This window comes from Chlamydotis macqueenii, chromosome Z, assembly GCF_036417535.1.
Source record: "Chlamydotis macqueenii isolate bChlMac1 chromosome Z, bChlMac1.mat, whole genome shotgun sequence".
Classification (NCBI taxonomy): domain Eukaryota; kingdom Metazoa; phylum Chordata; class Aves; order Otidiformes; family Otididae; genus Chlamydotis; species Chlamydotis macqueenii.
In genome coordinates, this window is record NC_141593.1 from 51792020 (window position 1) to 51863909 (window position 71890).

Sequence of the window (71890 nt, forward strand, 5' to 3'; positions counted from 1 at the left end):
ACATCACAGTCCATCGCTCGGGGCATCATGTCGGGCCATCCTCACCCATGATGCTCACCATGGCAATGCTGTGGCCCCGGCATATGCATCTGGGGTTACCACCATGCCACTGTCCCCTTCATGCCCCCATTTCTTGTCTTGTGCTTGGCATCCATGTTTCACATCCATCACCGAGGCCTTGGCTGTGTCTTCCCAGGGCCCTGTTAGGTCACTCTGACCGTGACAGGCATCTCCAGGCGCATATGGCAAGAGGGCTCATTGGATCACACCTCATGCCTCACTGGGAGGCCGCAGGACAAAGTCTCACGGGCTCTCCCCACACCCCAACACTGCTGGCCAACCCTCTGGGCTCCCCTGCTTCTGCCCACGTTGGGTCATAGGCAGCACTTGGCTGGCTCTCAGAGATTTTCTCCTATTTTCTCTCCTCTCCAGGGTTGGGGGAGGTGAACCAGAGTGATCCCCTCTGCTCAGGACCCATCGTGCCTCATCTAGGCACTACATCTTGTTTGGGGTCCCAGACAGCAGAGACATTGACAAACCAGAGCGGCTGACAGATGAGAGTACTCTGGGAAAAATAAAAACAACAATAAACCAACCCTCAATTCTGCAACTGATGGGAAGCAATGTGAAGAAAGACCTGGAGAGTCAAGCTCCACCATAACCTATTTGATGGAGCTGAAGGGGCTGAGCTAGAGGAAACACCAAGAACTTGTTTATTTACTTTAGGCCTCACACAGTGAGTCATCGTAAGTTCCTGTACCACTCAGCAGGGAAAAAAAAAAAATCACAGCTTTTTTTTTTCTCATTCTATTTGCTCAAAGTTCAAATAAATGGTCAGGAAAAACCTCATCCTTAGCAGCCCTTGGAGTTGATTTCCAGTTATGCCGAGGCTTTTACAAGCCCTCACAGCAGACCTAAGCAGGCACCACATAAATGAATCCTCACCCCACCACAAACTGGGCAGAACTGTTTCATCTTATAACCAGAAACCACAAAAATCAGAATAAGTAGTTTACATTTAACATATTCTTAGCAGAAAAGAGTAGTGAAACTCAAACACCACCTCAGCATGAGGTACTTTCACTTGCATGTGAAACTCAGCACTTACATATGCTGGACTGCTCAATGGAAAGTTAAAAAAAATTTCCCTTTTATTTTATCTGCAAACTACAGGATTAGATGTCATATCAGGCAACACTGAAAGTGAACAAGCAGTGTATTTTTAGTTGTAACCACTCACACAAAAAATAGCAAGCAATATTTTATGTCATGCCTCTTTTTTTTTTTTTTTTTTTTTTAAATGGCTCTTCATGCAATGTAAGCAAGTTATTCTGTGCTGCCAAGAATGCTGGATTCCTACTAGCAACAGTCAGCAGTTTCTTTTTGTTTGCGAAAGCCGTAAGAGGCTTTGGCTGTCTAACAGCTGTGTGTCAGAGTCTGAGGTCGATGATGACAGAATCAGCACCACCATCTGTGTGCGCGCAACATGTATACATTCGCACACTCCTGCAGAGAGAGGTCTCTCCCACTTTCCCTTTGCGTTGCAATACAGCCTGTTGGACTCTGCTCCTCTGCGCTGCCGGTAAGAAATTGTTATGAAGTCAAGCTTACCGTAACAATGAGTTAAAAGAGGGTTTTTTTTTTTTGTTACAAACATTACATTGACAATGTGGCAGTGTAGAACTTCTCAAGGCATTACGCAATACTAAGAAATTTGGGGCTTAACTACATTACAATATTGAGCTAGCCTAACATCAGCATCTTCTGTTGCAGAAAGACAGCCTTGGTTACAAAGAAAATGCACTGGGCAATCCCACACCTGCTGTTGGAAGAAGTTATAAGAAGTTGGGGCAGGGGTCTCCTCTACCAGCACAGCTGGTTCAACTTTAAAGGTTATTTGTAGCAGGGTTCTCTTTTCACTGCCTACGAAGTACCAGGGGAAACAGAGGTTAATAACTTACCAAAGGAAAGCGCTAACTATTGAAACTAGCACTGGCGGAATTGAGGCACCCCATCATCCCATCTACTGTACCAGTTTCTGTGATAAACAAGTAACCTCCTGCACTCCTTATTTGTACGCATAGGATTGAAGTGAGGTGGAAATTATAATGCAGAAAAGATGATACAGACTTCAGGAAAAGTAGAAAAACAACTTATAAATGTTAATTATAAAGTTTGGGATGACTGTGGCAGAGGACTATTCTAAACTTTTGTAGGATATGCACCACAAGGCTTGTCACATTCAGTCTTCAAGAAGCATGTCCTAGGTGTAGTAAGTCCTTATCAAGTTCCTGGAGAAAAGTCTTTCACCGTGCTGAACTGGAGATTTGCTGTGGTGACAGGTAAGCTTCTATCCTGATGTACCAGCTGAAGGCTCTGCGCATCAGTCAATGTTGCTAACGAACTGCGGCCATGCTGAATGGCCCCCACTGTCCCATAGCATGGCTGTGGGGAGAGACCGGCAAGGAAACGTTACTAGTCACTGTACACAGACAGGCTGACAAACCAATCTGCACCTTTCAGCCTGCTGAAGCAGGAGCTGGCTCACCCAGTGGCACAACCACCTCACAACAACACACATACCAGCAAGGAGACGCTGAACCACCCCAGCTCCCAGCCACTGAGCCTGCTGTATCGACAGACTCATGTACAGCCTCAATGACCTGACACCACCCACAGCCACTCTCTGCAGAAGGCTGCAGCCTTCAGGCTTCCCCTACCCGCTATACACACGTATGTATATATTCATAAACTTGTAATAATAACTTACAAGCGCTGTACACAGCTACAGATACACAACCACATCTAGCCCCCAAACAGCCCCCTGCTTCAGGCCCATTCAGCTCTGCGCCCGCGCACTGAGAGCGGCGCCCGCTGCGCGGCTCCGCGCGCCTGCGCATTACAGGCGCCTCGGGTGGCGCGGCGGGCAGACCGGCGGACACCACCCAGTCGGGGCGGCTGCGCATGCGCACCCGCACCTCCCTCCTTCCCCCCCGCCTCCTGCCCCTTTCGCCGCTGCCGGCGGGCGGGAGAGGAACGCTGAGCCTGCGCAGGCGCACGCCACCTGCCTCGCCCCCTCCCGCCGTAACCGTCCTGTCTTTGCTGCTGTTTCTTGCCCGCGCTGTCGCCTGGGCCGGGGAGGCTGAACGCCGTCTCTTCGCCGCCTCCCAGTGAGCGTGACCGGCGCCCCGGGGCCGCCCGGCACAGGGCCAGCCGTTGCTTCGCTTGCTCCTCTCCTTCCTCTCTCTCCTCTTCCCCGCCTGTCCCGCTGCGCCGCGGGGGTCGCAGGGGCAGAAGCGCGACCGCGAGGGGCGGCCTGCAGCCGCCGCCATGCAGATCACGCTGAAGACGCTGCAGCAGCAGACCTTCCGGATCGACATCGACCCCGAGGAGACGGTGCGGGCCTGCGCGGGGGCGGGAGGTGGTGGGAAGGCCGCGCTCCGTTCCCTCCTGGGCCCAGGCCTAGGCCTCCATCCCTCTGCCCGGAGGAGAGAGCGCGGGCCGGGCCGCTGCCGTAGGGAGGGCTGGGGGCGAGGCGAGGGAAGGGGAGGGGCGGGCAGCGTGTGCGGGGGGAGGGGTGGCCGGGGCCTCCGTGAAGGCCTGGGGCCGGGATTGTGTGAGGGTGGTGTGGTGGCCGCCCGGGAGGAGTTTGGGGGTGCGGGGCGGGGGAGGTGATGCGGTCTACAGTGGAGGCGGGAAGGCCTTTTTCTCGGGGTGCGGAGAGGTCTGCTGCTGGGTGAGAGTGGCTTTTCCTAGCTGGAGGAAAGGAAAGGAAAGGGGCTGTTGTGGCCAGCGCCTCAGCCGGGTGGACTTTCCCCCTTCATTTGGGGAAGAATGCCCAGAAGGTGGAAGGGAGAACAGCTTACACTGTGCTCTGGAGGAGAGAAGCCAGAGAATTGTAGGAAGCTTAAGTTTTTTTCTTTCGGGAATATACGTGCGTACAGCCGTGGATTAGTGGGTAATGGGGCAAAGTAGTAATCTCTGCTCTTTTATATAGGGAATACTGGGAGTGGGTCATGACCTCTTGTTGGGGAGGTGGAAAATGCAGAAGGAAAATGCGGTGCTTGCTGTCTACGGATTCCCGCCTACAAAGGAAATGTCCATGGAGTTGTAGGGCTCTTACCTGCAGGAGCGTGTACTGGAGGGGAGCTCCTGAGAGTTTACTCTTGGATGCATCCCTGTACGCTTAGGCAGGTGTATATTGTGCTTGATGAAGGTGGGTGGTAGTGGGGAGGCTTTATTGTTCTGCCTACAGTGTGAGCTGCAGTGATTAATCTGCGCTTATGAGGTGAGGGAGTGCTTGTGAAATTCTACTGACCACTGTAGGGTGAATGTTGGTGCCTCTTGCAGAGCAGGCATTTGGATGTGTGGTGAGGTTCATAGTAGAGTTAATCTCTCTTATTGGCAGGTAGCAGTATCTGTGTATCTCTGCACTTGTAAGACTGGGAAGGGGGAGAGGACGCATTTTGATTGCAGGTCAAAGTTTTCTGTTGGCACCTGTGAGTCTGCTGAAAAATCCTCAGGGAAATACAACATTCTTATATGAGAGGAAGGACTTTAAGTGAATTTGCAGGGTTGGAAGTTGCCTTGTCATTTGCCTGAGCACCAGTGGTTGCTTCTGATAGCCAAGCCCAGACATCCTTGTGGCCTTCTTCTGTAGGATTTGGGGAGTTTAGTGTACCCCTGCAGCAGCCTTTCATGTGACATCTGGGCAGTGAAACTCTGGAAACCATGAAACATTGCATCTGCTTTCATGCAGTCTGTTGGTTTATCCTCTTTGACCTTAATCTTAAGAAAAATAAAGGACAACAGTTAAAGTTAGACTAAGATGGGACATGGCAAATGCCTAACCTTCAAGGTTAGAAACATTCACAGATTTAAAACATTAGTCTTTACTTGTTATTGAGAAAAGCTCTATTTTTGTCTTTTCTCCAATTCTGTGTATTCAGTAAGGTCTTGGGAAATAAAAACAAGGAAGGAATGTTGCCAGTCAGAACCCTCACTAGCTTATGAGACAGCAAAATGTCGGAAGTTGAATTATGGGAAATTAGACTGCACTTTCTGTTTATAAATACAGTTGCTACAGTAGCAACTGAAACAAGAATGCTTCTCATGAGCATACTACTTCAGCTAGGAATGGGTGGTAAGATAGAGGAAATGTGGGTAGGATATGAGGAGGACTTTGTTTTAAAGTGAGCAGAGCAAATGCTTGATCTTATTAGCTGTAGACGCGTGGAGGTGAAAAATGTATTTCAATTTCCTTGGTCTGCTTTTCAGAAAATTACAAATAAGTTATTGTTGAAAGTGTTGTAAATTGTGAAACTTAATAAAGAGAAGAATACTCTTGAGCCTTCAGTTGGAAACCAAATGTGTTAAAACTGGAAAATGCTTCAAGCTGTAATCTGTTAAGCAAGTGTTTCGCAAGTGTATGTTTGAAAGTTCTCAGTCTGATTTAGAAAAATACTAATTTTAGCTAAATGCACTGGTTTCTAAGATTAATTTTTTAACATCTTGAAACAAATATGTTTGTTTCCTGAACTCTGCAAAACATTATTTTTAATCTTTGAATTCGGTGTGTGTGTTTCCCTGCTAGAGGTAGGCTTGTTTACTTGGAGCTGTGCCCTGTACTGTGACAAGGCCAAAAATCGTCTAGTTATGATAGGCCCAGGAAACTTGTTGCTCTAAAATTGGCTTCTGGTTCTAGCAGTTTCTCCCCTTACCCTCAATACAAAATTAATCTGAGGAGACTTTATGTTACATTGCAAGGTAGTGTTCTAACAAGAGTTTATGCTTGTAACTGAAAGCTGTCATTAATAGTGAGGAGTATTTGAAGAAACCTTCCAGTGAGAATTTGAAACAATGTTCTTCATAATAACTTATTAGAGTTGTTACAGCTTTTACACAAGAAACTGATTTTTTTTTTTTTTTCTTAATCAGAGGGCTGAATTTTAAAGTTCAAAATATACTTTTAATAATGTGACTTTAGTTTTGGTTTGGTTGTGTTTTAAAGTAGCAGCCCACTGAGTGTTTTGGCTGAATGAAAATTAGACTTGAAGCAGGGAGTATTCTTGTTTATGAAAGTGCTAGAAGACTGTCAGATATTTTCACTGTCTAAAAAATATGAAAAAATTTAGCCTCAGGCTTAATTATTTGAGAAGGCTTATTATCAAATGGAGGAATTTTTACAGGAATTCTTGGCTGTTTTTAAGTGTTGGGAGGGGAGGAAACCTCTGGAGTGCTTGGGAATCAATGTTGTAATCGTCATGTTCTATAGAGAGGTGGATTTACCCATTGTAAGCATTTTAGTGTTCTGAGTAGGGCCTTTTAGTACTAAAGCATTCAGACTTAACCAGGATAAATGAAAGCGTGCATTTATCTACACAAGCTGCTTCTTGTGTTGACTGTCTGAGAGAGAGTAAATATATTAAGTGTTGTGTTAGGAGCAAATAATAACCCTTGTCTGAAACTGGTGTAGACCTGTGTAGCTACAGCTCTTGTCTGAGGTGACAGTGATGACATCGTGGGCTTCTAAATTGAGCGCTTCTGTCGTTTACACAGTGATAACTACATGAAACAGGCTTTTAAAAAATCTCAGAGAACATTCTTAAATTTATTTGAATGTGAAGTACCAGTTGAAAGTAAGTCTGTCCTGTTTCTTTTTTTCAGCTTCCCTGTGCTGTTAACCTAAGAACACAGTTGTCAAAATGCAGAGAAGTGCAAGGAATATTCAGGATGTCAGTGGTCTTTTGGCCATGGTCTCTGTGTCGCATAATATGGACTTTCACATTTCACTGTTCTGCTGCAATATTTGAACACCCAGGAAATGTCTCCTGATTTGACACCGTGTGAACAGGACACTTAGTTGTGGAAGTTTGAACTTCTGTATGTCCTGGTGCATCCTTAATATGTTGATGCTTTATTGTTAAACATGTGTATGGGGATTTTTGGATGATAACATTATGCCCTTTTGATGCTGGAAGCTCCTGCATTTTAAGTTTATAAATTTAGGCTAGATACAAACCAAAGCAGAATTAAATGTGTGGAGAGTGTGCTCCAGCAAAAATGAAGCAGGATCCAAAGGGTATGTAATAAGGGAAAAGTGAGGTTTGACATACATTTCATTTTTCCAGATAAAACAGATATACTGCAGAGAAGCGATACTACTCTAATTTTTCAAAAGGCAATGCCACAGCAAAGAATTCATATTTTCTGATTTGTAGGGGGCTATAAAAACCAGTTTGACTTTGTAACAACAGTGAGATGGTACCTATAAGGGAGGTATTTTAATGTGTACGTGAGAGGTGTCTATGATAAAATGACAAACTGCTTTAATTCTTTTGTGAGAGTGCAGTGATAAATTTCTAAATTCGTGCAGATTATCATCTGAATGGATAGAGTATGATTTGTGAAGCCATACAAAAATGAATACTGTTTGTATCTGTTTGGTATATTGCAAGCTACACTAAAGCATCTAATAAAAAAGAGGAGATGGGTATTGAAAGCTTGTGTAATTTTAAAGCATACTTTGCATCAATTATTGTTCTGCCTAGGGCTAGAAAAGATGCATGGAAACAAATAATGGGTGGTTGTAAAAGTTATCGATCCTATTTCTTAGAGCTCTGTTGGTAAGCTGGACTTCTGTTGGAAAAACAGCTTCTGCTGGATCTAGCAGCCTTAGTGAAGAATAAGAGTTAACACAATTCAATATAGAAATGAATTAATTGTAAGTAGTAGTACATTTATCTCATAAGAAAGTGATTTTTTTGTGTGTGTGTGATATAAGAAGATACAAAAGTGATAGATTAGTTTTGGTCATTTTAGTTTTGCTGAATTTGTAGTTTATTGTATTTGTCAGAAGAATTAACTTCAGAAACAGTTCTGCAAGAACCAGAGAATGTTGCTGGGTGAAAGGGTAAAATCTGACTTTGAGGCTTGTAACCTGTGAGGAAGTATGAACCTACTATGACGATCTCAGGGAGTTTATAATTTTAGTGGTTAAAAGAAAAGTGCTCTCATAATCTTGTTCAAAATCCAGAAATATCCTTCTAGGTTAAAGATGTCTTTCTGTCTCAGGTCCTGATATTTTTTGCTAGTTCTTTGATTTTACAGCAGGTATCTTTCTCCTCTTCTAGAGGATTATTAAGTTGCTCTTGCATCTCCTAGGATTTTATTGGTGAATGTATGTACCTACACAGGCAGAGGAGGTGTGAATTTGAAGGGCTTGTACTTGCAGCTTTATCTTTGATAGATGACTCTGCAAAAATGGTAGCTTTGGAGATTGCCAGATTAAGAGCACCAGGGAGCATTTGCATTTTTTTTCTTTATTTCTATACTTCCTTTGCAGACTGTAGCTTTTTCAAGTTATCTTCTCTGATAATTCATGTTTGTTTTATTAACTGTTCAAGTTTTTTTTGCTAGTGCTTTTCTTTGGTAGCTAGTCTTCTTCCCTGTTTCCTGCCTGGAGTTAGAATTTTCAAGCAAGGGAAGTTGTTCTAATTCTTGGCTGAAGAAGGCTAGGCTTTCACATATTCAGGAATATTTTCCTTAAATTCTGGTGAGTGTTCTAATATAATTTCGGAAGAATTTTGGGGAGGATGACACATTCTTTAAAATTTAATAAAGGAAAGGTTAAGACTGTGTAGATTATGAATACAACTAATCTTATTTGTATTGGAATGTATTTTTACATGTTAACCATTTTTGAAATGCATTGACACTATGACCATGTTTTATTTGGAATGTTCTTATCCAGTTTAGCTGTCAGCAAGAAAAAGTTACCTTTGTACTTTTAGTAATTTGTCAATTCTATGTACTGTGTTTCTCAATAATCCAGACTTTCTTGGACCACCATTCCAAAGGAGGCCAGTAAACTAAGTAGTTAAATATATAGTTTGTACACAGTTACGAATATCTCTGTACATAATTGTATCTTATATTTAAAGTCTGTTTTGCAGGTGTGATTGGCAAGCAAAGATATCTGTGCTTGATATGGGTAACAATAGGCTGGAAGATGTTCCATTTTGAAAACCTGTGGGTCTTTGAGGAGTGGAGAGTACCTGTTGTTAATTAAAGAATAATATCAGCAGATGACCATGCTACTGTCTACGGTCTCATTGCTGCCCTTGCACATACAAGGACATGTTTACTGGCAAACCTTTTGAAAGTATTTTCTTGTATTTCTGACGCATAGCAAAATACTTTCCTGAAGGGAAATTTGTAGGGCTATGTAAGCTTACAGAACTGAAGGATACGGCTGCCAGTGTCTTCTCCCACCAGGGTTTGTATCTTTGGTCACTTTTCCAGACAGGATACTTGGATGGAGTAGACTCACTGAAATAAATCACTTTTTATTTTACAGGATATGGTGAAGTGCAGCATGTCTTATCTAGGCACTGTAAGGGCCAGAGAGGAGGCCTCAGCGGCTCTCTTCTGCCTGCTGCTCTGCAGGGAGCATCAAATGAACGTGAAAAGAAGAGGGAGAGGCCTTGTGACTGCTATAAGCATACTGAGTTGGAGTGTGGTCTAAAGGCTGACTGACTCTAGTTCTTCCTGTCTCTGTCATTCCCTGTGTTTTTGTGTCAGAGGCATGTTAAGCTCAGGGAAAGGAGCAGAACTGGGGCTGAAATCTTTATCCCCATCCTCCCAACTTGAATATCTGAGTTTCACACCATCTATTTCTAACTTGTTTTTTATTTGGTTGTCTAAACAAAGGCCGTTAATACTTATCTAAATAAAACTTGTTTTACCCCTCTGACTGGTTTGTCAGTATGCAGTATTGGGAAAGTGTTTTTTGAAATGTCTCTTTGTAATTGCTTAAAATGTCTTGTCAATTTTGTTCATACTCAAACCACTATTGCTTTTACAGTCATTGTAAATCAGCTTTTGGAGAATATTCATGTTGTAAAAATTGTCTGCTTAAAGGTACTGGAGGGTTGTTTATGCTAATTAAGATGATCATGCAAGAGTCACCACTCAGAGAACATAAGCTTTCTCCTTGAAACAAGCCCTTGTGGGCTCATAGAGAGCACTCAGAGCTGCCAGTAGCCACATCTTTCTGCTCTTTCTGAAAGGTGCAGATAGCTGAACTGATTGTTTTGTTTTGTTATTACCCCTGTTGCTTAAAGCTCCGCTTTATGTTGAAATGTATGTGTTCATGTGTTAGCACAAAGCTGCATGTATGCCGCTCTTTTAGTTACTGTTTAGCCTCAGAAAACTAGCCCTAGTGTCTCCTCTTTTTGAAATGCAGAGTAGAAGTGTATAGTGGTCAACTCTGAGGTCAGAAATTGGATTGGTTTTGTTGATCTCTAAGCAATGTATAGCAGCAACTGCTAGACTGATAAAGTTCACCTAGGTGTAGATGACCTCAATTTTGGAGAGGAAATTAGAAAGTCAGATGAAATTGCTCCGAAAGTAAATGTCAAAGCCAACTTTGGATTTGTACCTTGCCAATTCCAGACTATTTATCTTCCAGATCATACTGCTGCTTTGTTTGTATACAAACTTCAGCACAGTAAATGCAAATAGTAAAGTTTATGAATGCTTTAAAATCAACCTCACAGACAGTATAAATATTGGAATAATTTGAAATGCCTTGTTTAGTTGAGTAGAAATGCGGTTTTTTTCCCAGTCACTCGCTAACCTTGTAAACCTCACTGGATTCACAAGACTCTTCCTCTCCTACCTTCTCCTCAATTGCTGTGTCTGTTATGCCTTTGAGAACCAAAGTAGGGCAGTAATCTGTTCATGCAACTGTCAAGATGGTCTTGGCTAATATGAGTGTCATATTTAGGAAGACCTTATAAAATATTACTGTAAACATAGGTTTGTGCCAGCACAATTGGCTTTTGTTATTTATGGAAGGAAGTAGCTAGAACCAAATGTGTTCTTATCAGTAAAGCTACTATAAAGTATTTACTGGGAAACTAAGTAGTTTCTTATCCTCTGGACACTTCAATAGTAGGCCCGATATATGCCATTAATCTGTTGCTGGTCATGGCGTTTGGTTAAGGTTAGTAAAAGCTACTGCACAGGTCAGTTTGATGCTTCATTAGCTGGTTTATTGTCTGATACAACTGCATTGGCCTCACCTGACTTTGAGCAGTGTCTATGTGGCAGTATAATGTGTGGTAAATATGTTTTCAAGTGCAGTGGGAAAGAAAACTTGGGAATATTATGGTTAAATTCTAAACAGAAGTGTTTAGACTAACATATCCTCCCTCAGTGAGGAGGATGAGGAGGACAAAGCACTTTGGACTGAAAGTTTTTGTCCTTGTCTAAATTATAACTTTTCCCAAAGTCTGTGAGAAACCTCTTGATCTATTACAGAAAAGAGAGAGATTGGTAGAGAATTAAAAGCTGGACTAAAAAACCCCCTTTTCTCTGAGTTTCTTCTCAGAAACAGTTCAATTATAGACAGGTTGGTTTTAAAGGTGTTTCAGACTTAGTCTTAGGACCCATCTCTTCAAAGCCTTTTTATTAATTTGATAAGAATTTGATGATTTTGTGTACGAATCAATAGAAACATAATGGAATTGAAGAATACCAAGTTTAATGCTTGTACTTGGCTGCGTGGTTGAGGCTCAGTCTTTTGGAAATGGCTGTCAAATTAGCTGCATAGATTAATGAGTTGAATTCACTAAAAGGTTAAGCTATGGAGCTTATAGATCCTGGAACTTCCAGTAAGAGTAGTGATGCCACTCTGCTACCTGTGTACTGGCCACCTGTTCCCAAGGGGAATGAATTTCCAGCAGAGCAGGTCGAGGAAAGAGGTGCTAGGAGGATATGGAAGACTGAGACTCTCATGTGAAAGGAAACTAAAGGGCCCTGGCTGGTTTAGCTCACAAGCTGGGAGAAAGTTTTGTTAATGCTGTATAAATATTTTACAGTGGTAAACACCATGAAATATGGGAAGGCTATTTGTGCTTGAATTATAAAATCAACATAAAAACAAAGGAGTATTAATAGTCAGTGAATTAATTTGTGCTGGAAATTAGGAAAAGGCTTCCATCAGAATAAACTTTGTAGCAGCCTTGTGGCAGAAGCAGCAAATTACCTTACTTGTCTTTAGGTGAAGGAGGATCAGATTACTGATGAAGATGGTGGTGTGGAAGGTGAGTATATGGCTTGATGCTGGAAGGGGTCCTTTCCAGTTTTATATGCAGTTTCTCTATACGTCTCAAGAAATTCAGAAATTTATCTCGCTTATGTTGTACAGCCTGTGTAATTATAATATAAAATTGATGGAAATATACTTTAGGTTTTTTTATTAGGAATTATGAAATGTCTTTTGAATCAACAGATTTTTTTTTTTCTTCCATTTAGCATAGTGTATAAGGTAGAAGAAATGGTCGTTGGTGTGTGAGAGGGGAGGGAGGGAATTTGCTCAATGTACTGAGCTGTGAGGAACTACTTGCCTAGATGAAACCAAACATGCTCTGCTTGCTTAGCTAGCTAAAATAGCTGTAGGGAACAACCGGGCAACTTAGCACAAGCAGTTTCATGTAGCCTGTTTTTAGGATGCCCAGCTGGGATGCAGTTAGGGACTGGTATTTCTTTGGAAGACCTCAGTTTTTTAGTTAGGAGTTGATCAGCTTGGACTCTTAATTAAACAGATTGCATGGCATCTATTCTTGAGGACACTGTGTTTAGTACAGTCTCTGAATGTTAGGGAGAGTTTCGCATCTAAATTCATAGGGAACAGAAGAAACTAGTCTTGTAAACTGGCCGTTGTAGTGTGTAAGTGTGCTATTTCTGGATCTTCAAGGTGTTTGCAGTTGAATTGATGCTCGTTCTTAAAGGTGTTGCCATAAAGTATGGGTTCCCTTTATTCTGCTATGAAATTTATTAGGGCAGAAGAAAAATGAGATTCTCTGAAGACAAATATATTTTGAGCTCTGATCAGTTGGAATAAAGCTAGGTAGCCTGGATTTTGGTGTATTGGTCTGTATTTTTGAGAAAAATATATCATAATGTTATGAATGCAGAGTTTGTATATCTTAAACCTGCTTTCTGAGTTTGACAGATCAATCTGCTGGGTGTGCCTTTCTAAAATTAATTGTCACTTAATAACCTTGAACTGATGGTGATGCTGAAGTCTAGATTCTCAGCAACCTGATTTGCTGGAGGCAGATGGGATGTGCTCTTTTCAGCAGTTCACTATACCACTAGCTGGAAGATGCAGCTGCCTTCCTGAAGAGCAGTGAGAGGGCCTCTCTTTTTTCTTTTTTAATTTAATTTTTTTATTTATTTACTTGAAAAAGGAGCATTTACTGTTTAAATCTAAATGCAGGTGGTTCAGGCTACTTACTGTGTGATGTGACGCAAGTATTCTTTTTTGTTGGCAGAATTAAGGGCATGGGTAGTTTGTCATTAGTGGGCACTAAGCCTTCAGTCACTCCAGTTAGAACTACGAGAGGAAATTATATGGCACTGGTATGTTACTGTTAAATTGGATGTATCTGTTATCTATTATTTTTTTTTTATTATTCTGACAATTAGTATTGTATTCTCTGCAAATGAAGTGTTTCTAGCCTCTTTGGCTAGGCAGTGGTGAAAGCTAAAAAAACAGGCAGGCATTGTTTATAAAAACTTACCTTAGCCTGAGTCTTTGTTGAACTTCTGCCTCTAACAGGAGAATGCTGACGTCTGCAGCTGACTCCATTCTCATGCAGACTGAAGCTGTAGTAGTTAAGAGTTGGCTTAAGCAGAAGTCCTTTTTGTTTGCTCCTTTGAATAGGTAGCGGTCACTTAAGTGAATGCCTTTGAGATATGACAGATTCCATTACGTAATGTACTATTCTGCACAAAATGGTTAAACAATGTTCTGAAATGTATTTTCTGGAAGTTACTTGACTATTTTTTGTATCTTCAGTTTTATAGAAAACTTGAACTACATTACAGAATTATTAATTAATAATTTGGAGCTCATGATGTGTTAAGTTACTGTCAGTCACCATAACACATTAGGTGTCTTTGGCACAAATTCCCAGTAGAGTGCATGTCTATTTAAATGAGAGGCCTGTGTTAACGAACTTTGCCTTTGCAGATGACAGTGTCTATGAATATATCTAGCAAAATACTGTAAATGAACTAAACTATGTTAAGCTTAAATTTTTTTTAGACTTTTGTAAACTGTCAGCTGGAGAAACGTATCTGAGAACAGAAGTATTTTATGTTTCAGTTTAGCATATTTAGCATTTTAAACTGATGGATATATATGTAAAGTGCAGAGAATAAAGATAACCAGTACTGAAAACTTTTTTCAGCATTTCGATTTTTTTTAATACCATTCAGAAGCTAGTCATGGCCACTGTGTTGGCAGGCTCTAGCCAAAGATTGTCTCTGTTCTTTGGGGAGCAAATATGTAGTTTTTTCCTCTGTTCATTAACACTGCGGTTCCTGACATCTGGCTGTGGAGGAATTCTAGAGATGCCCAAGACCAAGCTTGCACAGCTAGAGTCACCATGCTCCAAGCAAAGGCAGCTGATGCCACCGACTCGCAGCCCTGCTTCTGCAGAGAGCAAAGGGGAATCAGAGATGACTTGCTTTCATGTAACTTCGTAGTGTTATTTGCATTAGTAAGAGCTACTTCACTGAGACAATAAATACCAAGCTCCTTCACATGGATCTGATCATTGCATAGTAATTAACGTCTATGCTTAGTCTGTGCTGACCTAAACCACAACATTAATAAAAATGTCAAGAGTGGGATACAAATGGGGTGTTCGAACTGTAGAAAGGGGATTCTACAGCTGAAGTGCGGTCTCTTGAATCCACGAGGCTCAGACTACCTGTGGCTGCTGAGTTATTTTTCCCACGTGTAATCTTGCGGAACCTGAGGGTTTGTGCTCAAGGTAGGAGTCTAGCAGGCAGTACATTCAGTACTCCTACTAGAGCTTATATGTTAATAGTGTATACAGGGTAACAGCAACTGACAGGTGAATTAACGTTAACTCCTACTTTATATAGGCCAGCAGAAGCTGCATGTAGTAGAAGCTGAATTCAGTCTCACTAAAGGAAACTGTAAACCTCATGATGTTGTAATGGGACTTACCTTTGCATCTTGGGCACTGACTTTTTTGAGGAACAAATTTTGAGCATCTACGAGGATGCTAAGTATTTGGCGTTGTTACTGTAGAAATGAGTGATGATATCACTTTGATACCTCAACTGCCAGACCACTTAGAAGGAGTATTAGAACTACAGATACCACATTGGTAAGTGCTGGCTACAATTTGAATGGAGCACTGGACCAACAGAGATTCACTTTGTCCGGTATGCGGTCACACCAAAGAACTGGAAAGTCGAGGTGGTTGCATGAATTCATTCACCCTTCAACAACCAAGTTTAAGTTGTGTGAAAACCCAGTAGGGATCAGAGATTAACTGTATACTATTGAAGACTGAGTATGAGGGAACACCGCCTTCCGGTGCGGCAGTACCAGATGTGTTAGAACTACAGGATAAACTTGAAGCCAAGGTGAGCTGCTCCAGAGACGAACCAGTCCACAGTGCTGTTTCCTGAGGCAGTAAAACGCCAGGGCAGCGGAGTGACCCACCAGGAGCTGGCAGCTCTCGCAAAAGACACTGACGTGGCCTGGGCTTTGCCAGAGCAACCGTGGCCACCCTACATCTGTGAAAAGCAGCTGGGATCCTGTATCTTTCCCCTGCCAGACAGAAGGCAATAGCTTGAAGGAAAGGCGTGAAGGGAGGCAAGTCCATACTCAAGGTGGCAGGTGAAACCCCTCCTTGCATACAGGCTGGGGGATTGTCCTGATTTTACTGGGGGCAGGGAGGGGGAGCTATGGTGGCAGCTTCTGTAAGAAGCTTCTAGAAGTAGTTTCACCTTTGTCCAGCGCACTCGGCCGGGCCTAGGGTGGACCTACTGCTGGCCAGGGCCAAGCCAATTGGTGATGGAATGTTCAGTGATAACGCCTCTGCTTTAGCATATTTAAGAAGGGGAAAAACAAAGAAGAAGAAGAAAAAAATTTAAAAAGATGATGTGAGAAGCTGAAGCAGGGGCAGACAGGAGGAGGCATGAGCCTTGTGGGCCTTGCGTCCCTCACCCTCTGGCCTCTCGCTGGGCAGCTGTCTGGGCCTGACTCGGCCCAGCCTGGCTGCCAGAAGCGGAGAGGAGATGTGGAGAGAATCTGAGAGGCGTCTGTCTGAGCTGATAGTGAAGAACTTTTTGTGAGAGGAACGGCTGCAGATGCCAAGGTCAGTGAAGAAGGAGCGGGAGCAGTAATGCTGCCCCTGGCCGAGCTTCCCATGCAGCCCATGGTGAGGCCGGCTGTGCCCCTGCAGCCCATGGAGGCCCACGCAGGAGCAGAAATCCACCTGCAGCCCATGGAGGACCCCACAGCACGCAGGTGTCTGAAGGAGGCTGTTACCCATGGAGGGCCCGTGCTGGGGCAACAATTCCAGAGGGACTGCACCCGGAGCTGGCCAGGTCCCCTGGACAAAGGGGAAACTTCTAGCAGCTTCTCACAGAAGCTGACATGGTAGCCCGCCCCTCCACTGTGCAAAACCAGCACAGCTGCATAACAAGTAGTGTTTACTACTCAAGTAGTGAGCTACAGCTTTTAAAATCAACAAAAAATGGTAATCTTAGAGCTTCGTGTGGCACAAGTGGTTGCCAATCTGATGAGGCTGTCAAGATTTTCACATTCTTAGCTGGTTAAATAGCTACATACATGCATCTCAATTGCAGCACTTCATGAAAAAACTTATTAATAGAATATGGAGTTAGTTTGTGGTAAGAAGTTTGTGGTAATAATCAATAACACTGTTTTATGTATACTGGAAGTATCTGTCAGGAAGCAAGAAGAATGAATGTGTTTATACAGGCAGTTTGTCTTAAAACATTATTTCAAATGTATCACTACAGAAACGCTTCTGTAGGAACATCTTTTATCTCCTCAGGATAGCATTATGCAGTCTTTATGGAGAATATGGGCATTCTGATACATGACAACTAACACAGTGTCATTTGAGCTGTTGCATGTGGTGCTCTGAAAGTGTAAACTAAATGTCAGTGGTCTGCTTAAGCAAGTAAATAAGGCAAAATGCTTTCATGTGTAGGCTTAAAATTGCTATGCAAAGCTCCAAAAGTTATGGGGGAGGGGAAAGAGTTGAAAACTACGTATGTAAAATGAATGGTTGGACAATTTGCACAAGTCTTTGCATATTAAGGCTTCAGGTTATTCCAGTGAGTTACATTGAATGTCATGGTGACCATACCAAAAAACCCCAGACATTCCCTAAAGAGTCGTTATGATGAAGAAAGCTGTCAGTTTTGTACAGGATGGGTACCCCTTGCATTCAGAGAAACAGCAGGGAAGGGAAATGGGTCGATAGATAAAAGCTTTTTTTTGCCCAAATTTCTCAATTTTTCACTGTATTGTAAACTCTTACTTAAAGACTTGCCATGGAGAAGTTACTTCTCTAATTAGATTAAGCACAAGAGATTATTTGGGAAGGGAACATGTTACTCTGCAAGTGGCTACAATGACCTCTTTCGAAGACTGGTGTACTTGATGTAATGAAGATATGACTGAAAATTGCTTTTTAGTATTTAAAACTTAGAATAAAGTCTGCTTAATTAGGTTTGAATTGTGCAGCTTCGGGTTTTTTTTCATTAAGACTGTTTTTGTGCTTTAGGTGAAGGCACTGAAAGAGAAGATTGAATCAGAAAGGGGGAAAGATGCTTTTCCAGTAGCTGGCCAAAAACTAATTTATGCAGGTAAGGGATATTCTGAAGATACTGTATCTGAATCTACAGTATTTTTTAGGTTCTTCTTTGACTTTGATGCGAATGTCAAGTTTTCTAAGTATTGTAAGTACTGAAGTGCAAACAGGTTAAAAAAACCCAAACAAACACAAAACCAAACAAACAACAAACCTTGTTGTCAAAGGAAACTCTTAATTTTGAATCTGAATTTTTCAGTTTTTAAAACACGTGTCTGTTTTTACTGTTATAGCATGATATGCTAACAGCTTTAGTCCTGTATAAGGTGGGCTAGGTGAAGCAGAAATAGCTTTTGTTAGTAAAAATCAGGATTTAAGCAGCTCACATCTCATGTTCTGGGTTGACTCTTGTGTCTTGTTCAGTTTATGCTGTGTATAGCTGAAGCATTCCTGTATATACCTCAGAGAATTAAAAGTCAGGGTTTTGAGTGATTTTTTTTTGTATTAACAAAAGAAACACACCACCAAATCCTTGCTATACAAAGGTACTTAAAATATTTTTAAGCTCTGTCATTAGAAACACGTATTATATGCTAGCAAAAAGCAGGCTGATATTAGATAAGACATTAAGTTATTTTATTTGAGCTAACATAGTTCGTGGAGGTTTTTTTTGGCATTTTTAAAAAATTGTTTTCTACCTGGAGGGTCCGTGCTGGCACTAATACACAGATCCAGTTTTTTTGTTCTCACTTCATGTCATAACTTAAAAATTTCTGTTCCAATGCTACCTTTAGTGCATTTTCCTCTCCAACTGTGCTTGAAAGAAACTTTGGTGGTCTTTTTACTTCTTCAGTGTACCACTTTGTAAACAGTATTGGTTTTCCAGTTCTAATAAGCTAAAGCCACTGATCGCAACAGAAATATGCTAATGGCAGTCAAGAGTCTCTCTGTTTGTACTGACTCCTCAGGACTATGTTTCTTAGGAAGTTTTATGTCCCTTGAACTTCAGTGAAGGGAATGTGCATCAAGAACATGAAGGTAGAAATCACATGTATAATAAAGAAATAAGAACAAGGCAAAAGGCCTTGTGCAATATGTATAATTGCATGACACTCTTAATACTATGTTTCTGTGATTAAAAAAATCAAGGGTTTTGTAAGATCGTACAATATGACTTGAGTGTTTTCAGAAGCCAAAATTTATCTGCAACACTGTATAATCCTCACAAGAAGTAGGAAATAAGATTTGGAGTAGGAAACTATACAAAGACTGTATTTTTTTCTTAGGCAAGAGATACAATAAGGGTATATTGATGACGTTTTTACTTTGATTAAAATGAGCCTTAGAATTTTCACTTTGGTAAAGCAGAGTGATATCCGAACTGAATATGACTAGAAGTATACAGTTTGTTATTAATTTTTTTTTCTTAAAAGGTTATGCTAATCAGAGGTGAGGTAGATCTGTTGTGTTGTCATCTGTATTAGGCTAAAGTCTGGAAGATAGGGTGTCTGCATATGTATGTTGTTCAGGCTCCTTTCCTGAAGTGACTATAAACCAGAAAAATGGTAAGTAAACCTGTGTAGGTTCTGAGGCAGATGCTGCTCCATCTGCTAGAGGTATTACTGCTGATACAGTACATGTAATACGTTCTTGAGTATTTGACCTGCAAGACTGATCGAACCAGTAGGGAGTAGGACCGTGCCCCCTCATTTGTATTCCAAGTGCTGTAATATATATGCATTGCTTGATTTCCTTGCAATCATCAGGATGAGGATGTATCCTGCTAGTTACAGTTAAGTGGTGTATTCCAGTAGCACTGAGAATGGTTATGAAAATGTGTTTTTCTCTTGAAAGAGGGAAGCAGTCCTTGGCACATTTTCAGAAAATGAATCAATTAAAATTGTAAAATATACTGTAGTAAAAGTAGGTGCTAGAAAGCTCACAGAAATACAGACTTAGTTTTCTGATTTGTGGCACGGCCTCTAAATCAGCTTATCCTAAAAAAAACCAACTCAGTTCTATACGGTTTATTGTGTTTCTGAGTCCTTGTAGATGTGAGATAAATCTGCTTTGCAACAGTACCATCTCTGCTTAGGAAACATCAAAAGTGGTAGTATAACAAGCAAATGTTTCTGGTTTTGTCTGATCTTTTTTTTTTTTTCTTTTTAATCCTTCAGTGCAGGTAGCAGCTTTTTCTAATGCTTTAGCTTTCTTATAAGAGCAAGTTGCTAAAGTTGCCACGTCACAAACTTGCCGAATGCAGATGAACTTGGTCTGCGGCAGGGAACTGTGGATAGCTTACTACATATGAAGAGCAAACGGAAGTTAAATAGAAAGGAATTTTCTTGCTGTGTCTGGAGTGTGTAAGCAGACATAAATTATTAAATTAAGCTTATTGTACACTAAAGCCTTTCCTCCACATTACTTATATCTGTGTTAGGGGTCCAATAAGTCTTCCTCTAGATTTAATGCTTCTTTTTTAAATTATTTGAAGCATCTTCTACCCTTAGATAGCCTTCAAGCTATCTAGTACTGTGGACGTCATAGGAGGAAAATTGCTTATAGCTTTACTGCCAAAGCTTATTAGCCAAAGCACTTTTTGTAGGGTTATTAATGTTGATAAATGTGCATAAAACATGGGTTTTTTGGATGTTTTTTTGAACTGTGTTTATATGAGGGAATCCCAAGGTTACCTACTGATCTGTTAAATAACTTCTTATTAATTGGTATCTGTTTAATTTGCCAGGTAAAATCCTTAATGATGATACTGCTCTTAAAGAATACAAAATAGATGAGAAGAACTTTGTGGTGGTTATGGTGACAAAAGTGAGTAGTCCTTATTTTTGAAAAATAAATTGTGTTAATTTCATGCTTTTTCCATTGTCATGAGTGACTGTATATTCTTATCCTTAAAACTAGTGGAACTTGGTCATGCAAAAGTTTTAGTCAACAGTAAAAATAAATGCTTATGTGAATAGATATGAAATATTGCTTCACAGTCCTAGTTTGCCTACACTGATTGTTGTTGCTGTTCTGTGCTGAATGTTCACATCAAAGAAAAAATTTGCCAGTGGCTGATTTTACTGTTTCTTCTTTCTTATCTCTCTATGTTGTTTTTCCAGTGATATTATTAAAAGGAAAAAGGAAACCTAGGTAGTTTGTTACTAAACCCTCTGTACAGGACTCTTCCAGTCTTGCCATTTTGCTTTTCGAAACTCATGACTGTTTATTTTGTGAAGCTCAATGGCTTAAACAGTAGAGAAAGGATACAAACCTGTGAGTTTTGAATTACTGCAGTGGAAAATTAAAGGGAATGACTGTAACATGTATTTGAAGTATCTCTCCTCTTAACCAGTTGCTAGATTGCTTCCAGGAATCGAGCCACTGATTCTGTAGGCATTCCAGACCCTTGGGATATGAGTAAAACTGACTTCATCTCTATCTTGAGATACAAAGTTAAATTTAGAGTTAGAGGTCCTCCTCTGACAAAGAAAACCTATATTCAGTTTCCCTTCACTTCTCTCTGGTAATGACTCATTAGATTGTCTGTTTGAATGTGACTGTTATTGCCCTCTTCCTGAACAAACAAACATTCTAGTCTGTGGTTTGCCTGGAGAAGAGGCATTTAGCAGTACAAGAAAACAGGTTTAGGTGGGATTTCAGAATACAGCTTTCATTTTGATTGTAGAAAAAGAAACACAGACCTCCACGAATCATGGAATCTTAGAGTCTTTAAGGTTGGAAGAGACCTCCAAGGTCATCAAGTCCAGCTGTCAACCTAACACCACTATGCCTACTAAACTATGTCCTGAAGTGCCACATCTACACATTCTTTGAACACTTCCAGGGATGGTGACTCTGATACTTCCTTGGCAGCCTGTTCCAGTGCCTGATCACTCAGTAAAGAAGTGTTTCCTGATATCCAACCTAAACTTCCCCTGCTGCAACTTGAGGCCATTTCCTCTTGTCCTATCACAAGTTATTTGGGAGAAGAGACCAACATCCACCTCCCTACAACCTCCTTTCGGGCAGTTGTAGAGAGCAGTGAGGTCTCCCCTCAGCTTCTTCTTCTCCAGACTAAACAACCCCAGTTCGCTCAGCTACTCTATGTAAGACTTGTGCTCCAGATCCCTCATCAGCTTCGTTGTCCTTCTCTGGATGCACTCCAGCAACTCAACGTCCTTTTTGTACTGAGGGGCCCAAAACTTCACTCAGTATTCGAGGTGCAGCCTCACCAGTGCCAAGTAAAGGGGCACAATCACTTCCCTACTCCTCCTGGTCACACTGTTCCTGATGCAAGCCAGGATGCTGTTGGTCTTCTTGGCCACCTAGGCACACTACTGGCTCAGGTTCATCCGGCTGTCTACCAGCATTCCCAGGTCCCTTTCCACCGGTTACCTTTCCAGCCACTCTTCCCCAAGGCTGTAGCGTTCCATGGGGTTGTTGTGACTGAAGTCCAGGACCTGGCACTTGGCCTTGTTGAACTTCATAGAGTTCACCTTGGCCCATTGGTCCAGCCTGTCCAGATCCCTCTGCAGAGCCTTCCTACCCTTGAGCAGATCAACAGTCCTACAGTTTGGTGTCATCTGCTAACTTACTGTAGAACTGCTACCCACAATACCTTGTTATGTTAAAGGACCTGTGTTTCAGAGTTGGGCACGTCTCCAGTGTTACGGTCTTTTAGCTAAGTCCTCAAGCTCGGCTTTTCTTTCCTTTCCTTTCCTTGATTCTTTTCAGGATGTGACATGCCCTGTCACCTCAGCACAACTGCTAACTTGGTCTGATGCTCAGACCTATTTCAGTGTTTTCCTGTGAATGTTTCTTAAAGTGTTCTCTGCTGTGCCCAAAATGTTGGAACCTACACATTCTCAACCTCTCCTTTCCTTCCAGACAAAAGGAGGAATTACATTTTTCCTAGTTTAAGCAGACATTATCTGAAAGTGATTCACCTTGAATAAGTAGTTGTGTTTTGTTAAAGTTCAAGTATTTCTCTTGATAAGACAGAGATGGGGGTCAACTTTGTCAGTCCTTAAGGATATTTGTAGGTAAGGGACTACAAATATACAGCTTTCAAAAGCATAATTCTGTACCTTAGCTGGAAGTTACATGCATTCTGAAAAGCATAATTTCTATATAGTGGGATTAATACTGCATCCAAGCAAAATTCATGTTTCCAATGGAGATGTGAAGATTAAATCACAATTATATGCACATATTATGCACTTTAAATTTGTTGCTGTAGATTTGTTAGTCCTTGATTCTGCTGGATTTTTGGTTCTCACTACAGAACTCAAGTATATGAAATGTTATTTTTGTAGTGCTTTGAATTTAAAGAGTCCATAAGTAAAACTTGTTGCAAGTGAAGTTTAATTTTTTCAGCATCTAATTTTCTAGCAAAGAGCATTCATAATGAAATGTAATTTGTCTTCATCCAAATTTGAGTGACAAGAAAACCCTATGCTTGTTACACTTGTCAGAATGTCTTTTGACAACTGTTTCAGTTTCTTCTGAAAAATGCGCTTTTGTAAAAGGCAGGATTGTTTTCACATTTAGAGTATGCAGTCTATAAGTATTTATATCTTATCTTTGTATTTCACTCATCGTACTCAAATAGTATGACTGCTTAGGTGTCTAAATAAGTACTTCAGTGGCACTATCAGTTGCCTATTTAAACACAATAAAAGGCATTTTAGGTTTAGTGCCTTTAAATGTTTTAGTGCTATGCTTGGTGTTGAGGCAGCAATGTTGAACACAGATGGTCTTAACAGAACTCAATCAATGTGTTGACTATAGAAAGCATGGGTTTAGGAGCTTTGTGCTCTGTCTGAATTCTGTTGTCCTCCTATAGCCCAAAGCAGCAGCTGGAGCAACTCAGCAGTCAAATGCTACTACTGCTACTAGCTCTACAACTGCAGCTCCTGCACCAGTTGCTGCCCCAGTCCCTGCTGCTGCCCCTGCGCCAGCTCCTGTCCCTCCACCACCAGCACCAGATGCAGTTGCTTCTGAACCTGCACCTGTGAGTGCTCCTAAAGAAGAGAAGCCAGCAGAAAAACCACCTGAGACACCAGCTGCTGTTAGCCCATCATCAACTGACAGGTATGATTGAGCCTCCAAAAGTGGCTTCCCTGTCTGTTTCTGTTGATTCGAGTTTTGATTTTAAGTTGAATTTTCCATTACAGTGTTAGTCCAATTGTTTTCTCTATTCTACATTTTTTTTCTTAGCTGTTACTTCAGTCTCTGTCTCAAGTTTAACATTACTGATGGTAAGAAGTGCCCCCTCACCCCACTCACATGTTCTCCTGTGAGGAAGTGTAGTCTTGAGATTAAACCTATGAATGGAGAGATAAATGACAAAGGACTTGTGCTCCTGTTACGAACTTGTGGCACGAGTTTCTTTTCAGACTGAGGATATTCACCTGTGTAGGGAGCTACTGTTCACAAAGCTCTTAAAGACTTCAGAGGTATGTGTCCTGTCCTGTTTGTAGACCTCTGATTCTGTTTTGAATCATACTGGTTAGATTTGAATCGTAAGGTCTTTATTACTGTAAGAGTTGCTTAATTTCTGGAAAGAGCTTTTTCTTCCAAAATGTAGGATATAGTATTGTTCTTAATCATGTAATATCTTAAAGCTACAAGCTTATTTGTTCTGAATGCTCCTTTGCCCATCTGCAAGTAATTGTGGGATTTCGGATAATTTTTAACCTCAATTCTATACATTTAAGAAAATCAAATGGAAGTTAGAGGTTTCATCCCTTTTGTATACTGTGGCCTTTTTTTTGCTCACTTTAAATTCCTTAAGTATTCCATGGGATAAAAATATTGTCAACTGTAATTTAATGGCTCTTGAACCGCTGCATAGCATCAAGTTCTTCATTTTTCATACACTGTTTTTTAATTATTTGCGTGTTAGTTGAATACTGGTGTAGAAGACATTAATTTTGAAGTGTTTATATTTAAATGCCATCAAATACTGATTTTATTATAAGGAAATTAAACTTACAGTTGCTTAATATCTTGAAAGTGTAATTATAAATTTATTGCACTAGATACCCTAATTGATTATTTAATTTTGCAATTACAAGAAATGGACATCTTTTATAAATGCGATACAAGTAAAGCTTCATTTATCAGTTGAATAACTTTCATTTTTTTTAATGTTAATGAGTGAGGGTTTTTTGCTGCTCATTTTGTCCAGAAGGTTCAAAGATTAGGTTAAATCTTTGATGCCGAAACAGTGCTTTCCAGGTTTTCCACATACAGATTGCAGTGTTGTAAAACTGCAGTAAGGGAGCCTCGATGTACATGGTTAACAGGAAGCAGGAGAATAATTTAACAAATATCTTGTAGTTGTCACCTGCCTTGATTTCAGTGAGTACTGCTTGTTTCTGATTAGCTTTAGAAGTTAAATTACTAAGGCTACTGAAGATACGTTGAGCCATGGCCAGGCAAGCTCATGTCCTGTTTTACCTTTGATTTTTCTTAGTTCTAAATCTCACTAGTGATAGATAGTAATGACACATTCTTGTTGGAATTAATTTTTTCTTACACAAAAAAAATACATCTCTGTAAATGCCTTGTCAGATTTTTAATGGCGTCTTCTGAAACTGATTCCGATTAATCTGATGATCTTTCACTTGCTTGTGGAAGTTACTAACTCTGGTAGCCTGATAAATGCGATGCTGCTACAGCTCCATGTCCAGGTCTACCAAGTATCGAGATTGAACATGTATTCCCAGTACACACACACAGTATGTCTATATGGCTGGCCACGTAGGTTAACAGAGACAGGAAAAAACAGCACTCAAGCAACCATACAGCACCAGTAGTCACATCCTGTTCCCCTCTGGCTACTGTGGGCAAAGCCCAGTAGTGCAAAATACACATGTACAAACATACAACCAGTATGAATTCCTCCAGCAGCTGGCCTTAGACAGTCTGTTCCAATAGCCGGCCTGGGTCTTCCAGTCTCCCAGGTTTTTGGTACCTGGGCATGTGACTGCCTGAGCTCTTCAGCCCTGCTCCAGTTCCCTTTGCCTACACATGCACGTACACAGAGAGGTTCCATTCAAAAATTGGCTGTAGACAAGTGCTGAACCTGGTAGCTAGTCCCTAGATCCCTTAGTCTCCCAGCTGCCTCATTTCTTGGGCAGGTCTCCGCTAGCTGGTTGAGACCCATCGCCTTACCAGTAGCTGACCCCCACATATTAGTCTTTCCAGCACCTCCTGTCAGACTCTCCAGTCTCTGCAGCTGCCGACTCTGACTTACAGCCATTCAATACCCAGCTCTCAAGCCTCTTACACTGCTCAGTATAGTCCAGTTGGATACTTACTGGGGATTACACACATGCCAATGTGTGCATCCACACAGAGTGTGCATGCACTCTAGTGTCTGGGGTGCTGACATCCCAGGCATATGGACCCCTCTGGGCCCTTCTCCATTTGCTGGCACTAAGACTTACACAATGTCTGGCCTCTGCAGTTGCTGGCTGCACAGATGTGTGTATCCCTGTGACTTATGGTTCCCTGTCCAGTTGTGGGCACTTAGACTTCCATACACAGACATGTATGTAGAGCAGCGAGACCCTCCAGCATGAAAAATAATTAAAAATGGGATTAAATTAGAAGGCAAGACAGACTGGTGATCAGGTGCAAGACTTGGCCAGGCAAGTGCTGTTTACATGTGACTGGCCCTTTTTCTCATCTTTTTGCTCTCTTTACCTGTGCTTTTCATCTGCAGGGTGCCTTGATGCTTCCATTTCCTTGCCTCTGGTTTTTCCCCTAGATATCCCATATGAAGTCTTGCACAAACCCCAAATGCTTTTGCCTAGCACCCCTTGGTGAGTTGCACCACCCTGTAGGCAGTAATGCCCTTAATCTCTAAGGAGACCTGGAGACCCTCTCCCATTGACCCATCAGGGGTGTCACTCTGAGACCAAGGCGCTGATGCTTTAAGTTGCAGCCCTGGGAGGAGCCAGGAGAGCAGCACCCTTAGCTCTGACTGAGTTAACTGGGATTCCTTTGCCCAGTGTTGTGCCTCTGTGTTCCTTGGTGTTTATGGAGGTGAGCCTTTAATCCTGTAATTTAACAGCTTTGATAACTTGAGAGGCAGTAGTTGCAAATATTAGCAGTTTATATTCCTAGGAAAGTAGGATACTGAGATTTTAATAGGTGCTTGCTACTGACATCCTTGGAGCCTCATTGAGGTCAAACCAGTGACTGTGGGGAAGCAGTTAGTGAGACTACTATGTGCTTTTGAAAGTCCACCTTGTTCTCTCACCCTTTAAAGCATTCAAGCAAGCAGATGGCTAATCCCTAAGCAGATGGGCAAGAGCCAAACTAATGGGGGGTCTGGAAGGAAGGTTGGCCTTTAAGTGTTAAAAATGGTAGTATTGTAAGTTTGTAAAATCTGATCTCACTATATAAGACCAAGAGAGAGTTCTTTAGAAATCTTTGTTGGTTTCTGAGAAACAAAAGGGGCTATTAGAATTACAGCTGCTGCTGCTTTTTTTGAAAAACAGGAAGTTTTCCGAAGTTTTGTAATTACCATTGCACTTGTCTTCATCTTACAGTACAACAGGTGATACATCTCGATCAAATCTTTTTGAGGATGCTATAAGTGCACTTGGTAAGTGGAGTGTTTTTTCAATGTAGACATTATTTTGGTGCAGCAGAAAAAAATGACGGATTAGCAGATGTTGACATTATCTTCTGTATCTGTCATTGGTAAAGTTGTAATCAAAGTACTCTTCTCTAAGACCTGAAGCTGGTATCTTAGAACCAGCATCAAGAACTTCTTTACTGAAGAATATTTCACTTCATATATTTTTACTGTGTAAAAGGAAGGTTCTTATTGTTCCTGTTTTTTTTTTCCCATTTGCCTTAATTTCTGTTCTAAATATTCAGTTTGAAGTGACTTGAATAGAACACAGGATGTATATATATTTATACATGCTTTTCACCTTTGCTTCCCAGTGTGCAGGTCTGATAAAATGGCTACCTTTATTAACTTCTTCCAGCTTTGACAGTACTGTCATTTGACATGTTTAGATTAGATAAATTCACCAAATCTAGTGCTGCATGGGTTGAGGAGTGAATGCCTTCATGTACTTACAGTCAATTCACTTTTCTTTTGACAGTTTAAATGTCGTTGTTTCTCAGTGGAATAAACAGTGTGAAAACAATAAAAAGTTCTTCTGCTCATTTATGCTTATTCTGGTAGCTAGAAAATTACTAGGCAAACCCAAAACTCTTTACTCCTACTTAAATTTTTTGGAGGGGATTTTCTTGTTTTTCCCGTGTAGCAAATTAAGGCACAGAAATAAGAAGGAGGTGGGTTTTTTTTATTTTGTCTTATCTCTGTAAACATTAAGCTGCAACTTGGTACAAAAAGTTAAACTAATTAAAGAGTTTCACTTACATTTTTTTGTAGGAATGTGTGGATATACTGGAGGCAGGTGTTGTGATTAAGCACCCAAAGTGATTTAGGAGCCGTAGTAATGTTTTACCTATTTTGGTCATAGCCACCAGGTTTAGTATGTCTAACTGCAGCTTAGATTTTATGTTATGACATACTGTTTTAGGCTGAAGCTGAACCTGTATGAGCTGAAATATCTGGTAGATACTGTAGGAGGCAACCAGTTGAATTCTATTACATTTTTAAAGTGACTGCTGCTACCAAAGGTGCTACAGGCTTCATTAACCATTTGTTATACGTTAGTAGCCGAGATGTGGTCATCATAAATACTCATGTTAACAATAATGACCAACAAGTTTATTTAAGCTAATGGTCTTGATTCAGTTATCTTCAGAATTTTAAAAGAAAAAAATGTCCTTTCAATGTAGCAGGAGAGCATCACCTCACTATCTGTTTTATGTGAAAGTTCTTTGATTGGTATCTGATACAGTAAATCCACGTATCCCACAGCTTGGAAATAACAGGCATTGAAATAACATACTGCAACGGTTATATGCCAAAACATTTTGAAAGGCAATAGGCATGACCTCTGTGGTTCTTTTTCTTTGGAAATTGTCTTATAAGGTATTTGCTTGCACAAATTCATGTAGTATGTTTTTATACCCTAAGTAGGATCCTAGGCATGTTTTTTGCTGTGGTTTCTCAATTGCATTGTCTGAAGATAATTAATTGACTTCACTTTAAAGCCAGGGATTGGTATCTACTGAATTGCTTTTGTTTTCAGTTAGATACACTGACTGAAAACTGATGTGGCTTTGTGTGCTACGTGAAGATCTGTACATCTTGCAGTTCCTGTGCAACTATATCTTTCATTGGAGCAGCCTAAGCTTTCTGTAGAGTAGGGGACGAGAGTTGATGTAAGGAGTGTGATGAACTGTATTTGAAAGTTAATCCAGTTTTAAAATGTTATTGGAAAGACAAAAGCAAAGAGCAGAATCAGTTCAGCATTGACTTCACAAACATTCCCAGTAACACTATGTAGAGATAGGCTTGACACTCTATCATGACATTGCTGATGTGCAATTCCTGAATTATTATTCTTGGTCTTACTTTTGCATGCTTTGTGTAAGTAGACTGTATATGGAGTACAAGTGCGGAAATTTGCAGTAATTGTTTCCTCCTTTGGCTTTTATGTAGCAGTCTATCCAGAAGTCAGCCTTCTTGCATCTTTTTTTTTCCTGTACCAAATCTCTCCTACTGTTGTAATCTCTGCCTAACTTATGTTGAAAGATCACTACAGAAATGTTTGGGTAGTAGCTAATTAGATCAAAAGGTGTTCTGTCTGCTGTTTACCTTGATTAATTTGATAGCAATAGTAAGGGTAAATTAGTGCTATGTAAGAAAGAACATGAGCAGTAAGTTTATCAAAATCACTGTGTTGGGACAATTGTTGGCTTGGCTTTTTTGCTTCTCTGAAGATACGTACACAGATATGTGTAATGAGAGCGAAATTTAAGTGATTTTTAAAGTGTCGTTGAAAAACAGAAGGTAGATGTAAAATGTTTGACCTTGCATATGAAGACATGAACTTAACATTCTTTAAACTCAGGTTGGCGCTATTGAAGCCCGAAGAGTAAGTACTCAAGTTAGTCAAGGGTTTTATATACATTCTTTATCTTTATGAATAATGCACAAGTATCCTTGGCTAGGGCTGCTTTATTTTTGTTCTTGAGTATATTGCTCTCAGTTATACATCCACTGATTATTTAGAAGCATTTGTTTAAAGTCAGGCAATGTGATTATGTTAATCATAGAATAGCTTGGATTGGAAGCGACCTTTAAAGGTCATGTAGTCCAATCCCTCTGCAAGGAGTAGGGACATCTTCAACAGGATCAGGTTGCGTAGAGCCCTGTCCAACCTGGCCTTCAATGCCAGGGATGGGGCATCAGCCACCTCTCTGGGCAACCTGCCCCAGTGCTTCAACACCCTCATTGTAAAAATTTATTTCCTTATATCTGACCTATTTTAAAAACATTACCCTTTGTCCTGTTGCAACAAGCCCTGCTAAAGAGTTTCTCCCCATCTTTCCTATAAAAGCCCGCTTTAGGTACTGGAAGGGCACAATAAGGTCTCCCCAGAGCCTTCTCTTCTCCAGGCTGAACAGTCCCAACTCTCTCACCCTGTCCTCACAGAAGAGGTACCCCAGCCCTCTGGTCATCTTCATGGCCTTCCTCTGCACTTGCTCCAACAGGTCCATGTCCTTCTTATGTTGGGGGCTCTGGAGCTGGATGCAGTACTCCAGGTGAGGTCTCATGAGAGTGGAATACAGGGGTAGAATCACATCGACCTGCTGTCCATGCTTCTTTTCATGCAGCCCAGGATGCAGCTGGCTTTCTGGGCTGGAAGTGCACATTGCCAGCTCATACTGAGGTTCTCATCAATGAACACCCCCAAGTCCTTCTTAGTGCTGCTCTCAATCCAGTCTCTGCCCAGCCTGTAGTTGTGCTTGCGATTGCCCTGACCCAGGTACAGGGCCTTGCCCTTGGCCTAGTTGAACTTCATGGGGCTTGCACAGGCCCACCCTCTCTAGCCTGTCAAAATCCTTCTGGATGGCATCCCTTCAATGTATCTACTGTACAACACAGCTTGGTGTCATCATCAAACTTGCTGAGGGTGCACTCTATTCCACTGTCCATATCACCGACATGAGCATTAAACAGGGCTAGTCCCAATACAGACCCCGGAGGAACACCATTTGTCACTGGTCTCCACCTGGACACTGAGCTGTTAGCCACCACTCTCTGAGTGCGACCATCCAGCCAATTCCTTATCCACTAGTGATCCACCCATCAAATCCATGTCTCACCAATTTAGAGACAAGGATGTCATGCAGGACAGTATCAGATGCTTTGCACAAGACCAGGTTGATGACATCAGTTGCTCATCCCTTATCCACCAACACTGTAACTCTGTTGTAGAAGTCCACCAAATTTGTCAGGCATGATTTGCCTTTAGTTAAGCCATGTTGGGTGTCACCAGTCACCTTCTTGTATTCCATGTGCCTTGGCATAGTCTCCAGGAGAATCTACTCCATGACCTTGTCAGGCAAAGAGGTGAGAATGACCAGCCTGTAGTTCCCCAGGTCTTCCTTGTTTCCCTTTTTAAAAATGGGGATTATATTTCCCCTTTTCCAGTCAGTGGGAACTTCACTGGACTGCAACAACTTCTCAAATGTGATGGACTGTGGCTTGGCAACTTCATCTGCTGGTTCCTTCAAGACCTACAGATCCATGTCATCAGGTTCCATGGACTTGTGCACCTACAGGTTCCTTGAATGGTCTCAGACATGCTCTTCTCCTACAGTGGGTGGTTTTTCATTCTCCCAGTATCTGCTTTTGCCTTCTGCAAGTTAGGTGATGTGGCTAGAGCCCTTGCCAGTGAAGACTTGAGGCAAAGAAGTCATTGAGTACCTCAGCCTTCTCCATGTCCTGGGTAATCAGGTCTCTTAGTTCCTTCCAGAGAGGGCCCACATTTTCCCTGGTCTTCATTTTATTCCCGAGATACCTAAAGAAGCTTTTCTTGCTGCCCTTGATGTCCTTGGCCAGATTTAGTTCTGCCAGGGCTTTAGCCTTCCTTACCTGATCCCTGGCTGCTTGAACAACCTCTCTGTATTCCTCCCAGGCTACCTGTCCTTGCTTCCACCCTCTGTAGGTTTCCTTTTTGTTTTTCAGTTGGTCCAGGAGCTCCTTCTTCAAACATGCAAACTGCCTGTTGTTTTTGCCCAACTTCCTCTTTCTTGTGGTGCATCGCTCCTGAGCTTGGAGGAGGTGATCTTTGAATATTAACCATCTTTCTTGGGCCCGTCTTCCCTCCAGGGCTTTATCCCATGATACTTTTCCCAGCAGATCTCTGAAGAGGCTGAATTCTGCTCTCCTGAATTCTATGGTAGAGAGCTTGCTGCATGCCCTCCTAGCTGCTTTAAGGATCTCAAACTCCACCATTTCATGGTCAGCCAAGGCTGCCCTTGAGCTCCACGCTCCCCACCAGACCCTCCTTGTTGGTAAGAACAGGGTCCAGCATAGAATCTCTCCCCTTCCTAAAGAGCCTGTATCCCTGCATTCCAGTCATAGGAGCCATCCCACCACGTCTCTAGTGGCTTGAGTTAAACGCCTTCTCCCTAAGGGGGTAAAACGTAGTATTTTCTCTAGTTCTTCTAGTTTTTACTTGTCTTAACAGAGCAGCTCTAGCAGTATTTGTTTCCTCAACTTTTTTTAATCTATTTTGTTTTTATGGTGACTGTTAATTATTTAACTCTCCTGTCATAAACTTACTAGTGTCACAGAGTCAATAGTAGGTTTCTGCTGAGATAAGGAATGTGTTTATCCAAGGAAGAAAATGGTATTTTAATGCCTTTTTTTTCCTATTTTTACATGGGAAGATAACCTTTAAGATCTTGCTCAATTTACAATTTAAAATAGAATAGTTATTTTTTGGAATTGTTAAACCTACTGTCTGCTCTTAAGGAAGGGAAAAAGGGAAATAAAATTGATTATGAAAAGAAACTATAATTTTCACTATGATACCGTTATTGTAGTGAGTAGTTGTCCTTAAATTGCCCCATATATAGTGTGTATACCCTTTTGTCTTGATGGCTGCAAATGTGTGCCAGTTTTAGACCATTTATGTTATAAGAGGTGGAGGATATGATGTGATGTATGTCTAGCCAAATGTATATGAATTAAATGAGCTAGCTTGTTCTCCTCAACCCTCATTAAGATGTATAGTGACTTTCCTAGAATCAACTTTTAAATTTTCTGCTTGATGTGAGTTGATCTGTGTTAAGTTGATTAAATGACTTTGATCATCATCACCAGCATGTAGCAATACACAGTTGTAACTTGGTCGTTGCTGTTATCTATCTAACCATAGTACAGAGTCTTTATTTCCAAAAACCTCAATGGCTAATGGTTTGATGGGCAGATTTAGAATCATAGAATGATTTGGATTGGAAGGGACTTTTAAAGGTCATCTAATCCAACCCCCCTGCAAGAAGCAGGGACATCTCCAACTAGATCAGGTTGCTCAGAGCCTCATCCAACCTGGCCTTGACTGTTTCCAGGGATGGGACATCTACCACCTCTCTGGGCAACTTGCTCCGGAGTTTCACCACCCTGATTTTAAACAATTTCTTCCTTATATCAAGTCTAAATCTACCTCCTTCTAGTTTAAAACCATTACCCCTTGTCCTACCACAACAAGCCCTGCTAAAGAGCTTCTTCTCATCTTTCTTTCTTGTAAGCCTCCTTTAGGTACTGGAAGGGGCCTTTTCTGCCTAGGAAGTTTAATTTTCAAACTTAACACTGCAGGAGATTTTTATCGATTGCATCAGGAGTTGACTGTTAGCTGTGAGGATACCCTTGACCTTAGATAAAAGCGTAGAGAGAGAATATTTTTTAAATTACAAGTACAGAGGTATCACAAGTGCTGCCTTTTGCAATAGAACTTTACACTGCGTTCATTACCCTCTACTATTCTAATCAAATGCATAATGAAACCACCAAAATATATTTGGAGTTAAAGCCACAGAACCATGGCAAGTTTAGTATGAGCTATTCTTTACTCTTCAAGGAACAACTCAAATTTGGGTAGAAATGAAGTTTATCCATTGATTTTTTTTTTTATTTTATTTTTTTTTTTGTGTGTGTGTGTGCTTTTCTTTTTGCCTTTTTCCCTTAAAATGGTGATCATGTTACTTCTAGTGACGGGTCAATCCTATGAGAATATGGTGACCGAGATCATGTCAATGGGCTATGAACGAGAGCAAGTAATTGCAGCGCTGAGAGCCAGCTTCAACAATCCTGACAGAGCGGTGGAATACCTTTTAATGGTGAGCAATTTATTTTACCTACACTCTGTTCCTTCACTTTTTTATTTTGTCCTCACTAAAAAATAATTTTAACTTTGATTTACTTGTTGAGTATTATCCAATCAGTGGGAGTAATAGGTGTTCATAGAGGAAAAACATCTCTAAGCAGAGCATCTGAAAGGCTGAGATTTAGATTTGGAAGGTCATAATGTGTTACAGGAAATACTGAAGTCATCCCTACCTACCTCTGTCACTTCTTTGCTTTTATTCTTTGTTGATTTGTATGAATGGGTATGTAAAGTATATCCAGTTACAGTGATGTTTTTAACTGCCAATGACTGGCTCAAGAAATGATTTTATGTCACATCTTAATGACAGCTTTTGCTGTATTTTTGTGTTCGCATCTGTAACATCACAAAGGCATTTTTAAAGTTTCAGTTCATCATTTTTGCTAATAATGTACAGGGTTCTTAAAAACATACTTTCCAAACAGAAAGATTTGAGAGTTTTTTGACATGTGCTTAATTTAACTGTTGTTTTAATTTAAACAAAGGTTTGGAGAAAAACAATTTCTCATTTGATAAATGTAATTAGAAGGGTGAAATGAACTTGATTGGTGTGAGAGGAAATAGAAGATTAGCTTCACTTTAATGAAAATCTTATGAGTTGTTTTAGGGGCTTTTTTAATTACTTCTCATGCTATCCCAAATCAGAATTCTTTTACCCAGTGTGCAGTACACCAGTCTTACACACAGAGCAGAGGTATTTATTTAATTTCTGTGCAGAGATAGGTGCTAGGTGGTAAATCCACAAAGCTAGACACCTGGTTACAATTGCATTACAAATTTATATAATTTGGAATAACAGTTACTCCTTTCAGACACACCTACTTAACTGCAATTCGTTAGTCCTTCTCTTATGTTAGTTTAGAAATATAATACTTAAATATACTACGTATCCTCAGAGAGTAGGGGTCTCTGTCTGAGGAGGGGGCTATTTTAGCACTAGAGTTGTGGTTTTCATATTATAATGAGAGAGTTCACTTTGAGGACACTAATTAGTGCGTTTTTGTTGACCGTTCACAACCTTTATCAATCCTATGCACCTGCAAAGATACACACCCCCTTAGTTCAGTAAAGGTTTTCATATTCCAGATCCCTCCTTATCTATTTGGGCTTCTTTAGAAAGTCTAATCTCCTTGAGCCTGTCTTGGTGTTTCTTTGTTCTGGCGGATTTATGGCATTGTGCTGCTCTTTCAGGGCCATGCCTGCCATGTTACTCTTTGCTTATCTTGATTCTCCCTTTCCCATGTGGTTCCTTGCTGATTTCATGCTCCTTTGACAACCGTCCAGTTTTCGGCACCTTTTGGGACAAGTTGTTTCTTTTTTATCAGTTTCTCAGTTTCTCTTCAACGGCATAGTCTTTAGCAGGCTATGCATTGTTTATACAAAGTAACACAGCTTGCTCAAGCCAGATCCTGTTTCACAAGATTTTAATTATCTTTGCCTAATGGAAAATTTCATAAAAACTCATTCATGTGTGCTCATAAAAATGTCATTCATGGATATCATCATTGTGTACCATAAACTGACAGGTGAATTGTAACCACCAGGGAATCTGTCTGGGAACTTGCTGCTTAGTGAGTATTTCCAGTGCATTTAGTTTTCACTCTAGTATTACTTTTTTTCCCTGATGTGGTTTTTCCTTCTTCCAAATCTGGACTTTATTGAAATCTTGGAAGACAGATATCTTGAACCAGTCCTTGCAAAATATATACGGATCAAATTGCTGATAGATTGATAAGAAAAGTGGCATGTTTACCTCCAGTTGTAAAACTTTCATTTTGTTAATGTTAAGTGTGACTGGTCTGAGCAGTTCATTTCTACTCCTTCAGTAGATCCTGTGTTTAAAATGGGTCCTTCTATTATATAAGCTGGTTTCTTTCTGTTTCATGTTAACTTTTACTGAGAACGTATTTTGTTTGTTCTTCTTCTTCCTGCTGGAAAAGGAAGTGGTGAGGAAGTCTTGTTCCTTGAGACCATACTAGTTGGCAGACTTCTATTTTCCTTCTAGAACAATCCTGTGGCTACAAATGGTCTTTCTAACTGCTCTTGATCTGCTGGAGTCTAAACATATTCTTCACCATCCTGCTGCATTGGAAAAGCTTCTCTTTAGTCCATAGCTGGTCCATTGATGACACTGTTCGTTGAACCTCTACTTTACCTGCCTCCAAACCATCATCAGTGTTACCTTTTATATAATGTGCAGGGAAGGATTAGGTTATTGAGAGCTGAAAGTGTGTGCGGCTGCCTTGGTTTAAAGAATCAGAACACCAAAGGTATCTGTAAAGTGTTATAAAGAAAATGTTAAGACATTCAAGCACAGATGTCTGCTTAAAGCATAGCTGTTCCTTACATGAGCCCCGAGTCCACTTGTTGTCCATGGTTACGATGACAGGCTGTTCAGTTTTCATGCCATCATGACTAAGGATCTAAGTGTAATCCGGCATCCTTGAACTATGGTCATATGGAAGGAGGTCTTGATTCCAAAAGACACACTTTCTTTTTCTATGTGCCAGGCTAACCTTTGGAGGCATTTAGATTCGTATCTCTTTTTGACCCAAGGATTTCCTAACTCTTAATTAGGAGCGAGTCCTATCCTTTCTCCAACAACCAGACCGTTGGTTGCAACCCCTTTGTTTGGAAATTTTTAGGAAACGTTCCTTTATCATGGGAATAGTCAAAACACTGAACAGGCTTCCTAGAGAGGTGGTTGATGCCCGAAATCTGTTAGTGTTTCAGGCACGTGAACAATGCCCTTAATAATATGTTTTAACTTTTGGTCAGCCCTGAATTGGTCAGGCAGTTGGGCTAGATGATTGTTGTAGGTCCCTTCCAACTGGACCTATTCTAAATGTGTGCATACCTTGGGCAAGACCTGATGTGATTATTACCCTGTGGAGAACAATGTCAGCTAAAAACTACTCTGGTGCTCAGTTAAACAGTAAACAATTGTTAATGCACTGTAAGGCAAAAATGGCCTTTTTGCTGTCCAAGCAATGTTTACATTAAAAATTAATTGTATATTAATTGATCTCATGCTTTAATATGCTGGATAGGTGTATGAACAAGTTGCATACACCTCACTATCTCGTCTGATTGCAAGGGTACACAATTTCATTTATTTGGAGAGTGATAGTTCAAGGATGTATTTAAGAGTTAAGATGATGTTCAAAATGACAAATGATTTGTAATTAAATTTGATTGGACTAGTTCCCATAGTGCTTCCATTCAATAGCAAACTTAAGGTTTATACAAGCATGTGCTGCTTGATCTGGGCACAGATTGCAGTGACAACGTATGCCTGTGAATAGGTGAAATAAACAAGTAATTTTCTAAGATTAACCCAAGTTCCTACATTCTACTTAGGTTCCCAGAAATACTGATTTGATGGGAAAAGGTATTTAAGCAGTGCTATGTAAAACACTAATAAGAGAGAGGTACCACAGAATTGTCATGAACAGAATTTTCTTCCCCTTCTGAGGAGGGAGGGATGTGTAGCAAGCTGACCAAGCCATATAATGGTAATGAAGCGTGTGACAGGGAAAACTGGCATTTATTCTTTGAGTAGCTTAAGCGTAGACTTGATGATTAGGTGAGTTATACCTTAATGTGCTTCTTATCTCACAGGTAAGGCAACATTTTACTTGGAGTGCTGTCCAGTTCTCCGTTTCTAGATGAAACCTTTATATTAGCTGTGTATTTGTCCTCTTTTTGTTCAGCTACAGTGATGAACGTAACATGCAAAGAACATGTTATAGCAGGATTTTTAATCTACATTACCTGCCAGTTATTTCTATGGTAGATTTGCCAAACCTCTTCATTGTCTGGTTACACTGAAGTTCTATGATTATTTCCACCCACCCTGTTCTTTTTGTTTCGTGGTTCCCAAACAGAAGGGTGCCACCTTCATTTGAGGCAGGTGGAATATATTCAGTTATACCAGTGCTTCTGCCTTCTCAGACTTATCTGGATTGAATATACTGGAAGACTGTAGAAAAACAGGGTTTTGTTTTGTTTTTTAATGCCCTGGAAGCTGAGGGTTGTGATCTAGAGGATCTTGTATATAGTCTTGCCTCTTTGGGGTTGGGTTTAACATAGATTCCCCCACTATTACTCTGTGTATATCAGGAGGTTTACTGCTCTGTGGACTCTGCCTGTTTTGGGTTCCTTTGGGCAACGTTGCCTTTTGGGCAACGGTGCTACTTTGCCTGTAGCACTGTTCCTTGTAGTCATATATGAATCTTTCTTGGTGTCTGTCCCATGCTAAGCTGCCTAAGTTTCTAGGCTTCAGGGAGGAGGATGGAAAGGACAAATTTGGTGTGGGAGTTCAGTGACAATGAGGAAAGCATGGTTAGGGTGGGAAGTCTGAAGGATTCCCATGCAGGAGAAAGGTAGTAGTAGGGTAAAGTCTGTCTCGGTTGTATAACCCACATTCTATTTTACTGTAACTGTTCTTCTTTAGATTTGTCAATTTCATCCCTCTGAGCAATTAGTTCCTATATAAAGTTGTTTGCACATGGAAAATAAAAATGCAAGTTAACTGCTTTTTTTTAACTGCTAAAATTTTATAACATACAGGCCTTATCACACTTAACATACAATAGCAGTTGTCACACTGTTGTGTTGAGGAAAGAGGTCCAAAGAACTATGTTCTTATATCTCTTCTTAATTTCTTGGCAGATAGGATGGCATCTATAATCTCACTGTTAGCATTGTGTGCTACAGTTCCGTTGCTGTAATGTGACTTTATTTGCATAGCAGTGTAACATATTGTAACAGTGTATTTAGTTTAACTTTTTCGCTCATCAAATGTCTTAGAACAGGATACAAAACAAGTATTTGTTTATGGAGTAAAATGTGTTGGAGACCGATACAGTGCATGATTTACTACATCACTATATAAACCACATCTTCTTCTTGTCAAAAAATAAATTAGTCTTTTCACAGTATTTTCTTCCAATTGTAAAGGCATATCTGTCATAGCATCTTGCTTTATATTTGCAGTGAAAACATTAATTTTTTTCCTTCATTCTGAAAACAAAATAATACATGCAGTAAAACATTTTAGTATTCTGTAGGTAACTGTATTAACTGTGGCTTTAGGGTATACCCGGAGATAATCAGGCTGTGGCTGAACCCTCTCAAGCAGGAAGCACCGGTGCCTCTCAGTCTTCAGCAGTAGCAGCAGCAGTAGCAACTATACCTACGACTACTAGTTCATTAGGAGGTAAGAAAGGTTGTATTTCAGAGGATGTGGTAAACACACGTACTTAAGCATTCTCTGCTTCAGTAAATTTTAAGTTCCTGGTGCTTGTGAACTGATCAAAGTGCATTGGATAAGAGCTGTAACATGGAAATGCCCTAAGTGTGGTACTTGCTTGGAATAAATGGCTTGTTGTATGTGGATGTATCTGGAATAAAGCATGTAGTTTCTAAAAATGATGTGATCTTGCACAATTCCTTTGATTCACTATTCTGGATTTAAATGTGAGACCACAGATGTGGAGAGGGTTGTGTTTTTTCTCACTTAAACTCTGGCTTCCTGCTTCTGCGGCTAGCTGTGTGCTGTTGACTGTGACTATACTAATGCATTTACCGCTTGGAAGTTGGAATATCAAGGGAGAAAGGTGCAATAAGGCCGTGAGGTGTAGCACCTGAGAGACAGATCCTCACTAGGACCTAGGACTCCTCACTAAGCAGTGCAGCTCGTGGACAGAGTGGTTAGTGCCTGCTGAGAAGAGCTCTGTCTTAAAGAGAAATAAATGCATGAAAGGAGCATAATCAAGGAAAGGTCTGTCTTAGGCAGTGGCAGAGATGGTATTCAAGATGTAAGCCTTAATAGAGGCCAGGATGTTAAACATACAGGTGGTAGGGACAGGCACACATGACATCGTCTGTAAAGGGACAATGGAGGGAATGGGATATTTCAGAGCACTTTTGACACTGCTGCGTTCAAGGTGGTACTTAGCAGTAAAGGATATATAGGAAGGCAAGACTCAGTTGAGAAGTACAGAACTGACCTACTGAAAGAAGTAGAGAACTCTGTTGTAAGCATAGAGACAAGATAGTATGTTGGGTAGGTGTCTCTGTATAAGGTTACTCAGAGATCAGACATAAAGAGAAAAGAGCTGGAGATCAAGGACACAAAGCTATTGTATCTTAAGGCTAGGTGAGAAGAAGATGCATTGTTTAACTTTAGTATAAAGAAATCTTGCTTAAAGCTAGAGTAAATTACTGTGAGGAAGCAAGCTCTTCTGTTCTTCATTGCGGGATGTATTGTCCACTTCCATGTCCTCTTTCTATCTACAGTTATAGTGTAGATGTGTATTTTATGAAGACTCTTGGTAGCTTTTAAAAAAAACCACATTGTTTCAAATTGATTTTTCAGGACATCCACTTGAGTTTTTACGAAATCAACCTCAGTTCCAGCAGATGAGACAAATTATTCAGCAAAATCCTTCTCTGTTACCAGCATTGCTACAGCAGATTGGACGGGAAAACCCTCAACTACTGCAGGTGAATCTTAAAACAACAAAGTAATGCTGCTAGTTTTGATTTAGTTTTACAAGAAAGGGATATGGTGATGTTAACTGGTATAGTGTGTTAATAACAGTTAAAACATTCTATGTTGGCTTTTCAGCAGTTGTTGATATACAGAATATTTTTATGATGTTAGAAATGAGTCTGAGTCTCTTTATAAGAGATGCAAAGGGCATCAGGAAGGGGAAGGGTCATTGCAACTGAACTGAAATATGAAATTGTGTTTCTCACTGTTAGATTTAATACTTTTTCTCTGTGCACTTTTTGTACATTCTTTTGACTAATGTAATTCACTGAAAAGAAATAGTCTTACTTGCCTGTTGGCAGGCTTAAATATGCTTTATTTCAATATATGTATTTATTTTATTCTCCCATGCATCACAGCAAATAAGCCAGCACCAGGAACATTTTATTCATATGTTGAATGAGCCAGTTCTAGAGTCCCGCCAAGGTTTAAGTGGCAGTGATGATGGTGCCAGCACTGGAGGAGTAGCAGAAGCTGGAAATGGTCATATGAACTACATTCAAGTAACGCCTCAGGAAAAAGAAGCTATAGAAAGGGTGAGCCTTTATTCTTCTTTGAAATGTTCCTTGGCTGTTGCTGTAGGGTATTGACTCTGGTGCATGCTTCAGACATGCCTTAACTTAAAATTTGTTTATGCGCAGAGTTCTGCTTAATTTTTGATATTTTGTATTTGATAGTTCATAGTTGTTGTAGACTTATTTCAAATCACATTTCTTCTTGCTTTATAGCAACTGAGTCGAAAATCTCTTGAATCTGTCTTACTTAAAGGATGCAGAGCCTTTTAAGTGATCAGAGGCCATTTGTAATAATTGATGATTAAATGGGTTTCCCTCAGGAATGGGACTCGGGCAGTAATTCCCCTTGCAAAAGCCTCAGATAGTACTGTTCTAGGTCATCCTGTGGTAGGTTTCCAGGTACAAAGATATGTCTACACGAGCACTGTTTGCAAAGTACTTGGATAGTAAGAGCTCTCATAGTTAAGTGGATTAGTTGAAGTTACTACTTAACCCAGTTACTTGTCTATCCATGAGAATTAGTTAATTATAGCTTTCTAAAAATACAGGTAAACATGTCTATAAACGTATACTGGGGGGCTGTATATTGCATTCATAATACAGCATGTAACACTGACTAAATATAGATCTGCATAGATGGCAATGTGCCTGAGATTTTTCTTTGAACAAATTGCAGAGACTTACATTGTACTGTGGTAGTGTTTTTGTGTATCAAAGACTGTTTTTCAGCTGGCAAAGCAAAAGATTATGTAAGGATCATCAGAAAATAAGAATTCTAATGTAGGTGTCAATTCTCTAGATCTCCAGAAATTGACAATTAATAAAATCAGTCTAATAAAACTGTTTGCCCATGTACGTCTTCACAGATCATCCTCTCTAGTCTGCTGCATTTCCTTTTAAAACCATTTTATGCAGTGAAGCATTAGCTCTACAATGTGTTCCAAAACCCAATAAAGACCTGTATGCTGCTTCTGCTTTCCAGGAGAGACACACCTCAATATTTAAGTGTTGTAGTATTACAGCTGACACATTTGTGCTGTTTGTAAGCATGAAATGAAATCTAAGAATGGTTGATAAAGAACATAGTTTCTTGCAGAAATTTCATGTGCCCTGTATGTAAAATGCCTTGCAGGTACTGTGAGGATTTTAAGAAAGTCTCCAAATGGTTGTATGTACTTGCCTTTGGCTAAAACAGATATTACTTTGCTGAATGGCTTTAAGTGCAGCCTAAATCTGTTTCCCTTGGCACAGTAATAAGCTCTTCTCTAGTATTCTCATCCCCTGTTGTCATTGTGTCTTCGACACTAGTTAGTTCCTTAACTTCTGAAAAACAGATTGCTCTCAACCTACTTCTCATGGCTGCAATGTGTAGTCAGTTTTTTAAAAAGTGGAAGTCCAGTTGAAACAATTGAAAGTGTAGCTTAATGTGATACATTGGGCTACCTACCAGTGATCACAGTCTGGAAGCTTCTGCTCCAGGCAACTTATGTTAAAAATCCTGAGCTTTGTATGATTAATAGTTTATGACTGATAGTATATCATTGATAATGATTAATAGTTTATAATGGGCATTGTTTCGAATTTTTTTTCTGCAGCAGTGCAATGTGCCATTACTTCCTGACATTACTGTGACCTAGGTCTGTTTTAGTGACTTACTGTGGCAGTGAAAGAAAAGTGAGATATTTTATGGTGCTTCATTAGACTCACTCAAATCACTTTTTCAAGTGAGAATTTTATTTACTAAAAACAGAGGCAACATCTTTTTATTCTTTGCTCAGTAAAGGCTATATTAAGCTAAGGTGCAGTGTTTGTTTCAGGATGGCAGTAATTGCTTAAGTGGTATCTCAAGATATAAGACATACAAAGAAGCTTAATATACAAAATGTACTTTCTAAATGCGTTTCTTTTCTTCAGTTAAAGGCGTTAGGATTTCCTGAAGGACTTGTGATACAGGCGTATTTTGCTTGTGAGAAGAACGAAAACTTGGCTGCCAACTTTCTTCTACAACAGAACTTTGATGAAGATTGAGAGACCTTTTTTTATTTCACACCTCACACCAGTGCATTACACTAACTTTGTTCACTGGATTGTCTGGGATATTTGGGCTTATATTCATAATGCTTGCTGTATGGTATATTGCAAGGCGGGGAGAAGAGAATATAGGAAACAAAGCAAAGAGAGTAAGTATGTCTGCTTTAAATTAGCAGACGGAGGAAATCACAGTGTAAAATAATATACAACCAAAAATCAGCTTCTGCAGATCATAGTTCCTTCTATAAAATGTAGGCTAACTTTTTCTAGGTTTTCACTCTTACTGTACTAGTTCCAGAAATGTAGTGTAATGCCCTGGCTTCATGTTCCTTTCTATTTAGTATTGGTATTGGAAATAGGCTGTGCTACCTAGATTCTACAATCTATATTTCATGGTAACACTGGATATCAGCTTTGTGAAATCTAAAAGATCTGAGCAAGTGTAAACACGAATGCCAAAATATGGATAGTTATTTTGCTTTTTCAGATGTGTTAAAGTAGTGCAAAAAGCCCAGTATTTTGTTTAATGCTGGATTAAAACAATGCTGGCTTTTTTTTTTTTCCAAATGAAAACCCATTTCAGTTAAAAGTGTCTTGTTCATTGAGAAACACCACTCCCTCCTTTGCCCCCTTCAAATGATCTGAGAAGCTATATACATACAGGTAAAATTATTATGCTGTTTACATCTTCTCTTGGGGAAAAATTATAGGTATCTAATTACTGTTCACTTCAGTGTTACATTGCAGTAAAAGTTTTAAAAGCAATAGATTGCATGTTTGGTTTTGTTACATGCGCTCTTGTGAATTGAATATTATTTTTCTGCCAGCAAACAAAATGTAAGCTTCATTTTTGTCTGCTGCAATGAGATTTTATCAAATCAAATTTCACTTTCCTACCTGTACTGAACCAGCTTTGACAATATGGCTGTAAGCATCTGAAGATAACTGACATTCTCTTTCTCTTGAGTAGATTGTAATGATCAAGTTCTTTCTGTTCAGTAAGGACTTTTTTGAATTTATTCATTTCATGAGGAAGAAAAGTTCATAACTTGAGATACCAAGCAAACAATCAAGTTATGCCAATCCAAAAGAACCTGCAATTACACCTTTCTGTTGAAAATAAGCTCTGATTATAGAGTTTTGAATCTTATTTCTTGGTACCTACTTGTCATTTATTTTGTTAAGTCATCATAAAATGTAACTATCTTCCTTTCAATATACATTGACTTTTAGAGACTATTTTGCCCATCATTGCAATGTTAGCAATGAAAGCAAATTCTGGTTTTGTCTGAAGCTGTTAATGTGCAATGCTTCCTGAACACATCTTGGGGATATTTAGAATTTTTACTATTGTATTCCAATTACCTGGATTACCGATTACAGTAACAAATAAAATATTATTCGTGGTACAGCACTGAGCTGTTTTACCACTAACGATACTAATGATTTAGTGGTACAACTAAAGAATGATTTTCTGCTTAGGTTGTGTATCAATGGATTTAACTGCTACTTAAGCTTAAAGTACAAGTCAAGTGTCTGAGAAAAGAGAGCGAGAAAGACTGAAACATTTGTATTTGTATTTTGTTTCTTCATTGGTTGGCCACAGTCTGTTAAATAATTATCTGCACAAAATAGTGAAATATATTAAAGCCTTTTACTTTTTTTCTTTCTATCCTTATACATTTGTGATGTTTTTGCAGATAGTGTGTGTTTTAATTATTCAGATTTTAATCTTTTGAAATTTCATAGATGTATAATGTCTAAGTGAGCAGTAGCACAACTCAGAATTATCAATAGGAGGTGTGATACTGCTAAATAGAAAGTAAGTCTTTCATAATGCTTTCATTTTAGAGAAGTTGAGATTAATACTCGAGTCAGCCAGTAGACTTCAGCTAAATAGGAGTCTTGGTGTATTTATAGACTGGAAAAGATGGATTTTGATCTGCATTCTGCAGGCAAAAAGAGGCTATTTGTTATCTGTAAAAGGCCCATCTGCCAGTTACTTGAAAAATGCCAAATTGATACAAGGACTTCTTGAATGTACTTTATTACATAGCTAATACCTAGCTAAGACAGAAGCTTTTACTTTTGGGAGTCTTCTGTACTGATGAAACTTCTATTGGAAATAACCGTTCCTTCTTTAGGAGGATGGAAAGTAAAGCAGGAACGTCTGTGAGTGTTTCAATCTACTTTCTCTAATTTTGATTCTGAAATGTTTACTTATTATAAATGTATTTGAATTAAAGACTGTTCAGCATGGTCTTTGTAAAAAAGCTAGTAGCTTTGGTCATTTGTAACTTTGTATGCTGAGCTGGGGTTTGTAGCCTTACTAGTAATCTTGTTCCTATTTTTGAGCAGTGGAATGGTGTTGCTCTGACTTCTGATGAACAACAGGCGTTTGACCTGACATGCTAGCAAAAGCTGTTATCTGTTCAATACTGGGATTCTTGCCAGGGACAATCATGTATCTCTTTGTAGTTGCAGCCACAAGGGAAGAATGCATGGAACTCATATGTTGTTGAGAAGGTAAGTGTGACCTGAACAAGTTGCAAAAATTGCCTAGGTATGCTGTGCCTCGCTTTCTAGCAAGTACTGCCAGGAATCATCTGCACAGAGTGCTTTTCAGCTTATTTTCTGCAGATCTCTTAAGGATGTGGGGACCAGTCTCCTCAGGGCTTTGTGAACACTACCTAAGCATTTCTTCCTGAGTTTTGGTACTGTAGTCCTTACTTTTGTTGTAAACCTTCTAAGTATCCACTTAGTGAAAAGCTATTCATGATGCACTTCTAGTTGGAATGAAATAATTACTCTGGAGCTATATTAATTCTATACTTGTCTGTTCTTATGTCTTCTATACAGCTGCATTTTAATGCTATGGTTCATTAACCTTGTCCAGAATCCTCCTATGAATCTAGCTAAAACCCAAGAAATGTGAGTGACTATATGCTTTATTGTTACCACACTAAGGGAACTTTTTAGGAGTGTGAGATAATCTCTCATCAAGAGAAACTGTGGCTCTGGTTTTGAAGTGTTAGATTTAGCTTTACTTCAAGAATACAGATGAGTGAATGAAACTGGGAGACACAAAGCCAGGTCCTCAAGCAGATCTGTCACCTGTGGTTTCATTGGATATTTCAATTGGTTTTACAGAGATTTGGAGGCAGGCATATTAATGTTTAAATTTTTTTTGCTGGGTTTTTTTTTTTTTTTTTTTTAAAGCCCAGCTCTGTCTAAAACTGACATAAAACTCACCTAAAATTTCTGCACTTGAAAATACTGTATAATTCAATGGAAACAGTACGAGAGGAGTGAAGAGAGAACATCTTTGTCAGTAACATTTTAAATTCTTCCTTACCTGTTTTGGGATGCCAACAAAGTGTTCAACACACTATCTCTTGAAAAACATTATTTGAAACTACAGCTGTGTGGTTATGAAGCCAGAAATTATAAAATTTTGTGACTTCACTAAACTATACAGAAAAGTAGGCTTATTCCACTTGTGATGAAATTATGGGAATAATTTAATTATTAAATTACCACAAAATACATTACTGATCAACCATTGCTGATGGTTGGAATTTATGGCTACAGGCTGTAGCTGATACTGCTGACTTCTAATTGTCAAGTTCCAGTGCTGTATTTATAGAGTTCCTGATAGGATATATGAGCTGCAAGGAAAAAAAAAAAAAGGACATTAACCTTCTTAGCTCTTGTTAGCACTCAACTTCTTTCCTTCTTCTTAATAGTGATTGCCTAAGCAAGAAAAATAAATATTATTGAAACACAATTTAACTGCAGTTCTAATCAAAACATATTTTATGAAGACACTAGCATCTGTGACATTTCGTGTCCAGGCTGCAATGAAATTAATACAGACATGTCCCTGTTCTTCAGTAAGTGTAGAAGAATAGTAGTAGACACTGAAGATACTTATCCCCACTTCATCCCTTTGCTTTAGCCTTTTCCACAGTCAGCTCTTGCAAAACAATATCTGCTATATGCTTTTGTTTGCTGAAAGTCTAGTGCTAAAAATAGTACTTAACTAAAGATTTTGTGTTGTGTATCCTTTTGCAGCTGTGGCTAGAGACCTAGAATGCAAAGGTTGTTTTGCTTTCAAAATAGGTACCTTTCTATGGCTCAGCACATTGATGCGAATACTGTATGCTGCAGAGGGCAGGGAGCAACATCCTTGAAATTCTTGTCGCCTGAGATAGGGATTTTAGATGTGACAGACTAACAGTAACCTGATATTCCAGCAGGCAGCTCTGTTTGCCACCCGAGGGGAAGGATTCATTGCTGTCCTTGTAATGTGAAGCATTTGACTCTTAAAATGTGCAGCATCGAAAGATGAAAAAAATGGGACAGTTTGTTTCCCAGGTGCCTTTGTGGCTCTATCTGTAGAAATGGTCCGAGTGTTGTAAATTCAAGTATATATTTTTAATTACATATTTGTATTAAGCATGCTCCTTCCCTCCCCCACCCCTTTGTCTTTACCCTAAATCTCCAATTCTTTAAAATTTTCCTCTCAGTATTGGAGAAAGTGTGTGAGCTGGAAAGGGAGTGCTATCAGCTTCTGTTAGAGAATGTAAGAACAGGGTTTCAGAGGCAGGAGTATTGAATGGTATTGAATGAGGAAGGAGTCTTCTGGGTGGGATAGGAAACAAAACAGAGTGCTGAGTGCCTGAGATAGAGATTTCCCCTGTAGGGAGGTTAGGTTGAAGTGAGGAGTCTGCACCTCAAAGAGGCAGTAGTGTTTGGGAAGAATGAACACAGTATATTGAAAGCTGAGAGGAATGAAGTGGTGTGGCAGGACCAACTGGAGAGCCAGTTAACAAGCAAACTTTTGGTGGTACTCTGCATGTATAAATAAAGAAAGAGCTAGGCTGATAGAGAAGTCAGGAACAGGATTAGTATTTATATTCAAGGAGACCTCAAAGACAAAGAAATAATAAGTTCCTTTTCAGGGAGCGGCTCTTTGTCTGTCAGTTTGCTTCTAAAACCCGATCTAACTGAATGGTGATAGAGGTTACCAAAAAAAGACGGCAATAAAAAGAAACAAACCAGTTTGTACCTTGGCAGAGATCTCATAGGTGACATGTAGTCTTTGGTAGCCTAGCTGCACTGAGGTGCTTTTGTCTCTTCAGGAGCCTTTATTGTTTGAAGTGAGAGAAATGAGTGATCCACCTAAAGAGTGCATTTTGTAGTAATACTGCTGTTAGCTTTATTTGTTCCTCCATGTAAAATACCAAATTCTCCTTTGGCAAAGGGCAGGATTGTGCAGCATACCAATGGAGCAGTGCTGCAAAGTTCGTTTGGACAACTGTTTCTGATGGGATTATGCCTCTTGAGTGTGAATGTAATTCGTGACCGGTGAGTACATGTCTTAAATTGTAAACTGTGACCTGTGGGAAGCTGCAACAAAAACTGGGAATACGCAATCTCAGAAGAGCAGCAGGGTTAAGATGAGAAGCGATCTGAATATATGAAATACGCCTGAAAATCAACAGAGCCATGTTCTTTTTTCAGCTGCAGTAAGAAATTAAACTGTTGCTAAATGAGTACATAGCTATATTGTTTTTCACGTTTCTCAGAATTTGAAGTAACTGGCTCACTGGTACACAAATATTAAGGAGGTAAAGTACACAAAAGACCATTTTCTACACCTGGTTAAAGTGTGCATGCAGTGCCTAGGTTGCTGTTAAAAATCAGTGCCAAATTGACATTCCTAAAACACTTAACCGCAGTTTGCCATGAACAAGAGTGATGATTTTGCTCGCATGTAGGACAGCAGAATGGAGAGCTGTTATTGCTGAATGCAACTGTTTGGCATGACCACCTGTGGGAGGCACATGTAAAGAGTATTTAATGGTGGCTTTGTCTGCTGCTGCTAGCAATGAGGGTAGCCTTGTGTTCTGAATTCAGTTCAGAATTTGCTTGGCATCAGAGTTGTTGGAAAGGATCTGTTGCTTTGCAAGCTTATGAAAGAGTCAACTTTGTCACTTGTGGATAGTATATCCTGCACTGCTTGAAGAGGAGGCTGGTTGAAAGCTAAGAACACAAGTGAGGAGAAGTGAGAAGGTCACAGGCTACTTCATGAAGTGATAAGACCTTAGCCTTTTTTTTTTTTTTTTACTTAAGCATACAGCTGCAAAGTGAGGCTGAAGTTGTCATGTATTTGGTGCACTGTGTCTAGTGTTCATGCCATCAGGTGGCAGAGATAAAGTGTTTTTAATGAGGGAGAAATACCCTGTTGGAAGCTAGTGTGGAAAAAAAAATAGGCGTGACTAATGAGGCTTCTAGTGCATAGGCAGAATTTTGCCGCCTTCAGTGTATTTGCATCTTGAGATTGAAGACACTGATGCTGCCGGTTTCTTTTCGTTGCTGCACTGCTGGAGTTCGTGATGTCTTTAGAATGCTGTATTATGCCTTAATAAGCCTTAACATGCCCTAGTCATACCTCTTGAATGCCTTATATCTAAGTGCTTAAGCCTGTGCTTACATAAATAGGTATCTTAGTGGTAAGGTGTTATTTACATGGTGGTGGTTTGTAGGTGGAGAAACTGCAAGCTTGTCATCATATTACTCATTCCACCTGAAAAAAATCTCTACTTGACTTCATCTTCATAGCATGCATGGAACAATTAGTGTATTTTATAAGTGTCTGGGAGATTGTTTTTGTCTCTCTTATAGGAGTTTTGCTTTATGGCAAGAAGAAAACAAGTAATTTAGAACTCTGGGATGAATGAAAACAAGTTTTCTAGAAACCAACTGTTTACTAGAGTGTGTTCATCTCCAGTTTTGTGTGTTTGTAGACACTTTAGTACCCTGAAAAGAGCTGTGTTTTTTAGCTTTGGGAGAAACAGCAGCAGGGTGGTCATTATGCAGTGGCCTTAATCAGATGGAAGTACAGGTTACTTAGTTTTAGTCCTGCTCTCCCTTCATCTCTGACCCCAGCCCCAGTGTTGCCTGTCTTCATGTCAGCACTCAGATTTTGTAATTGTGGATCTGCACTTGAGAGATGAAAATGAAGAAGGAACAGTTCAGCTGTCAAATTAAATTAGGAGCTACAGAAGTGTAGGTAGAGGTCACACAAAGCTGACCAGGCTTCTTGTATGGCTGGCTTACTGGGTAAGTGTGAGAAGAGGGGAGAAAGAGACAAAGTGATTAATTTTGCATTTAGGGCAAGAGAAATTAAAATGTTTGCCAGATTACTAGAGCAATCTGTGAAGCTCTGCTGGGACTGTAGAGTTTAAGTCCTAGCTTAGCGAGGAGTGGATAGATACCTGAAGAAAACTCACTGTTGTTTATGTGGGGATTTTTGTAGACATACAAAAGTGTATGTGGCTTGCCGTATCAGGATTGGATTTAAGTTGTTATTTCTACTCAAAATTGCATCACTTTTGTCATGTAAACTGAGTATAACCTCATGATGCCAGAATGTGTGCTGCTTCTTAATGAATTTTCCCAAATCTGAATATGTAAGTCTGAGAGCAAATAAACCCTAGGAGAGCTTTGAGTGTAGAGGTGAGAAACACAGTCTTTTGAGTTTGAGAGAATAGGCTAGAGTTTGGTCCTGTGCTTGATCAGAATACAGGCTCCTTGGCAGATCTGGGAAGCTTAAACAGTGTAAAGGACTAACAATTGCACTCAGACAAAGTAATGGTTACGAAGGAGCTGGGGTGAGGTTTTTGGAAATATTTGCCATTCTGGGACTTCAGAAAGCTAACTTCACTAGCTGAAACTCGTTTACGTCCTCTGTTCTAAGATCCTCTGATCAGTTTTTTCTAACTTTTCAGCTTTAAATGATCTGGAAGGAAACTGCCTGCTTGCTGTCTTCTGCTTGTGACTGTCTTTTTTTTTTTTTTAATGTTTCAGATAAAAAATAGTGCTGGTTTGGAAGATAATATTGGGGTTGAGAGAAATGCATTATTTTTTCAAATTAATTTCACTGGGCAGAGGTGCTAGATATCTAGATGTTCTTGGATGTGTTCTTTTTTTTTTCCACCTATGTGCTTGGGGTCAGGAGGAAGAAAAATTATGAGGGTTGAGTTTTGATGCAAGAAGTCTAGAAGTCTTGACTGTATCCATCATGCCCATCTCGACAAATGTGAGAACTTGTATGTTGCAAGTTAGTGTTTCCGATCTGTGCATAAACAATTATCTGACCTATTCTTAATATGCTGATTTTACCATTTGTGCACAGACCACTTGTTTGTCGTAGGCATGGGAAGGTGGCTCTTCTTGGCTGCTGTGAGAAGTTAGAGCACTTGGAGTCCGGTAGCTTGAAGTTTGGACAGGACCAGTGGAAAGGAAGAGGGCACAGACAATCAGGCTTTGGTTAAGAGAGGAGGAGTTTGAGCCAGTTGGACTGAAAACAAACAAAAGCAAATGAGATTATATTGTGCTGCTACAATAACTTTCATTTAAAGTATGTAAAACTTCAGCTCTCCATTGACAGGATTTTTATTAATTTCATTTTTCCTCACTTTTTCTCCTTGCTTATGTATTATTTTGAGATGTTCCATTTCTGTTTGGCAGCAGTTGGCGGGCCTGCTTGCAGACACTACGCAGATCACAGGGTATGAATCATCAAGCTATGGTGCATTCAACTCTGGAAATGAGTCCTGAGGATCTGGAGCATCCCCTGTCCTCTGCTGTCAGCAAGTATATGTGAAGGCTGCTAACAAAGTTTCTTGTCATCTAGTTCTTGTTGCTGTTACGGATAGGATGTTATGGTTTTGATGTTATGGATAGGATAATATCCTGTTACAGTTACAAGCTTCTTCCTTAGATGAAGTGGAAAGGCTGTGTGGTTTTGACCACCGTCTGTGAACCCATGAAGACCTGGAATTTGAGTCAGTTTTTCATATTGGCAACCATAACTTTATGGTCAGATTGGCAGATGGACGTGCTGTTCACGTAGGATCATTTTAGGTTTCAGGATTGTTTGTGTCTAAGCTTATTTGAATAATGGAGGACATTATTCTTAATATAATGAAGTAAGATTCGAGTCAAATGTTGAAACAGGTTGCCCATAGCAGTTCTGCTGTCTCCATCTTTGGGGGTTTTCAAGTCAAGACTGGTTGAAGCCCCGAGCATTCTGGTATGACACTATGGCTGACCCTGTTTTGAGCAGGAGGTTGGGCAAAGGATCTCCCAAGGTTCCTGATTGATCCAGTGTCTCAAATATAAGTACTTTCATCATGCAACTTTACCATTCTGGTGGGGACATAACTTCTTGAGGCTTATCCTCAATTTCCATATCCTATCCTTTCTTTTGTTTTTTTTTTTAATAAGTGTAGAGGCTGACTATAAAACATTAGAACAATCAATTCTGCCACCTTTATTCTGTGTCTCTTCAAGGAGAGAAAAAAAATCATCTTTTAAGCAGACCTGTTGAAATTAACAAAGCAAGCTTGGCTGACACTGCTAGTTCTATAAAAATTCATCAGTGATGTCAACACAAGTCACATTAGGCTTAAATTTATTTCTTTCTTAAGTTCTGATGTGTGAGAAAAACAACTTGTAGATTCAGGTAGAGTTAGCTGACAATTCTTATCCAATATTGTGTGACATCTACCGTAAATTGAAAGAAGGATTTTTGAATAGTGTATAATATAAATGCCCTATTAATCTCTGTATTATTTACTGTAAAATTATCTGGCCTTCTTTACCTGGTATGGAAGCATCTGCTCATTTGTTTATTCTCAAAAATATTATTTCCACAATGGGCTTTCTTTTCCATTTCTCCTCGTCCAGCTAAAAGCATTTCTTAAGTTTTTGTGAAAAATCTTTTTTCAACAGGCAAAAGACCTCCCAAAAAGCTTAATTGTGTGTGTTTGTTTTTTTTTTCTTCTTAAAAACCAGGTCATCCAGATAAATAAGAACTGGAAATCTCTAAAAGTGTAGTGGCAGGTAATTTTAGACACTGTTACTAGAAAGCCCTTACTTTTTTCAGGTCAGCCATACGATCTTGTTCACTCTGTCAGGACTGGGGAGAAATGAGTAGAACAAATCATAAATATCGTACAAATTTCAGTGACACCTCAGCTGGAGTGTAAGTTTGAGTTTTATGATTTATACAAAGTGGAGGGCTTTCAGCGATCAAGTGACAGCTCAGCCTTCAAGAGGATTTTGGTGAGAGATTGGTGTCTTTGGAAAGACTTCAGTTCTCTGGAAAACTTTTTTGCAAGTGGACCCCTCATACTAAATTTTGGGTGGCTGGGTCATTTGTCATCACCTCAGCACTGGTGACTTTCATAATTCATGGCAAGAAAAAAATTTAGAAAAGGTGTAATTAGAAATCCTTATGGGAGTTTTTAGTAACTAGAGCAAAGGACAAGATTACTTGTAAAGAACAGGCCATCTGACATGTAGCTCGATTCTGTACCCCTATGACAAGGTTTGCCTACATCATCTCTGCTCTCCTCTGAAGAGGCTGTCAGTGCTGAAGTCAAGTACTAGGCTGCTTTAAATCTGATGCAGGTTGATAATTACCATTCTCAGAAGACACTGCAGCCCTTTTTGACTCCTCTCATCATGTGAACATGAATGTGTCTTACTTCAAAAAGTCAAACTGTCTTTGGTGATCTGAAAAAGTTGAGTGCACATACTGCAGAAAAATAGTGAATGGGGGAAGTAGGTTTTGCTTGTTCAAGTAACAAAAAACCAAACCAACCCCACCAAGTAGTCCTTTGAGCTACTCCAGTTTTCCCAGCTGCTCTTCAGAGTAGGGCTTTTTTAAGAGGCCTTCATTATTTTTTAAGTGTCTGATAAAGATGCGGTGAGCTTGAAATAATAAAGCCTCGTTATCTGTGGGTTTGTGGCTTTTAATATACATTGAGCCCTCATAGAACTTTTACCTATGTTGAGATTGTTTATGGAACTTTTCTTTCTGTTCTGAATTTTTTAGTTTATAATTGCATATGGATGAGTTTGCACTACAGTCTGTTTCTGTAGCATGACAACTTTGTCTTTGGCTGCTTAACCTCCTAGAGGTGCAAACCTCTGTCCCAGTCAAATTTGTTGATTAGGCTTAGGGAAGGATTGGAGATGCCTACATGGATAGATATGACCACAACATACTTGAATATGTCAGTTGCATTTATACAGCTTCTTAGGAAGCAAGGTTATCTTCAGAAACCTAGCAAAACCCCCAAATCCTAGAACTGAATCCTGAATCCTCAATAACATATAAACTTGTCACCATGAGTTCCCTGTGTGCCATTTTGGACACTTTCCTCCACACTGAATGCCTGAGGCCATCCAAAAATTTTGTATGAGTAGCCGTTACTGAGCTGTTCTTTTGTTTGCTGATTAGTATCTCAGATAGCTACTCCAGTTTTCCCAACTGCCCTTCCAAGTAGGGCTTTTTTAAGAGGACTTTATTATTTTTAAAGCGTCTGATAAAGATACGGTGACCTTCAGGCTAAAGCATGGAATGGTCTTTGTTGCGTAATTACACTTCAGACTTTTTTTTAAACTTTTCCAGGTCTCTCATTAAGTCTTCTGCAGGTTTTGTCAGCACCCCATAAAAGCAGTATGTTACAAATGTTCCAGTCTTCTTCAAAGGGCCATGCTGGCTGCTGCATGAGTTTCAGATGACGCTGATTTTTTCCAGACCCTCTGCAGAATGGGAGGAACTCAAACAAAGAATGTGAGGTTCCCTCTTGGAAATTCCACTTCTCTTGTAGGCCTCTTTCCAGAAGCAGAGCGCTGTAAGAAAGGCTAAGTGTAAATAAGAGTCAGACAGTGTTTAGAGTTCAGAGGGCTGACAGAGCCATTAATTTTCTTCTTGCAATTCAGCAACAAGGGATATTGCAAGGGCCAGAGCATCTGCTGATGTAAATCATTGTAGTTTTACTGGTTGGGGGATTCATACACCTTCATCCCAGGTGGGAATGCGTCACTGAGAGATAGTTTAGTGATTTACGCTGTCAACACTGAGGGAGATAAAAAAGGAACATTAAAAAAGGCAATCTGCATAGGTCAATATATGAGGCATTATAGGCCTACTTTAAAACAAAGTAGAAGCAGCCTACACTTCGTCCTTAATTTGGGAATGGGGTTTTAGTGACTCTTCATACAAGTAGTGTGATTGTATGGGCAAGTGGTCTTGTTAAATATGAGGCTTTTTATTTGTAATTACTGGCTTGGCAGAAGAGCTAATGTTAAGAAAGTGCAGATTAGTGCCCTGCTCTTGCAAATGCCCAAGAAGTCACATAAGTAAGCCCTTAGACTTCAAAGGAGTTACTCACATGAGAAAAATGAAATGCAGAACTGTTGTGTCTTCATTCTCTTTCTTCTAGGTTGGTGTCTCCTAGTGTAACTTCTGGTGCTTCATTCTGAAAGCCAGACTAAGGTCCTCTGGAAATTTGTAATATACTCTCATTACCTGCTAATAAACACCTCTCTTATTTTTCTTTTTTTTTTTTTTTTTTTTTTTTTCTCTCTGCATACTGGATTACTTTACTCTGTATTGCTTCCTGGCTATTAATGAAAGGCTGAAATTAACTTCTGACTGGTGATGCTCTTGCCAGAATATGCAGTCTGGTCAGTCATCAGTCAGAGATGTGACAGATGTGTTACTCATTTCATCCTGGGATAGCCGGCTTCTATATTTGTAGGGGACATTCCCGGTCCTGGGCAGCTGTCTTAAGACGGCCAGGCTAACACAGTTTGCAAGGGGCAGCGTGTCTCGCTGCTGCTGAACTTGATAGGAACCTGACTCCTCTCTTGTTTTTCTCGCAAGGATACTGCAGTCCAGTGCGTGGGGCTGGGGCGGGGGACTGTAAGGAGGAGAGGTCGATAAAATTGCACCATGGGCTGACAGCTAACCAAACCCGTTTAACACTTTTGGTTGTTTGTACAGCATATTTACTGGTGCATTTTATATTCAGAAGACTCAAGTGACTTGGTTTACAGATACAACTTAGTAGGTGCATGTGACCCATCATTTAGCCCAATACACTAGATTCCCCCAAAGTTGTGAGGCAGATGTTGCTTGCATTACTTCCCACTGAAGTTTTATGTGCAACTTTGTATGCTCTGTTTGGGGGTGTAGCATTTTGCTTTTTAACCAGATTGGAAATCCTGCTCTTGCCCCCTCCATCTTCAGTGAACCTCTCTTTGTCTGGTTCTGACACTTCCCAGGCCTATCTGCAGGTTTGCATCCATGCCTCTTACTTCACAAAGGTAAACACAAACAAATCCTTCATCTCACTTCCATTGAAGTCGATGAGAGTCTTTCCACTCACTTCAATGGCAGTCAAAGTCTTTCATCTTTCCTTCCTAGAAACTGGTTGGTCTGGGTCCCTTTTTGTTCTTCTTGTTCTAGCCTTTGTCCTCATGTCTGAGCACTTCAGTCAGCAGTAGATTACTCTGTCTTGTTCTGCCACTCTTATTCTCCTGCATGATCAGGCTGGGAAATAGTAGTGTCTCCATTATTCTGCATGTCCCCATCTTTAACTGAAGATAAGTGGCAAAGATTAAAGGCCAGTTTTTCAAGATGTGAATGACAGTCTGATGTGATTTTTCAAAGGTATTTAGAAGCTTTAGAAACCACTACTTTGTTCCTGTTTCTTTTAAGCCCGTAACTATCTTGAAAAGACCCAGCATTAAATAGCTTGAAAAAGGTCACGGAGAAAGATTGTTGCAGAGGACCTGAAGAGGCATAAGTTCCACATCTGCTTCCAAGTGCTCCCTCTTCTGAAGTACGGACACCTCTTAGCCTTGGGCTTCACCATGCACTGGCTCTATGGGCAAAATGTCAGCAACAAACACCTGAGACGAGCCCTGTAGGGAAAAGCTACTCTTCTGCAGTACATGATGGTGGCTGTGGCCATGTTCATGCGTTTGAAGGCTCCTTTCCTTTTCCTTAGTTAACAGTTTTCATTTAAGGGAGCTGGTTGCATGACTTAAGAGAAATCTGAACAGATTAATATTTGCAAGGCTGAAACCTCACAGAGTGACCATTATGTGAGTATGAGTAAGCTTTCAGAGATAAAGAGCAGTCTAGTGGCTTGTTGCTTTTGTATCGGAATGATATAGGAGATGCAGAGATGTGACAGATGAGAGGTCTGCAAAACACCCATTCTAATTGCTACTGCCTGTTGACATAAAACAGCTCAACTCTCCAGCTCTCAGCTTATATAAAAGACTTCACCTGGTTTATGTCTGCTCTGAGGTGCTCAAGATGTGCATGCTATAGCAATTAGTTACAGTAGCAATTAGCTGTACTTCCAAAAATGGAGTCCCTCATTAAAGCCTGGCCCAAGATGTGAAGATGTAGCATTTCACCTGGCATCTTTGAAGTCTCTGAATGTTGAAAGTCTAATAGTAGTAATAATAAAAATAATTATGTATAAACACATAAACACTTCCCGAGTGTGTCACAACTACATGAAGGACCGATTAAAGCATGTTGGTAAGAATGCAAGAAGCAGCCGAACAAAAGGTCGAGGATACTGACTGCACATCTTCATAATAAACGTGACTATTTTAATAGAACATGTGCCCTTTTGATCAAATTTTCTTCTCAGTTACACTGGTACAAGTTCAGGGCACTTCGTAGCATAACTGAGTCACTAAGACTGCAGAAAGAAGGGCTGATGTTTTCTGAGGTGAGCATGTGACTGGTCAGAGAATGATGGCAAATCATATGAAAGTGTTGCTGAATGATTGCTTGAAAGGTTCATGGAAGTCTGTCCTTGCAACTTTGGCTTACAGGTAGGAGGAGGTCATTAAAATAATCTCTGTAGTATGGCTGTGACCAAGCATTGCTCCAGAAACTGCTGCGTTAGGGAAGAGATGGAACGTTTAAAAAATGGGAACAGCCATCGTTGGTTAAGGCAAGTTCATGGCACATAAGCTCAAGAATATTTTCAGCCAACAAAGAGTACAAATTGTGGGAATCCTGCTATTTGAAAGACCTTTTCCGGCTGGCAGTAGAAAACTAATTCTTCTTGAGCCTTCATAAAGCTGTCTGCAAAAGGTGTTACACCCTTTGTCAAACGATACGGATGTGGCACTGTTCAGAAAGAGAACAGTAAAGTCTTCAACCTTCCCAAAGGAAACCCTTGGAAGCTACCAGTCAGACATCCACAAGGACTGCTAGCTGCCTAATTTACTGTTTTAAGAGCCCTCCAAGATGGGGACAATATTGTTGTTACACAGAGCTGAGACCAAAATGATACTTAACAACCTGTGGGAAGCCACAGTGGCACGATTTCCTTTCCATGTGCTTCACATTTTTTGTGTTTGATGGACAAGGGTGTAGAGGGGAAGGAGGGGAGAGTTGGGCCTTCACGCTAGAAAACCAGGTCTTTTAAGAAGGAAAGTCAGATCAGAAGAGGAGTTTTGATCCAAAAAAGTTCCTTTTTTTATCCCTAGGGGAGCTGTTGGGTGCTGAGTGGAGGAGCAGAGCAACAGTCTGCTCCCTGGAGCTGAGAATTAGGATTAACCCCTTGCATGCACGTCCCTAGCAAGGCAGGCCTGACTGTCCTCACCTTCTCGGAGCTCTTGTCATACGTGACATGAAACATCCCCATGCACTGCTGGACTCGCAGCCCTCAGCTGTAGCCTGTACCAGGTAGTGAGAAAGACTGACTTCAGAGCATCATTGGAGTTTGAACCTAAGCTGAGCATATGGGTGAACACACAGCATTTGAGGAGCTGTTGGGTTTAGAAGGTAGGGTATTGGTTCAGTGCTGGAGAAATATCAGCGCTTACCTTCTCCACTGGTTTCCTGTGCATTTTGGAGTCCTTTACATTTTAGCACATGAACAGATGTTGTCATGTTCCTCAACGTGAAGTGAATGCTTTTTAGGGAAAACTGCGTTATTTTAATTTTGTTCAGTGGGCAAGGTATAACCCTCAAAAGAGTGAACAGTCTTGTGCTTACTGCCCAGTGGCCATTAATGTCTCAAAATAATTACAAAGCCATGTTAGCCTGAGTAGAAAATTAAGTCTGTGAGTTGTTTTTGTTCCAGAGCTGAACTGGTGAAACATTTCCAGGTGGCCTGAGATTTCTTTTCAATAGCTTGTGCAATGTAGGGGGCTTGGACTGAAGGGCATATAATGAGTCACCACAAAAATCTAAGCATCTGTGACTTGTTTTCTGGATAGAATTTTTTTTTGCAAGGATTGCACTTCCTATGCAATTCTGAAAGCTTTTTTTCAAAAAAAAAAAAAAAGATGCATCCTATATATATTAGTTTGCAATCCATAGTTGGGAGTTACAGTTTAAAATATGCAAAGGGAAAGGGGACGGCATTTTGCATGACGTGGAGTGAAATCTGTAAGTTAGAAGGTAATGGGCCATATTTTCAGGAAGGAGCAGTGCCTTTAGAAAATTGTTTGGATGGACTTTACCAGGAGGTACCAGGCACATTTCTAGAAAATCTGAGGCCTTGTGTATTTAACTTCCTAGAAATGATGCATTACTTTTGAAAATCAAGTCCTTACAGCTTCTAGGCTGTTTTGAATCCCCAGGTCCACCCAGCTGTCCTGTCACGCAGGCTCTGTCACAAAGATCTTCAGAGATGGAAACCAGGGAAACCAATCAACATTACAATAAAATACTGCCTGCTCTCCTGCCAAGAGTTTTAGGCTGAACAAAGGTATTACCCTTTTTAGGAGGTTAAATTACACCCAGCACAGAAGATGACGTCCCAGGGACTTGATTTCTGACTCAGCCACATGGTCCTTGCTGGCAATCCATGTGATATATTGCAGAGGTCAAACAGCCTGCTTGTGTCTATGCCAACCTGACCTGCTGTACAGAAGTAATTTCTTCTTCACGTCTGTAAACAGTCTGGGGTTTTTTTTTGGCTTCTCAAGGTGTAATAAGGGCATGTCTCTTTTCAGCACCAAGTCCTGGCTGGTGTTACTGTCCTCTGTGCTTCCCCTACCTGAACTCAAGCACTTCTTAAAAAACTGGGAAGTGTATGGGGAGAAAGGAAATTTGTGGTGTTTTTCAGAATTCCAGGGTAAAATTGGCCAGTATTCATAGCGGGCAACATGCAGACTTACAGCCCATGTCTTAAGAATTGCCTAGTTCCAGCTGCTGGCCGCTTCAGCAGCTATCCTTGTTGGCAAGCATGAGATGTTCTCTAGCATCTGATGCCTTTTTCCATATGCCAGTACCTGGGTTGAACTCTGTCCCAGTCAGAGTGTCTCCCATTGTCCCTCTGCACCTTTTTTCGTTAGCTCACCTTACTCATGAGACCTCTTCGCTTATCTTTGTGTTTTGAGCACGTTGGAGTGGGGACAGACGTGAATTAGCTTTAAGGAAGCACAGGACAGCATCGCACCCTGTTGGTACGACTTATGCTCTGTGCTCAGAGATGGTATCTCATTTTTAGCTCTGCAAAAATACCTTTGTGTTGTTATGTGACCAGTCTTTTCAGATCATTCTGCAAGGGTGACCCATCCTCCTTAGGTTTTGCTGTCCTACAGCCTCTGAGTCATCCACTGGGTTTACCTGCAAAGATTTGGCATGGTTGTCTAGATAGCGGGTAGTCTAACAAAACAATATTGCGGCACGGATTGCATCTGCGGGTATTGGTAAAACAGACCCACACGTTTCTCATGATCTCATTAGCAAACACAAAACTTGGAAGACCTGTCACTGGAGAGAGTGTTTATGCATGTCTAGCCTCTTAAATTTCCATAACGCAAGATCTTACAACAGACTGTAAGGTAAAACACCTTGGAAAATTCAAGTCTGTCAAGTCAACACTGTAATCTCATTGAAATAAAATGCTTAGGCGTGCTAGCTGGTACTAGTTACATCAGTTGGACTCACTCAGTGTGTCCCAGAAGCAATTGTCACTTTTCTCCTGAAGGTAGGATTAGTCTGAAGCTAGCATCCCAGAAATGAGGTGGCGCTTTACGTGCTGGCAGTTTGCAAATTCTTCCAAAATTAGGAAATGTTTGTAATTCCTTGCAAGCACAAACTCTCCTACACCAGGCAGTCCTTCCTGCTGCAGCTGTCCTTGGATCGACTACAGTTAAGTGTGGGAGAAGGTAGCTTGCCTCTGCATTTGTGTATGCAAGGTCACCAGAGGTGTTAAGCCCTGTTTAGGGGCTCCCTTAACTGAGATTACTCTGCTGTCAGCGTTGCCACATCTAAAATTCACAGAGCAAACAGACTTCAGGCTCCTCTGCTGCCTGCATTGGGTTGCTTTTGTGCGGCTTTGTTTTCCAGTTCCCTCTAACTGTAATTTTCTCTTGCCAGCTCCACTGTGGGAGAAAAAGGTTGAAATACAATTCATAGCTAATGCTTACTGAAGTGTTTTTAGAATCCTGTGAGATATCTAAACACGAGACACATCAACTACAGAGGGAGAAGTCTCTGTAATATAAATGAGCACTTTCTCCAGACTTCCTTTACTCCTCATGACCCTGTATCAAGGAATAGGTGATGTAAAAGGCTTAATTAAGGGCAAAGGTAGGTGGTGATACCCCAGAATTTCCAGTATCTTCTTTCTGACTGATTGCAGAGATCAGCATTTTGCAGTGCCTTGGGCCAAATTCTCCCAGGAGAAAACCAAAGTACTTGTTTAGATGCAAAGTTATTTTTAAACTGGTTTCCTAAGGAAATCAGGAATTAGGCATTCCCCCTGCCCGTCCCTCTCTGACCATCTCTGTCTTTGAGGGTTCACCCCTGAATAACTTCTAAATCCAATTGCTAACCACAGGTGACCCAGCAGGAAACAGCCTCAGAGCATGTGAACTCCGTATCATAACAGATTTTTCACATGAGGAGGTGAAAGGGCTGGTGAAACAGCCTTGCCTCATTGGTGAGTGAATCAACATTCCTGTGGTGAATTAGCTTCTGTTTGCTGAACCTGAGGGGTAGAGGGTGTCAAAAAAGGGGGTGGTTTCATGGCAAAAGGGAGCTGGATCCAGAGATGTTTGGGGGGCTCAACAAAGAAAGGCACATGAGAACATTGGGTACAAAGTTGTAGGAAACCACTTCAGTGTGAGTGTTCCCACAGTGGCATCTTTGCTTGGGTTTGTGCTCCTGGGATGGCTCCATGAAACGTGGGCCAGAGTTAACATGTACCTCAGAAAAAGCTGAGCTGAGAGGGGTGTTGTGGTGATCTCATACTGGGGTCTGGTAATGAAAGGAGTAAGAAAGTGAACTACAATAGGTGGAGATCTTTTTCTCAGCAGGCTCGCTCATGATACCTACCAGCAGAGCAAGTCACTGTGGTCAGAAGCCTGCCACAAAGACCAGTTCTGCCTCCCTCTGCTGTGGTGTGGGCTGGCTGGGTCACCGTGCTGCTTTGGAGTTTGCACCATCCCCATTGCCACCTGAAGCAAGGAGCTGGCAGGACGCTGGGACAATGCAGCGAGGACAGTGACAGTGGCTCTTCTAGCATAAGCTCGGTTGGGGAAGGATGTCCTTGGGTCCTTGACCTCCTTCTCATTATTCACCAGCTGGGGCAGGAGCGAGCTTTGTCTAGTGTATGGTTTTTGAAGGTGAAATAATTTATGTCAGCTCAGCCCATCTCCTCGGTCTGATCGCTGGTCCTAGGCTAACTTTTTAGTAGGGACTCTTCACACCCTCAGCAGTGAGGAGAACTCAGAGACAGTAGCACATGATGGTAAAGGGATGTCTTTGGGACCCTAGTATCTTCCCATGTGACAACGCACGTAGGTACGCATGCTGTGGCACTGGAACATGATCTACCCTGGGAAGGACATGGAGAAACTGTATGGCATGGGTCAAAGCTGCTGCAAAGTCCTTAACTGAGATCACTACTGTCCAAAGACTTTAAGCTTCACTGAGCACCTACGTGGTTAAAGTGTTTGTTTTAAGTTTAATAAATTTTATCCCATCCATGTCTTTGTCACAGAAAACAATAATGTGGCCAAAGCTGTAAAAATACCAATGAACCCTTTTTTTGAATATCCAAAAGATGAAACTGAGGAAAAGGAGATCTGAGTTCTGGTACCACAGCTGGTGCTCATGTAGTGTTTGATGTGTTTAGTGGCAATATGTCTGGTAATCCCCAAGGAATGTCTTACTGTAACCTAGTGAGGTAGCTTTACTCCATTCCTCACGTGCAGGTCTACCATCTCAGCCTCTCCTTATTTCAGTACCATTACATACCCCCTGCACCTTTCCCAAGTATCTGTGATCCCAGGAGCATGCAGAAGACCAAACATGGTCACATGAAGGAAAGCCATCTAATGTCAGAGCCAGAGGCAGTGTTGAAGGAAAGCTCTCCAGGCAGGTGGATATGTTGGCTTGGAGAAAATGGCAGTGGGTGATGTTTGGTGCCTATGCAGCCCCTGCTTGAGTCTGTGCCAGGGCACCCATCTCACCTCCCAGCAGCCCTGTCTGTACTTCCTCATGGGTCCTCCCCACGGCCAGATGCTTCCAGCAGCCTCCAGCATTCAGCTAGGTCATGTGGGTGAGCTGTAGGCTAAGCTCTTCCCCAGAGGCGCAGCTTCTTCAGCCTTTGCCTCTGTGGGGATAGAGCTCATCCAAAACTGATGATGTACTGTCAGGCCTGCTTATTTCCAAATTGCATGTGCGGGTCTGTACATGCTGGATATTGAAAAGGCCAGCATAAATCTCACTAATGCCGTGTGAGAGAGGCCCCACATCCTATGCGTAAACTCAAAAGCATTTTTAATGTTTCCTGAGGGGCAGGCTTCTTGGGCGCCAGGGTTGGGGACTTTACCAAGCAGGCAGGCAGTCTGCTCTACCAGCTGAACAAATAGCATTGCTCTACATACTTTGCCATAAAGAGTATTTCTTGACCTTATACTTTCTCTGTGCTATCACAGATCCTGTCCCTCCACCCCCACGGCAGCTGAAGTACACTGTCACTGACTTTCTCTGGAGTGGTGGCATGCGTGATGGACAGTAAGGTAAAGGTTGCCTTACCTGAACCCCTGACAAAAGCCCCAAACATTGCAAATGGGTTGGGACCTCTGGAGGTCTCTAGTCCAGCCTGCCACACTGGGATCCATGGGCATGAAGAGTCACTTAAACTGCACGCATATCCGTCTTCCTGTTTTGCTGGAGCAGCCCTTCCAGGATGTAGCCAGCAATGCTGCAGCACTAATAGCATTCACTGGGGTAACAGAGAGTAAAACCGCTGCTTTTTTGGAGCCTATTGTTATGCATAGGCTTTAATATAAGAGGAAGACTGGGGATCCAACTGAAAGGTAAACAGAAAAAGTAAGGAAAGAGAGAGGATGTGCTTTCAATACAGATACCCTTTCCATTGAATCTGAAACACAGGACCAGCGGATCTTGTGACCCTGATCTTCATCACTAGCTGTAATGCAGCTGCCAATATGCTGAGATCAATAACTAGTTTTAACTTGCACACATCTTCCTAGCCTGACATAATGTGAGAGTGTCAAGGCGTGGAGACTCTGCAGCTGCCTTCTGCTGTTGGTTACAGTGTCATCCCTCATTCCCGTTAAAAGGTAGCCCTCGTTTTGAACTTGAACATGTCCACTTCCAGCTTTCAGCTCCTCTTAGTTCCCCTTAAGCCTTTCTCTGTTTGATGTTAAACACTGTAGGATGTGGTGTGCCCATCTTTTTGAAATGGATTATTTCTGCATTGTGCTGTAGTGCAGCTACTCAAAGACTCTAAATGAGCAAAGTTAGGTTTCAGAGGAATCTCAGTCTAGCAACATATGCCTTTTTTTTTTGAAGCAGATGGTGTTGGTCACAGTGGAAGAAAGCACATGGGGAATGACATGTGCTTTTGGGCTGATTTATCCTTGTGTGCTGGGTTGTTTTTTTCCAATTACTGTCTTGCTATGCAATTAATTAGTACTTTTCTCTGCCTCAGTGTCCTGTAGAACTGGATTCAGTGATTTTGGCTCATTTCAGTGACATCCATAACCCCTTTTGCTCCGTATTTCCAAAAATGTAATGTAAAATGCTGTAGCTTGCCATCACAGCAGAGAGAACCCTGAAGCGCTTTGTTGTCTTTGCTTTAAATTATCATCAAGTGATGCGAAGCATGTAGCTTGGCTTTCCTCAGACTTGCGTGGCCCCAGTTTCTGCACCCTGTGCCAATTCTGAGCTTCCATGACTCCACTGTGACTCCGTCACTATTGTGGAGCTGATGTTGTACACTGGGATAATGAGCTTGGTTTCTGTCTGGCCCACTAGTGAAGTGCTGTCCATGACAGCGTCCTTCCAGCTTTGCATCCTCCACTGCAAAAAAAAGAGCCTGGACTTCTCCTAAGATTGCTTAGGCTTGTCTGGCTGTTGCATTTGTGTTGGTCCGTGCTCTGCAGCCTCTTGATGGCTTCCTGTCTCAGCCATACCCAGTATTTTGGTGATTGTGTCCTCTGGAAGATTTCCCACCCTTTCCAGGCATTGGATGGATCTAATATGGGTAGGAAGCTCATGCAAGTCTGTGTCAAATTGCCTCTTCCAATGAATGGGGATCTACCCAGAAACAAACACCCAAACATCTTCCAGTGGGCTGAAACTTGGGAAAATCAGCGTGGGCCATTTTCTTCTGCAACAGTAGGGCGTCATGCACCTTGGCCTCAGAGAGGATGTAAGGACCACCTCTGTGTTAACTGTGGCTATGCATTGTGGTTTAGTCCCGCTCAGCAGCTCACTCACTCCCCCCTCACCATCCCCCCACAGTGGGAAGGGGAGATGAATTGGTAAAGAAAAGAAGGCAAAACTCATGAGTTGAGATAAAAACCGTTCAAGAGAACAACAGAGGAAAAGAAGGTAGAGATGGAAAAGAAAGAAGAAAAAAAAACAACCCAGAAAACACTTAAGCACATAATATACAATAGCTCACGGTGGATCCCAATACCCAGCTCCCTGCTGAGTAGTAAGAAGCTGCCCCTCAGCACCATCTTCACTTCATACACTGAGCATGCCATCGCATGGGATGCAATGGCTCTTTGGCCAATTTGGGTAAACTATCCCAGCTGTTGGCTAATTAGTAACTTATCCCAGCTGTGTCCCCCAGCCACAGGGCCCACCAGCTCCAGTTCTTCTCTCTGCTCAGGTTAAAATTAACTCTGTCCTAGCCGGAACCAGGACACAATGTCAAGGGTTTTACAGTAGCTTTGCATTAGGCCACAACAGCTCTCCAGATCCACTGAGAGAGGGGAGTTTGAAGGTAAGCAGGATGTAAGCCTGATGCTGAACCTCTGCCGAGCAACAAGAGGAACCGCAAGTATTATCAACCCTTCCAGCCAAGCGACCTCCCCTGGGCCTTGTGGCGGCGCGGTCTTGGCATCCAGGGAGGATGGAGGGGAGAAGCCTGATGCAGCGCTTGCCCTAAGCTCCCTCTACAAAGGCATGTCCCTCCATCTGCAGGCTTGAGGGGCAGGTGATCCAAGCCTGGGAAATTCAAGAGTTGACCCTATATAAATAAAAACAGTTATTTTAAAAAGCAAATAAGAAACAGGTCCTTCTCCTCTTCCACCCACCTTTTATAAGATGGATCAGAAGCAAACCATGGTGTGTCACCACTGTGAAGACTTAAAACAGTGAATGTCATTTCCATACAGTGTGTCTACATAAGCTTCCTTGAGCAGAGACTGATACGTGTGAGGATGTAATCAGTGTATGAATAATAACAGAACAGAGAAAAAGAGCAGCAAGTCAGCAGGGCTCTCTGCTCACCACTTCATGGTTATCTGCCTGTGTTTATCTGTACACATACACTGCGTATCACTGAGTCTCAAGGTACTGTAGCTTTTCTGCTCATCATGGTTTAGCGCCCATCTGCCAGCTCTTCCATGAGGGCAGCGCTAGCAGCCCAAGCTCACACAAATATGGTCATATGCCATATTTTACTGTGAAACACTCAGCTTTTTTCTTTATGGATCCTAGATACAAATTTCAAATAAGTATGATGAAATAGTGGATCTGTTTTGTTTTGTTGTGCTTTTCCCATATGCTAAATACCACACTGAAACATGCTCAAACACCTACTAGAAAGGAGCCATCTGGGAGGTATTTATTTTCACAGCCAAATATCGACCTTGGTTGAATCAAATTCCAGGATGCAGACATTTGGAATCAAAATATAGACCCAAAAATCAAGTTCCAAACTTCTGTAAGGTACATGAACAGCTGAAGCTATTTACCACGGTCACTGTGGAGCAATCCTTTACAATTGCTGCGGTCTTTTGTAGAGCAAAGTCAGCCTGACCTAGAGCAGTGGGTTCCTATCTTTCCTGTCCTCATCCCACACAGCCATATTGCGCTTGGAACAGAAAACCCTGTGGTGGCAGCTCTGAGACCACGCACGACTCAGACCAGCTCTGTTGGAGGACTGGGCTTTCACCTGTGGTCTTGGCTCGAGGATGGAAAAGTTGCTTCCCGTCCATGCTGCAAGGTGGAGAGCATCCTTTCTGGCCCTAAATTAGTTTTTAGTTTGTACTGAAATGGGAGACAGCAGGGGTGAGCACAAATCCTGTGCCCCTACATAGGGTGCAGTGAAGGCAAGAGCTCATGTCACTTGCCAGGCCTGTCAAATAATCACATGTCAAATAACCGCATGCGCCGGGCCAGCACCAAAGCCACTCACCCGGGGCTTTGGGCCATGTTGCTGCTTCTGACACAAAGTGCGGCAGCGTTTCAGGTGGTTTGCAGCTGTGGCGGCCTGTTCACTTGCTGGTTGGTTGGGTTTTTTTCTCTTTCCAAGCAACAAGTTTGCTGCTGCACCAGACACATGCTGTAGTGGACGCCTGGTGAAGCATATGTCTACTTGCTTTCATCAGCATGTGCCGCAACCTCAGCGCTCGTTATTACTTAAGGGAGGGGAAGGTTTGTGGGTAAACAAAGCTTTACGACATGCACAAAAATCTTGTATCACTGTCGTAGTTCAGCCCCGATCGGGACCAGACTACGCAGTCTCTCTCTCGCTCCCCCCACCTTCCAAGAGAATAGGGGGAGATGATATAAGGAAAAACGGCTCAAGGTTTGAGATAAGGACAGGGAGAAAATCCTTAAAGTTACCATCACGGGCAAAACAGACTCGACTTGGGGAAAACTATTCATTTATTACTACAAACAGCAGGATAATGAGACGAGACAGAGAACAAGATAACCTCCATCCACCCCTCCCTCTTCCCGGGCTTAACATTATTTCTACCACCTTCCCCTCACCCCAAGCGGCACAGGGGGGAAGAGGGAATGGGGGTTGCGGTCAGTTCATCACACGTTGTTTCATGCCACTGCTTCATCGTTGGGGGAAGAACTCCTCACATTCCTTCCCTGCTCCATCGTGGGGTCCCTCCCACGGGCCACAAGTCCTTCGTGAAACTGCTCCGGCGTGGGTCATCTCTGCCACGGGGTGCAGAACAGCTGCCCCAGCAGGCCCTCCACGGGCCACAGCCTCCTTCAGGCCTCCACCTGCTCTGGCGTGGGGTCCTCCACAGGCTGCAGGTGAATCTCTGCCCCTCCGTGGACTTCGATGGGCTGCAGGGGGACAACCTGCTCCACCATGGTCTTCACCACGGGCTGCAGGGGAATCTTGGCCAGGAGCCGCATTACTCCTCCCCCTCCTTCTGAACTGACCTTGCCGTTTGCAGCCGTTCCTCACAACAGGCTGGCAGACGCCTCTCGGGACCCTTTTTACATCTTATTCACTTCTCATCTCCTCTCCACTTCTTGCAGCCAGGCCGGGCCGAGTTGGGCCCAGTCGGCTGCCCGGCGGGAGGCCAGAGGGTGAGGCCTGCAAGGTGCGTGAAATAGCTATCCTCGTGCCTCCCCCTCTATGCCCCCGCTCGCTGCTTCATATCTTCTCTTTTTTTTTTTTCCTGTTTTCCCCTTCTTAAATACGTTATTGCAGAGGCATTATCACAGGACATTCTGCTGCCAATTGGCTTGGCCTTGGCCAGCAGCGGATCCGCCCTAGGCCCGGCCGAGTCCACTGAACAAAGGGGAGCGACTTCTAGCAGTTTCCTACAGAAGCTGCCACCTTAGGCCCCCCCCTCACTAAACAAAACCAGAGCAACCACACAGTGTGAAGCACGAACCTCTTCATAAATGTGGCAATGCAAACCCAAATATTCTAAGCAGGGCTTCCACACTGACGCTTTGGCTGTGGTCTGGAGAGAAAAAAGTTCTCTTCCAACTCTGGTGTCTCCTGTAGATTTCCAAGAGAGGACTGTAAAGTGTTCTGTTGTTTTAAAGGGGGCAGGAGCCTTTGTGTTTGGGGTCTGCTTTGGCTGGTGTTGTCGTAGTTCAGGCCCGATCAGGACCAGACTACGCAGTCTCTCTCTCACTCCCCCCACCCTCCGAGAGAACAGGTAGAAAAAATATAAGGAAAAACGGCTCAAGGTTTGAGATAAGGACAGGGAGAAATCCTTAAAGTTACCGTCACGGGCAAAACAGACTCGACTTGGGGAAAACTATTCATTTATTACTGCAGACAGCAGGATAATGAGACGAGACAGAGAACAAGATAACCTCCATCCACCCCTCCCTCTTCCCAAGCTTAACATTATCTCTACCACCTTCCCCCCCGAGCGGCACAGGGGGGAAGAGGGAATGGGGGTTGCAGTCAGTCCATCATACGTTGTTTCACGCTGCTGCTTCATGGTCCGGGGAAGAGCTCCTCACATTCCTCCTCTGCTCCATCATGGGGTCCCTCCCACGGGCCACAGTCCTTCGTGGAACTGCTCCGGCGTGGGTCATCTCTTCCATGGGTGCAGTCCCTCTAGAACAGCTGTCCCAGCGGGCCCTCCACGGGCCACAGCTGCCTTCAGGCATCCACCTGCCCCAGTGTGGGGTCCTTCACGGGCTCCAAGTGGATCTCTGCTCCTCCGTGGACCTCCATGGGCTGCAGGGGGACAACCTGCTCCACCATGGTCGTCACCACAGGCTGCAGGGGAATCTTGGCCAGGAGCCGCATTACTCCTCCCCCTCCTTCTTCACTGACCTTGGCGTCTGCAGCCGTTCCTCACAACAGGCTGGTAGATGTCTCTCAGGATCTTTTTTTACATCTTATTCACTTCTCATCTCCTCTCCACTTCTTGCAGCCGGGCTGGACCGAGTTGGGCCCAGTCGACCGCCTGGCGAGAGGCCAGAGGGTGAGGCCTGCAAGGCCCATGAGGCGTGCGCCTCCCCCTCTGCGCCTCTGCCCCCGCTCAGCTTCTTCACATCTTCTCTTTTTTTTTTCTGTTTTCCCTTTCTTAAATACGCTATCGCAGAGGCGTTATCACAGGACATTCTGCTAACAATTGGCTCGGCCTTGGCCAGCAGTGGGTCCGCCCTAGGCCTGGCCAAGTCTCCTGAACAAAGGGGAGCGACTTCTAGCAGTTTCCTACAGAAGCTGCCACCTTAGCCCCCCCCCCCCACTAAACAAAACCACGACAGGTGTAAATAGAAAGATAACCACATAAAAGCAGAGACTCCATTGGGAACAGGAATCTGTAATGACATTTTTCATTCTTATAAGTTATGACTCTTCTCATCATTGGAAGCAAAGCAACAAGAACAACCAGCTTACCCTTAAGGGATAAATGACAAGGATAAGTCATGGCTGCGCAGCTGTTATTTGCCTTCCTAGAACAAGCAGGGGTAGGAAGCTGGAAGGCAATGGGTTCTGAGGCTTCTCTCTCCTGGACTGCTAGCCCAAAGCTCAGCTAGTCATGCCAGTAATGAGAAGTACCAGACTGTCTCGTCCAGGAACTGAGAAAATGAAGTCATCTTTCTGCACCTAAAATTATCTCTAGCTTGATGAGATTTATTCGTTGCACCAAAATACAAAAGCTGATGATTCGAATGGCATGGGATTTGGGCATTTTGTTTGCTTGATCTTGCCTACTCTTACGAAGCAAGTGTGAGATTTGCTGATCTTTGCCACTCACTATGCTCTGACTGTGGCTAGCCAGATAGCTGTTTCACACACCAGAGGAGGATTTCCCAGAAGAGGTGAAACTTCCAGGACATTTAGGCTCAGCAGCTTTTCCTGGCGTGCTTTTTGCCAAACGCATTTGCAAACCTCACCAGGGTCCTGCCCAGATCAGGCGTGTCTAATTATGCACACACAGCAGCATCCAAAATAGGCCTCCCCTCCTGGCACGCGGCTCCACAGCACCAAAAGCAGGCTGGAGCCGCTCCACTGCAGCCAGTGGACTAGCACCGATTTATTTTGATTAACAGCCCTTCTGTGGTTTTCCGATGGAAATCTCTCCAGCAGCAGACACGAGGCAGTAATTTGGTGCAAGACCACTGCTCTAGGGCATATTATGCATTAGCCTAACAGCTCTTTTCTAGAAGTGCTTTTGAATCACTGGACAATGTTTACAGTATGTCCTTTCTTGGCCAGCAGGTCCACATTCCTGGAATAGCAAGGCATGCTCTGGAACAGCCGCATTTCTAGCTCGGCTGCTGCTCTGAGGCCAGATGCAGGGTGCCCAACCCATTCCTGCCCCCCTGCACCTGTTGGTACCCCATCCACCGGTTATCGTGCTTTGGTGATAAGGTGCATTTTTGCCTTCAAAGTGTGTGGAGGTTCCCCAAGCAGGAGGTGAGGTGACCCACCTGTGACTCTGGTTGCCTCCAGAGCAGACGTGCCAAATTGTAGCTGAGGCTGTGTTTTAGCTAAGCCAGCAAGGTAAAAGAAAATTGGGATGCTTTCTTCTCATTAATCCCCCCATGTAATTGTGACAGGCAGTGGCTGAGGCATCTTTACAGCCACTGCCCCAGAACCCTCTGTGCTGTAAGAGATTTTGGTGGTACCTCGCATACCACTGTCCAGGAGACCGCTGCACATCAAG

At 41.6% G+C, this 71890-nt stretch overlaps 1 protein-coding gene across 3 annotated transcripts; it reads left to right on the plus strand.

Annotated features, from left to right (window-relative positions):
* Window positions 1-3061: 3061 nt before the first annotated feature.
* On the plus strand, window positions 3062-45418 carry RAD23B (RAD23 nucleotide excision repair protein B). Of its 3 annotated transcripts, XM_086769903.1 has the most exons (10): window positions 3062-3396; window positions 17658-17739; window positions 20431-20510; window positions 23533-23780; window positions 27254-27309; window positions 33859-33986; window positions 39131-39254; window positions 40416-40543; window positions 40952-41128; window positions 43022-45418. In XM_086769903.1, the coding sequence occupies exons 1-10, from the start codon at window positions 3331-3333 to the stop codon at window positions 43133-43135; spliced, it is 1203 nt and encodes a 400-aa protein (XP_086626029.1). In that variant the 5' UTR covers window positions 3062-3330; the 3' UTR covers window positions 43136-45418. The 3 variants fall into 3 exon arrangements, with proteins under 3 accessions (XP_086626029.1, XP_086626031.1, XP_086626032.1); XM_086769905.1 differs by lacking the exon at window positions 17658-17739 and having other exon boundaries at window positions 3064-3396; window positions 43022-44772; XM_086769906.1 differs by lacking the exons at window positions 3062-3396; window positions 20431-20510 and having other exon boundaries at window positions 43022-44772.
* The last annotated feature ends 26472 nt before the right edge of the window (window positions 45419-71890 follow it).

Excerpts from the sequence above, each read along its gene's own strand:
- RAD23B (XM_086769903.1), top strand. The coding sequence starts at position 3,331 with ATGCAGATCACGCTGAAGACGCTGCAGCAGCAGACCTTCCGGATCGAC. Across the intron at positions 3,397-17,657 it reads ACATCGACCCCGAGGAGACG|GTGAAGGCACTGAAAGAGAA; the intron begins GTGCGGGCCTGC and ends TTTGTGCTTTAG. Across the intron at positions 23,781-27,253 it reads AGCCCATCATCAACTGACAG|TACAACAGGTGATACATCTC; the intron begins GTATGATTGAGC and ends TTCATCTTACAG.